The following is a 53395-nucleotide window of genomic DNA, read 5'->3' as shown; positions in this document are numbered from 1 at the left end:
ACAATTTTTTCTATTATTTATGAAGGTTTATAATTCTCACTAAATAATTTATAGGAGTTCTTAGGATTTTTAAAATTTGAAGTGTCACAAAATCATTTATGAAAACTTTTAAAACTCTCCACAATCTATTTAGTGAAAGTTTTGTGTGTGTTTAATAAGAATTTTATATTAGACTTTTGTGATAATTTTAAATTACTTTTGTGATAATTTAAAATCTTCACAAATTAATTTTTTAATTTAATAAAAATTAACTATTTTGTGAGATTTTCAAACTTTCATAAATTATGTAATTATATATTTATTTTTAATTTTAAAACATTCATTAATCTCATTTCATTTATATACTTTTAAATTAAAAATTTATTTTTTAATATCAAAATTTAAAAATTAAATCTTTTATAACACAATTTTTTAATATATAAGATATAATTCTATATGTAAAAAAAATTTCAATGTCAATAATTTTATACATAATTGTATATAATATTATTTTACATAATTACTACTGTTTTTGTTTAAAAAGTAGAATAAAATAACAATTTTAATATTTTAATATTATCTAATTACATAAAAATCTCAAATATTTGTTCTCGGATATGCATTGCTATCACAACTAATTTCCTAGCATTAAATATTTGTTCCTATTTAAAAATAATAAATAGAAACTATTTAATTTATAAATTACAAGATAAGATAATAAAAATAAGATAGTTTATGTTATACTAAATGTGTAGCATGCTCACTAGTATTTTGGTAGTTTTGATAGCAGCCCTCAAATTTCTTAATATTGGACAGACTTGGTAGCAAAAAAATTTCAAAGTCATAATTAAAATATGGCAGAAAATTTTGCAATTTTGTGGTTCTTTAACACTTTGTTTGAATGTAAAATGAAAAATGAGTGAAAAGAAAATGGATGAAAAGAAAATGAGAGAAAAAAAAATAGAAGAAAAAGTTGATTTTTTTTGTGTTGTTTGGATGAAGAGAAAATGAAAAAAAAAGTAGAAGAATTTTTTTTATTTGAATGGAAGGAAAAATAAGAAGAGAGAAAATCATATCTAAATAAAATTACATTAATATCCTTTACAAATTATAATATACTAATGTTATAATGACAAATTTGTAATTTTACCCATTTTTTCATTCTAATCTAAGTTTTTTTTTTCAATTTTGGAGAGAAAATTTTAATGAGTCTTACATATACTTTTATATTTTTTATTCATTTTCTTTCTTGATCTAAACAATAAAAAACTATTTTTTCATTTATTTTTTTTACTTTTCAAATTCTTCTAAACCAAACACAGTGTAAGAGAATTCAATGAATGCTCCACAAGCAATAACCACTAGGGGTGAGCACAGGTCGATTTGGTTCGGGTTCAAGGTAAAATTAGAACCGAACCGATCAAAAAGTAATTGGTTCGGTTTGGTTCGAATTTACATTTTTTTGTGCTTGTACCCGAACCAAACCAAACCGATTAAGAGCGGATTGATTCGGTTCGGGTAGCGGGTACCCGTTGACTTTGAAATTTATAAAAAAACCAAATTGACAAATTTTTATCTTGAAAATTCAACAAATACAATAAACATGTAACATCAATAGAAATAATGCAAATATATTAAACACCAAATACATTTGATATGACCAATAAACATCGGTTACAAGTTATAGCTCGGTAACACCTAAAATCCGATCATAATCGATGATTTCATCATGACCATAAATAATCATTAACCAATAACGTCGGATTTACAATTAATCCTCCTCCTGGGCGTTACAACCCAGGGGAAACGGTCGACCATTTACACTAATATAAAGCAGACAAGAAAAGCCGAAAAAGGTACGTGACATTTCTCCTAATTAAGATCTATCATCCACCTAACACTAACTTGAGCGTCGGAGTGCCTTTGCAGGTACCCACCCTCATTGTTCATCCGCTGCCGAAGTATATCTTGGTCCACATCAGGAGTCTGCCGACCTTATCAGAGGACGAGCTATACCTCGGAGTAACCAGGCAAGAACAACATTAAAAACTAAACTCATCAAAATCCAAACATATTAATAGTGAATAATCTTTGTCTAATGAAAATATAAAAGTGCAATCGAAATATTAGAAGTTAAATACAAAAGTCTAGTGAATAATCTTTGAAAGAAGCTAAAACCAAAACACATTAAAATCTAAACATTAGAAGATAAATACAAAAGTGCAATAGAAATATTTGTCTAGTTTTCAAAGTCTTCACTCTATAATCCTTCACTCCATCAACCAAGCATATTCAAGAGAAGAGTTGTGACCTTAAAAAAATTAGCATATAATTAGCTAATGTCAATATATAAAACTGATTAATTAAAAGTAATTCAACAAATAAATAATTAGTGAAAAAATGTTAACCTCAAATTGTTGTAAACAACACCAACTCCAATGACTTGATTAGATATTGTTAAAGGTGAAAGCTCTACATTAACAGTAATTAAATTATTATTAGAGACTCAACAATAACAACAATTACATAATAATTTAAAGAAATATAATTTAAAAATAGTTACCTAATTCAAGTTTTTCTCGATCCTCAAGTTCTTGCTTTAAGTTATACATCTTTTCTTGAGTCTTCAACCAATTTTGTGAGCAAATTAGAGACTCAACAGTAGAAGGATTTAATGAGCTTCTAAATTGGTCAAGCACACGACCACTAGTACTAAATGCCGACTCAGAAGACACGGTAGAGACAGGAATAACCAACAAATCCCTAGCCATGTGAGCAAGAGCATAATACTTCATTGATTTCAATTTCTACCAACGCAAAGTGTAAAAACCGGGAATGTTATCCTCCATATCATCTTCCATGTATCTTTCCAATTCATTCCTTTTGACCTCACCTGGATTTTTTTTAACCCTCAATCTAAACTCATATTCGAAGCCATCTTCCTCCTCATTTGCATTTTCACCACCAACCCCATGATCATGAGAGGCAATGCTAGAATTAAAACTACCAAAAGAACTACCATCCGGAAGCGGATATATCATGGAGTAATACTCAAACAACTTATGAATGATATCCTTCAATTTTTCAACATATCTTTGGCTTGATTCAACCCATACACTCGATTAAGATAAAATTCAACATACTCATACTTGTAACGAGAGAAAAACAGCCACAAAGAGAAAGTAATTTATGCCATCACGCTCCCAATATTTGTCTAGTTTTACTTTCATTTGTGTCGCCATCTTTTGCAAACCAACATCATTACTCTTTCTTCACTTATTCAAAGTTCTTTGAATGTCACACAATTTATTGAAAAAATTATTACATGTAACATTCAAAGAACCAGAAAAAGTAAGAGTTGCATCATAAAATATTTTCAAGAACTTCACAAACACACGTGCCCTTTTCCAACCATTAGCATTAGGAGGTCCTCCTTCAGACTCAAGCGCCAACAAATAAAATGAGTCTTGATAACTAAGTCGACTAAAAGCCGATTCAAACTTCTCAGCAGCCTCTAGTATCAAATAGGTAGAGTTCCACCTAGTAGGCACATCTAACACTACACTAGGTTTATAAGTTATATTAGCCTCTTAACACACCTCTTAAAAGCTTGCATCCTAACAGGAGATGACCTAACAAACTTGCATGCAATTCTGATTTTAGTTATTGAGCTATCAATCTCTTTCAAACCATCACCAACAATTAGATTTACTATGTGAGCACAACATCTCATATTCATGAACTCCCCATTTAACAATGTTGACCCATTCCAATCACCCATGCCTCTAAGTAAATACGAAATTGCAACACCATTAGCACTAGCATTGTCAACAGTTACACAACATATCCTTCTAATACCCCACTCTTACAAGCATTGTTCTAAGGCTCTCCCTATAGTTTCACTCTTATGATCAGTAATCAAACCAAAATTCAATATTTTTTTATGCAATGTCTAAGACTCATCAATATAATGCGCTATCACACACATAGAATTCAAATTCTAAATTAAGGTCCAAGTATCGGTAGTAAGAAAAATCATTTGGCGATTTTCAGATAACAAATTTCTCAACTTCTCTTTTTCATATCTAAACAAAGCCATACAATCTCTAACAATTGTCCAACGGAAGAGAACCTTAAATCTAGGTTGTGCTTTACTCATAAATTATCTAAAGCCTTGAGCCTCAACAAATTTAAAAGGAAGTTCATCAACAATTATCATATTTACAAGAGCAAGACGAGTTTTCTCTTGATTAAAATCAACAAGCTTCATAGTGACTGCATTAGGATCATTCTCAAATTGGCTCCCAAGTGCAATAGTTTTCTGCCCCTTTTCAGCTTGCTTATGAGGGTTTTTAGTGCAAATTCTTAAATGTTTATGCAAGTTTGTTGTACCATAACTAGAACTATTGCATGTATATTTTTTTTACAATAGTTGCAGCATGCTTCATTAGGAGAACTTTTAGAAAAATGCGCCCAAACACTACTAGGTGCTCTACTGGGTTTACATTTTACCTCTTTTGGAGGCTCGCCAGTAGTTCTAGCAGCTTCGGTTTGTGTTTCTGATGAAAGATTTGAGTCAGGCAATGGTGGGGGGGCTGGACTCTGCGATGTTCAACTAGAAAGACCATTGTTCATTCTCAGCAGCGGGTGTTGCTGCACTTGGAGAAGAAGTACTTCCAACAACCGTATCACTTTTAGGGTTAGTTTTCCCCATTTTTTTGAATATGCAAAATACATAAAATAAGAGAAATAATGTATTTGTTACTAACAAATTTAGGGGTGAGCACGGGTAGCGGGTACCCGATTACCCGTCTGAACCCGAACCGAACCAATTAAATTGGTTCTGAAACCGACAGGACCCGAATTAAACTGATGACATTTGCTGATGATTAGTTTGGGGGGCGCGGAACCCAAACCAACCCATGAACTCAATCATATATATATATGACTTTTTATGTGTTTTCCAACTCATAACCCTAATACTATCTCACTAACGGTGCAACCATGGAGTAAACCCAGAAAGTAGGGGTGAGCACGGGTAGTGGGTACCCGATTACCCGTATAAACCCAAACCGAACCAATTAAATTGGTTCTGGAACCAACGGGTAATCGGGTCCAATCCGAACCAAACCGATGACATTTGCTGATGATTGGTTTGGGTATCGGTTTTGGGGGCGTGGAATCCGAACCAACCCGTAAACCCAATCATAATTAATTAAATAATATATATATATATATATATATATATATATATATATATATATATATATATATATATATATATATATATGACTTTTTATGTGTTTTCCAACCCATAACCCTAATACTACCTCACTAACGGTGCAACCATGGAGTAAACCCAAAAAGTAGAAACCCTAGCAAAGGCAGAGCTTCCTCATACCACGCAACCATCTTTTCCAATCTTCATCGTCTTCTCCATTAGGCGCCAGGAGCATCGTCTTCTCCACCTCGTCCGTGGGACCATCTGGTGCATCGTCTTCCTAGTAGCGGCAGTGACGCAGCAACCAACTCTCTCTCCGTCGTTGGCGTTTCAGTCGATATCTCTGTCAGCATCGTTGTTCACAGTTTCCTCTCCAGCAGCCAGCTTCGTCTTCAATCAGCCGTTCCCTCTCTAGTAGCCAGCTTCCTCCAGGTTCCAGCGTCGTCTTCTCGGTCACTCAGTCAGGTTAGTCTATAATTTTTGGGGAATGTTATATGTTAAAGTGTTAATTATTTTATTTTCTGTTCAATTTTTTAAATTATACATTCTTAGTTGTTATTGAATAAAGCAATATTGATCACTCTGAAGCAATCGTGCTGTTCAATTTTTTAAATATTAATAGAATCTTGCTCTTATGTAAAAGCTAGATTTGATTTTGAACAGAAGATCTTCTATAAGCTAATTTTGATATTTAACTTTAAAAATATTATGCTGTTCATTTACTATTATAATTCATGGTAGCAGATAAACGAAGAAAAAATTGAAAGAAAGCTAGAACTGAATTTTACTAATGGTGAGATTTAGATTTGTATTAGTGGTACACACTATATATAAGATAGTAACTATGAAGAAATTATATGTAAACTATACTCTGATTAGTTGAGTAATTAAATGAATACTCTGCAGTGTTATATTGTTCATATTGTTTTATTTTTTTATTGTAAACTTTCATTTTGGGAACATATTGCTTGCAATGTTAATAAACACACTCTAATGTTTCTCTAAAAATTAGGGTGAAGACAAGGTACTAAACATGAAATTTCCAATTATATTCACCAACTTACCGATTCTTGGCATGCTTGAGGGAGTGCAGCAGGTGGCGCAGGACCATAAAAGTCTATGATTTAATCTAAAAAAGAAAAAAATATCTATGCAAAAAAAATTCATGCAAACCTAAAAAGATATTGTTGTGTAAGAGTGCGTACTAAAATAGATATAATCATTTATATACCTCCTTCTATCCTCTTAAATTTTGAAAGAAGCGATTTCATGGCTCTAACCAATACCTATTGTGTTTAGGTAACTATTGAAATAATAATGAATATAAAAAGCAATAAGTTTTATTCAACTATATACAAAACCTCCTTTCAGCTAAATCATCAGTGTCATCCATGTATTCATCTGTTGCTTTGGTCCTTTTGGTCCACCTTTTTAGGATCAACCGCTTTGGTATGGCCGTTACGTGGTCATACTTATTATGAAGAAAATGTGCTTACACGGATAGTCTTTTCGTTCCCAAAAACCTCAACGACATTCTAATTTTATTAGTATGTGATTGATCAGTGTAACAAAATACTTTCTGGGATTACCATACTCCTCCATAGTATACATCATTGTCATCGATACCCGTCGTCTACCAACAAAGTTAACCACACCAATAGCATCAATCTCCTTTTTAAATTCTATAAAAATAGCTCGTGTATACACATTGGCGACACATCTCTCAAGTGGATCTAAGCAAGTCATCATGACCGACATGCTATATATGAATTAAACTGGGCTAGAAGCTCGTTGTTGTTGTATTTTCGGACAAGCAACTCAAGGTTTTGACTTCTGAATAAGTTTAAGAATGCTATGTCTAGAATTTAGGAATTTTTTTACATTCGCATTGATACCTACACAACTCGAAATTGTCCTGAAACATGCACAAAACTTGTGTCACAAGTAGACATTGGCCAACATCTCCCTCTTCTTGTACCTATGTGTTGTCCATTGTTTTTCATGCAATCCGAACTTATCGGCCGCTTGTGTCCATCCCTTTCAAAATTATCAATTCCCATATCAGCATATAGTTATTTAGAGAACACCTCCTAAAATATTTTAACATTCTTTTGCAAGTGTCACACAGACAATTGGTGCCTTGCCCTTGGAAATATTTCCTGAACAGCTGCAATCATAGCGTCATTCCCGTCCATGAGAACAGCGGAAGGAATCTTGTTGCACATCACTTGTAACAAGTTTTGCAGTATCCACGTGTAAGAAGGAATACTCTCGTCCAAAACAAGCCCAAACCTAAAGATTATGGTCTGTTTGTGATTATTCGACTCGGAGAATAAAACCAGCGGTCTTTTAGAATAGCCACGTAATATAGCTGTTGATTATCCGTCATGGCTTCCCTCGATACACTTCTTCGTCAGAATATATCTCGTGAGTCACTATTATTAAGAAAAAACTTGGGACAATTGCAAATTGAGAGATTGAGACTCGATGAAAATTAGAATATCACTTTAAAATTTAACTAAAAAAGGAGATTAGAAATAAAAAAAATTAAAATTTGAGTATTTTTTAAATTATAAAATTTAAAAGTACGAGCATAGTTGTAAGAACTGGACTGGATCGACTGATTGGATTGGAAAACTGATGAACCGAACTATAGGTCGGTGATCAGACAAGATAAAGAGCCGGATCAAACTGGTTCAGACCGTCCAGTTATGGTAATAACTGGCGAATCGGCATTTTGCAAAAACCCAGCCGGTTTGAAAATTTTATTTTTTCCTTCCTAACACGAAAACAACATCGTTTCAGAGAGAGAGAGAGAGAGAGAGAGAGAGAGAGAGAGAGAGAGAGAGAGAGAGAGAGAGAGAGAGAGAGAGAGAGAGAGAGAGAGAGAGAGAGAGTAGCCCTAACCTTAAACGACTGCTTGAAGGCTTCTCTTCCTCACCATTTCACCAGTCTCTATGTCACTCTCAATCACACTCTAACTCCAGAACTCGTGATCGCCGACCGGCTCCTCTGCTTCGTCTCGTCGGCTCCAGTGCGTCTCTGACATTGCGCCGTTGCGTCTGTGGCTCCCATGCACTGCACCGTAGCGTTTGTGGCTACCAAGCAACCTTGCTATCGCGTCTCCGTGCTCCGCGTCCTCGTCCTTCGCTGCTGCCTCCCCTTTCCTCGCTAGAGTTTGCCTCGTGCTTAGACAGGTTGGTCTTCTCTCTTCTCTATCTTTGTGTCTTGGTGAAACTCACTCTCAGTTTTTATTTTTTATTTTTTGTTTAGTTATTCAGTTAGGTTATACTTTGATGAATGAGTAACTGATTAATTATGTTGATTATGAATCTGTATAACGTTGATTTGAATTTGTGAATTTCTGATTCTTGTAGAGGAAGAAAACATAAACCAAGGTTCTAAAAATACTTAATTGTCCGGTTCAATCGGATTAACTGAGAATCGATCTTCTAACCGGTCTAATTAATCTCTAAACCGTTTGTTAAAAATCGGTTATAAACCAATTGAATCGGCAGTTAACCGATGAACCGACAGAACTGGGCAGGTTTTTTGAAGGCCCGGTTCTCCCCTTCAGCTTCAAAACGGCGACCCCCTCTCCCTTCTCTCTCACTCTCACATTCTCAGAATCTCAGTTTCTCACCAAAATTCCTAATTTCCTAACCCTATCAGAGTAAACACCGCTGCCACCGTCAGTCCGCAGCTGCCTGCTCGTCGTGAAGCCCCACCAGCCACCGTCTGCCCCCCAGCCGCCGCCACTCTTCACTTCCTCACCGTCTCTGTGCTCAACGCGAAGCCCCACCTGCCACCGTCACCCCCAGCCGCCGCCACTCTTCTCCTCCTCACCGTCTCTGTGCCCGTCGTGAAGCCCGCCTCCGTCATCGTCGTCATCGGCAGTGACAGAGGGTACCGTCGTCGTCGTCCTCGATCCTCTTCTCCTCCACGTCACGCGAACGGTTGCTCGATCCTTTTCATGCGCATCCTCTCCTCCGTTAATCTCTGCCCGGAGCCTCGCCGTGGAATCTCTGCTCGGGGCCTCGCCATCGCAAGCTGATCCGCTTCCGAGCTCACTCTGTCACCGCCGTTCCTCCCTCGCCGTATCTCCGGTAAGCCACTGCTTCTTCAGTTTCAATTTCCAAGATTCTGGCTTCTGAGTTTTGTTTTTGTACTAGATTCTGAGTTGGGTTGTTGCTTATGTGATTCTGAAACTTTTTGCGTCTTAAGTTTGGATTGTTTTGGTTAGTTTTTCTGTTTCTGGATTCTCTGGATTTGGATGTTGAGTTTTCTGTATTCTGAGTTTTTGTTGTTGAATACATGGTTGAAAGATTTTTGTTGAAATTTGTTGTGATTCTGAATTTTTTTGTTGCTTATGGTTTGAATTTTTTTGTAAGTGTAAGTATGTGATTCTAAATTTTTATTGCAATGAGAATTCTTGCCGATTATTTTGCTATAATTTATAAGTTAATTAATAATTAATGATAAAATATGAACAAGTTATTATGTCAAATTATAAAAATTTGGAATTTTGTTAGTTTAGAAATTATTGAATTTGTATATTTGAAATTGTATATCGAATTTTTAATAATTTTATTATTATTTAATCAGTCGACCGGTTCTGTTCTCGCAACCTTGAGATAAACACTGAAAGTTCTTTGTGTGAAATCTTGATTCTTGGTGTGAAATCCTGATTCTTGATATGCGATTGCAAGTTTAAATATCACTTTAAAATTTAACTCAAAAAGGAGATTAGAAATTTTAAAAAATTAAAAATTGAGTATTTTTAAAATTATAAAAATTAAAAGTATGAATAACTTTTGTAATTATAAATAATTGTTAACTGACACATCAACGTTTAACCTTAACGTTAGATAACTCAATTGATAATTGATCATTTTTGTCAAAATTAATCCTCTTAATTTTTTGTTGTCGATAACATTTTTATCAGCGTCTAAATCTTTTGTTACTAAATTACTAGTGAATCTGTTAGTCCAGGCTCCAGCGTCGTCTTCTCCGGTCACTCAGTCAAGTTAGTCTATAATTTTTGGGGAATGTTATATGTTAAAGTGTTGATTGTTTTATTTTCTGTTCAATTTTTGAAATTATACATTCTTAGTTGTTGTTGAATAAAGTAATCTTGATCACTCTGAAGCAATTGTGCTGTTCAATTTTTTTAAATATTAATAGAATCTTGCTCTTATGTAAAAGCTAGATTTGATTTTGAACTGAGGATCTTCTATAAGCTAATTTTGATTTTTAACTTCAAAAATATTATGCTATTCATTTACTATTATAATTCATGGTAGCAGATAAACGAAGAAAAAATTGAAAGAAAGCTAGAACTGAATTTTACTAATGGTGAGATTTAGATTTGTATTAGTGGTACACACTATATATAAGATAGTAACTATGAAGAAATTATATGTAAACTATACTCTGATTAGTTGAGTAATTAAATGGATACTCTGCAGTGTTATATTGTTTATATTGTTTTATTTTTTTATTGTAAACTTCCTTTTGGGGACATATTGCTTGCAATGTTAATAAATACTCTGCAGTAAGGTCTTTCAATTGTACTAATTGGTAATAGCCACATTGATCTTTACGTCTAAATACTCTTTTAAAAACTCAGGTGAACGGACTGGCGAAGAAGCAGGTGTCACAACGAAAGGTGACATCGACTGACAAAGAGGAAGGAAGTTGTTTTCACTAGTCACGACTGGCAGTGGCGACGCCGATCAGAACGCGGGCAGATTTGACGATGAGAAATTGAGAATTTAGAGCTCCTTCCACTTCGATTCGGTTACCTAATTTAACTAATTTCTCCGTACACAACTCCGTTTCCATTTTACGGCGTTTACCGCCATGGAAGCCACCGACGACGCAGAATCCCCCGCACCGATTGTACGAAACTCCTCACATCTTTCTTTATTCCTCAATTTTATATCATTATTATTCTTAAATTGATCTAGCTGCAATATTTGATATAGTAGCATTAGGCAAAGAATTTGAGTAGGGTTCACTAGAATTTCCTTGTTTATATGAAGGTATTGGTAAGTGAACTGGTTTCCTTGCTACTGCACAAAGATATTAATATAGTGAATATGTATTTGATCAACCCTAGGTCAATCTGTATTGGTATACTGGAAATAATTTAGTAAATTGGGAAAAGCATTGATTTGGGCCCATTTCCTTTTCTTCTAGGTTCCTGAAGATAACTATGAAATGTGTTTGCCTTCACCATCCTGAGTTCATTCAATTATTAGTTTCATTGATATTATCTAATTTCCTTTACCAGGCCTCCCCAAAGTTAGCGGGAACTGTTAACTGGGGTACAACAACTGTTATTGGAATATTTGCTGGCATGTTATACGGCGGTAGCAAGGAGGCAGCTGCTTCTGTTGTAAGTTCTGATTACAAGAGGCCTCGATTCCTTTTTCTTTTTTTTTCCCCCATATGGCTATGAGAGTGTTTTATGCTGAATACAGAACGGGTGTTACTGCTAACATCCAGACTACAATCATGGATTTCATTCTTTACATTATAGAATTCAATGTTGCGTGTAACTCCGTGTATGAAAGTGATCTTCTTTTGCATACTGTTAGATGTGTCATGAATAACACTTTGGTGTTGATGTCGAAAGAAATTTTTTTTTTCCCTTTTTGTGTGGATGCAGAGGATTTATTTTCCTTGAAAAACTACTTGTATATAACGCTAAGCTACCTTCCATAACATGGTAAGAAACTATTTAGAGTTAAATGTACTTGAACTTTATCTTTGATATTGTTTATTCATAATCCAAAAAATGTTAGAGTTTTTGCTCAATCCTTCTTGCTTGATGAGATTTATTTTCTTGGGGAACTAGTAACATCAGAAGGAAGGTGTAAATCAATCCATTAGTGTACCATAAAGATGTCAAAAGATTGTCTAATCCCGTCAACAGGCTGGCATAAAGGTATACTTGATCCATTTGTAGGTTTTCAAGAGCTTAAGCTAAAAAGGTTGGAGTTGTTTTAATTTGTTGAATTGCAATTGCAGTACAAAGAATAACTGAGTACTTACTTTCTTAAATGAATGCAAAGATGTTTCTGTTTTGTCACAATAGATAGTATATATCCTCTTTATTCAAGTCATCTAATGTTAAGTTTCACTCTTTTCTACTATTTGTGTAAGCTTGTTTTCCTTTTAATGCATTGCTATGAAGTTGAGGAGATAAATACCTGACCCACTTCAATCATCAATAGATGGAATGAATGCTAATATCTGAATGCAAAAATAAACTTTGCTAGCATTTTCTTTAGACAGAGAAACAAAACCCATGAACATAGTGCTATGGTTTATCTTTTCTTTGTTGATTAAACATTCTGTTGTCAAGTATGTGAAGGTGGAGGTTTTATTCTTTATTATCCAATTTTAGTCATGGTATTTATAAGTTCCTAATGTTTTGCTAGAGCAAGGATGCAGAAGTGACATTGAAGCTTGGAAGTGCAGAAGACAAACGTGAGCAATATCGTTTGATGAGAGATGCTATGGAGAAACGGTTCATTAGGGTTACACGGGGCTCAATAGTTGGAGGAGTACGCCTTGGAATGTTCACTGCTGCATTTTATGGCTTACAAAATCTACTTGCAGAGCAGCGAGGTGTGCATGATGTTTTTAATGTTGTTGGTGCTGGTTCAGCTACTGCTTCAGCTTTTGGTTTAATATGTAAGAAATGATACTCTGCCACTAGACTCTTTATAACATGGACTGAATCACAAAAAAAATTCATTTTTCATTCATTTCATTGTATTAATAGATTGTTTCCCTTTTTAGTGCCAGGATCACTACGTTGGCGAGCTAGGAACATGATGCTAGGATCAGTTTTGGGAGCAGCATTTTGCTTTCCTCTTGGTAACATAGCTATATTTCTTGATACTTTGTCAGCTCAGATTGTCGATGTGACTTTTGCAGATGCATAAGTTTCATATATAATATGTTGTGGAATATAATGCTGTTAGAAGCATCACTTGATACTCAATCTGGTAGCAATTTCTCATATTCAACCAAGTTTTCACTATATTTGTTGAAAGTCTTGTCTCATGATACGTTGGCAGGTTGGCTCCATTTGAAGCTGATAGAAAAAGCTAATGAAGGGAATCAAGCTGCAAATGAAAACTTAGATAAGAGAGACATAAAAAGTGGTGTTAGTGCTGCAATCGAAAGGCTTGAAAGCAATTTACACAAATGAAAGCTATTTGGCTACACAGAGGCATGCCTTCTTGTTTCTATTTTTCAGGGTGGTCAAGTAATCATGCAATGGAGGATGTGACACCACTGGGAATGGCATTGCTGTCCACTTAATAGGAGAAAAAGTTGTATTAATTAAATAATTTCGTTGACCAAGTTGAGTCACACAGTTCTTCCATATGAAATTATGATGCTATTATTAGTTTGTTATTATGTTTTTAGTCTTGTTATTATGACTTATGAGGCTATTGTACAAAGAGAAACCTATGCGTCGCAAGTATGTCATATCCAATTCATGTTTATCGTAAAAAAGGTCTTTTTTTTTTTGGTGTACCATTGTTTTTACTAGCTCTTCCGTGTTTTTGGACAACATTTTTGCCAATTCTACATTTGTCTTCATTGATTGGTTAATATTCAGGTATTAGAATATAAGCTTGAAGAAGGTAACTATGCCTTTCCACCGTTTTGATATTTAGGATGATTAGCCCTTGTATGAATGGATTTCCGACATCAATGAAGCTTATTCAGGAACTTATTTTCAATTGTTTATTGCAATGATTGCCAAAGATAAAAGGGGAGAATTTTCACTCGATGAATACCTTTATATTTGTAGTATTGAGTAGAGTAAACAAAAAATGGAGGGTTGCTTAAAAGTTTGCATCGTGTATATGATGTGCATACTTACTCTGATACTGGAAGTTGCACAGGGAAGAGAAACCAGAAACACCAAAATATAGAGATTGTGCTAAAGAGCGTAGAGAAGATCAAAATCCTGATTATGAGCCTACAGAGCTGGCATTTCACGCTGTTGCTCCTCCTGGTACTGTAGATTTATGGTGAGTTTTCTACTGTTTATGTTATATTTGTTATCTAATATCACATCATTCATCTTTTAGTTAACTCGGCCAAAATAAGATGAAAAGAAAAAAAAAATTATGCTACCTGCCATTGCTTAGTCCAGGGGCGGAGCTAGATGAAATATTAGAGGGGGTAAAAAATATTTACACAATAAAATAAGACTAAAATAAAATTTTAAGGGGAAGCTAAACTGAAATTTACATATAATTTACATGTAAAAGATTAAAATTAGGGGGGACATCGCCCCCCTTTCTATGTACGTAGCTCCGCCCCTGGCTTAGTCTACTAACAATCTGGTAATGTTTTGAAGGTCAGCTGATGCACACAAATTATCCATTGAAAAGAGCAAGTACCTTGGAGGTTATTATTCATACTCTTAAATATGATTGAGTTTTGCCATCTTTTTCACAAAGAAATTAATATGATAGTATGTTTTTCATTGTTTTCTCTGAAGCTTTTGATATCTGGATTGTTACAAGGTGCTTTGGAAGTTGTAATTTAGGATTCCAGTGCCATGTTCATCCATGACCTTTCTTTTTCTGTTGTGTTATTTTTGTTTTTTATTATATCGCCCTAGAATAGAGTTTTTGCCTCTACTATTGCGGACATGACTGTAAAGTCAATATATATGTGAACAATATTTAGTGTAACTTCTATTGAATATTGACTTACTTATGCTAAAAACAGAACATGTTGCATTTATTGCTTTTGGGCAGGTGATGTGGAGCACACACATTTGGTCAAAGGTTTGGATTATGCATTGCTGAACAAAGTTAGAAGCGAGATTGACAAGAAGCCAGATGCTGTGGATGATGTTGAGGGGAAACCTAGGTAACTTTAGTCCAGAAGTGTGAGTGATAGTGATCATTTTATTGTAAATCTGTCAATTAAAACATTATTAATTATTATTTGGTTTTATTTTTTAATGAATCTAAGTTTTACTACCTGCTTTTGATTTGCCAACAGAGCATCTAAGGAAGACCAACAAGTTCGCACATCAACTGCAAAGGTTCTTTACTTTTGTTGAATATTTACTGACAATATGAACTAAAGCTTTTCCCCCTCCTATTTTTATCAGTTTGAATGTGAAGTTTGTGCTCCAATTCAGGAATTATTGTTGCTTGCTTCTATTAATATGTTTCAATTCTTTAATTTTTTTCCTCCTTTCAGTCAGTTTATCAGTGGATAGTGAAGCCTCAGACCATCATAAAGACAAATGAAATGTTCCTTCCAGGTCGAATGACATTTATTTTTAACATGGTGAGAATTTCCATGTACTTGATAATTGACGTGGTTTTGTTCTTTATGATATGAGACTCATGGTTATTGTAATTCATGCTTTGTTTGTGCAATTATTTGTTTATCATGCTTGGTGTGGCCATTAGCATGTTTGATTGCAAGTACATGCATATTGGGCAATATACAGCTTTCATCTTGTGTATCCTTGCGGTAGTTGCTTATCTCCTAGTGAATAGGTTCTTTCACCTAGTTTAAGTCAGTATACCATGCGGGGACATTCACTAGACTAAGCATCTTGGCTGTGGATATTACATGTCTCTCTCTGCCTCTTTCTGTTTCTACTCATGTCTCTACGACTGTAGGTTGTCCAATGTAGCATCATATGCATGGACAATCAGATATGGAATGTTTGAGACCTTTAGCCAGCTGTTGCATCCTGATTCACTTTAATTACATATGTTGATAATTGTAAACAATAATGGGGGAAAGGTTAAATGGGGTAGCTATGTTGACATTTTTAGGTTTACAACTCAAATCGATGGAACGGTTAATCTGATCCTTTACCAGCTTATTTGTTACTCTCTAGAATAGAAGCACTTTTCTGACAGATTCCAGCTTTTGTATGTCAGGAGAGTGGATATGCTCATGATATTCCAACGACCTTGCACTGTAGTAAGGTTGATTGTCCAGTACCGGAGGTTTTTGATCTTGCCGATTCCTCTGTGGCACTTTTTCTCTGCATTTTATAGCTTGCCTAGCATGTGTCGCCTCATGTACATGCCCTTGTTTTCCACAGGAAATGGTTACAGTTAGCGTTGATGGATCTGTTCTAGATCGGATTGCTAAAATAATGTCATATCTTCGTCTTGGCTCTTCTGGGAAGGTTTTGAAGAAGAAAAAGAAGGAAAAAGATGCAAATTGCAAAAGGTAATAACTGCAATGAGCAGTTCATCTGGAATTTTTGGATGTTATTGTGTAGAGTATATGCTTTATTGTATCAGGTAATGCAATTTTCATAAAATCTTCTCTTGCAGTATGGCTTACTGAAATTTATCTGACTTTGTTCTAATTATTATGTTACAAACATCATATTATGATGCTGTTCTTAAGGTCTTTTTTTTATCTTTGTATTTGCGAACATTTTTGTTTGTTCAATTGATCGTGCTTATACTTGAGTCGATTATATAAGTTTTATTTAACATACATCAATGGTAAGCAGTTTTATATTTTTTACTTTCCTCCTTGTTCATTTTTAATGTCAAAGAAACTTTCAGGGAGATGTTGGAGAGGGAGGCTGCTACCCTATCTTTTATATAGTCATATATTTCTGATAATTTATTGGAAATTTTAATAGTTAATGTACTCTTGGCACCATCCATTTTGAACACAGGAAAGAATTTGGCTGTTGGTAATGGATATGATGAAGAGAATTCATCAAAGGTTGAAGGTGGGAGGGCAAAGAGTCAAACTGAAAGAGAGTTCATCCCACCACCACCACCTCCATCAAAGAAAAGTCATGCTAATTCAGGAGAGAAACAAGGCCCAGCTGTTGCTAGAGCAGAAGATGATGACATCTTTGTTGGTGAGGGTGTGGAGTATGACGTACCTGGCAAAGACTTGAGCCAAAGTCCTCTCTCTGAGGACATGGAAGAGTCTCCTAGGAACAAGGACAAACCTTCATATTTTGCTGAACCTACTTATGGTTCTGTGCCACCTGCTGCACTCCCTCAAGCATGGCAAGAATCGGTAAGTTGGTGAATATAACTGGAAATTTCATGTTTAGTACCTTGTCTTCACCCTGATTTAAACATTAGAGTGTGGCTTTTGAGTTGAGTTTCTGCCCTCATTGATCTGACTCTTGTCTCAGAATGAATATGATGTGATGCAAACACAAGCCTTGGCTGGTGGCTACCAAGGAGAGTGGCAGGAGTACCAGTATACTGAACAGTAGGTTTACCCTGATCAATACCTTCAGCAAGATATGCAGACTTATGATTTGCAAGCGGGTTTAGATATGCCACAAGATCCGCGTTTTATGACACAAAAAGAGAAAGATCGAGGTTTGGGATCAGTATTTAAGCGAGATGATCAGAGACTTCAACAACTGAGGGAGAAAGATGCCCGAGAAAAAGACCCCAATTTCATTTCTGAGAGTTATTCTGAATGTTACCCCGGGTATCAAGAATATAACCGTGAAATAGTGGATAGTGATGATGAAGATGACTTGTCCAAAATGGATATGGGTGGGAGGGTAAGTAATTGCATTGACAGTTACCTTATTTTCTTATTATTAAACTGGCTGCAATGTTTTTCATTTATTTTCAAGTATATTATATGTTTTCCTAATTTCAGAAAATTATAAATATGAAAACATATAAATAATGATTATACTAATTTTTATTCTCAAGATGACCCTTTGAGAAAAATCATCATGTTGATAACCTGTTTGTATTAAAAGTGATAATAATGAAAATGTGCATTGAACAGGCAAAGGGTCGACTTCATCGTTGGGACTTTGAGACCGAAGAGGAATGGGCCACTCACAATGAGCAGAAGGAAGCAATGCCAAAGGCTGCACTCCAGTTTGGTGTGAAGATGCAAGATGGCCGGAAGACGCGGAAGCAGAACAAGGACCAGAAGCTCAATAACGAACTGCACAAGATCAATAAGATACTTGCCAGAAAGAAGATGGAAAAGGATTATGGACGGTGATGGTGGGGCCCTCACTATGATGATGAGGTACAACCTGGAAAGAAGCTTCGAATATGAACGAGCCTTCCATTTGTAACCAAAGATGATGAGAATAGAGTTATTTCTGGTTTCCTGCTATAGAAATCTTAGTAGTTAATACTTAGTTTGTGTGAGTTTGAGGTTTTGTTATTCTTGCTTGTCGTCTTTTTTTTTCCCCCTCTCTCCAAAGAGCCAAGATAAGTGCCATCTAATGGGACAATAATCTACAGAGCTGTAAATTGAAACTAGTTCTAGTATTTTTGCCTACAAGTTTCTTCGAAGTAGGATGGAAATGAAGAGTACTGATATATGTGGCTGTCCATTCTGCCATCTGAGAAACCATAATCTTTTATTTTTTGGTTATTATACACTACGCACACACCCTTCACAGACACACACTATGGGTTCTTAAACTACATACAGATATGCCATCTATGCTAGGCTTCTGCTGTGAGAAACCATAATTTAATCATCAAACTCTGTTGTTATATTCTATACCCCTAGTAATATCCTTGATAAAATTGCTCTGTCCAAACTTTATCTAAGGTCATTTGTAGGCAATTTCCCCTAAGGAGCTAACAAATATGGTCAGCGAAAAGCAAAGTTGAGCAAAATATGTCAACCAAAATCTAAGTTGCAGACAAGCAGCCACGTTTGGTTGAATTTGAAGAAGGTGATTTTGTGTTGGTGAAGTTTCAACCTTATAGACAGCATTCAGTTGCTTTGAGAAAGCATAAAAAATTGGCAATGCGATATTTCGAGCCATTTAAGATTTGTCGTAAGTTTAGTGCCGTGGCTTATAAATTGGCACTGCATCCTCCAAGATTCATAATGTGTTTCACATATTAGTTTTAAAGAAGTTTAGGGGTGAGAAGGTTGACCATTATCTCCCCCTTCCTCTATGCACAACAGAGTTGGGTCCTTTATTGGAACCGCAAGAGATTCTAGGTACGAGAACAGTCATCAAAGATGGTAAAGAGATTCTTCAACTGCGGGTCAAGCTGATGATTTGCGCCATACTTATCCTGATTTCAACCTTGAGGACAAGGTTGTTGTTGATAAGCGGGGTAATGTAACGAATGGGAAAAAGTCAGAGCACGCTGAGGTTAACCAGGCTACCTATACAGAAAATAGTAATAACAATCATGCCTTAAAGCCACATATGTTGGAGGAGGAATTAGTTACAAGCCAAGGACAGATGGCAAGCATAGGGGTAAATCAAGGTCCAAGAAGAAGTGCAAGAATGAGAACTACTAATAGGTGGTTAGAGGAATACGTTCGTTAGCGTGATGTGGTCCTTGGGTGAAGAGCGGGGATTGTCTCTAATGCCGTTCCTTCACAATTTTTCTTCTCTTCTTTATTATACTGATTCTGTTCTTGTAATACATTGAGGCCTGAGTCCTCTATAGTGTGTTATACCTGCTACTGCTACTGGTATTCCCTTCAATAAAATTCATATTACACCCTTCCATTTAACTGATAAAATTTATTAAAGAAATATTTAATTTTTTTAAAAAGTATATGTTAACCTTTTTATATTTAGTAAAATTAAAATTTCATATACCCATATTTATTACTTTTAAAAGTTATAGATACTTTTAAAAATGTTATATTTTTTAAATTATTATATATCTTTTGTATTCTCTTTCTTTCATATTTTTTTATTTTTTATTTTTTTTTGGTTTATTACAGTATCTTCTAGTCTGATAGACCAATGATTAATTCGCCACAATAGTGAGTTTTATTTAAGAATTTATCATTGGCTAATGAATTATTATATATATAAGACGAAATTCGAACTCTAACACTTATTAAATAAATTAATAAACTAATTATTAGACTAAGGGTCTGTTTGGGAAACACCAAAAAGCTACTTTTTTTTATTTTTGACTTATAAAAAGTTACATTAATAGTGTTTGGTATAATTTTTTAGATAAACATTTAACTTTTTAAAAAGTTATTTAAGAGCTTTTCAAGAAGTTAAAAAATGTGATTTCTCCTATTTTCAAAAGCTATTTTATCACTCCTATTTAATGCACAACTTTTCAAGCAAGGATTTCTATAATAACTTTCTAAACACAAAATAACTTATTTAAATTTGTTATTAATAAAATTCCTTATATTTTAAACTCCTTTCTCAAAAGAACTTATTTAAAAAGTTTAACGAAACTGACCTAACTCAACTTACTTAGTGTTAACTTTTTTACTATTCCTTTTTAATTAGGACAAATCTTATTGGGCTGGACAGTCCCAGCGCTGGGCCCAAAAAACAGAAAACCAGATTTATTTTGCCATGGTATACTGTTATTGACACGCTTAGTGTAAATCCAAAGAAGTATATCTAGGCTAATTGGGTCTGCTAGACCCATTACACGTTGCAACTCAAAAGTAAAAACGTAAACGGAAAAAACTCAAGATAAAAACAAAATGAATGCAAAGGGGCCAGATTTGAATCATCATATTGAGTTTTTTTAAATGGATCTTTTCAATTTTTTTTTAATTTTTTCACTTAAAAAAATATATAATCTCTTACTAATATATAAAAAAATTTAAAAAAATATATAAAAAAATTAAAAGATTAGAGATTATATTTTATTTCTTTAATTAAAAAAATGAGAGAATTTTTTTTTGTGATTTCGATATTTTTTACAAATGACATATTTTAAAATGAAAAATGTTACTTTACTAATATTTTTTTATATATTTATCTTGAATTTGAGTTAATAATAGCTCATTTTTATTTTTTTATATTTTACATATTTAATAATTGAATAATATTACATGACTAAAAATTTATTATTTTTTTATCAATACTTAACTAACAAAATTATTTGTATAATAAATTTTAATAATATAAAAAAATATTAATCTAAAATATTAATTAATATACAATAGTATAATCTTTTCATATTCACCTAAAAGTCACGAATTCAAGTGTCACTCCTAACTTTAAAAAAAAATAATATTAAAAAATTATTAATTCTCCGATATTTCGCTTAATAATTAAAAGAATAATTACGAGGATAATAATACTCTCAATCATCACTCATATAACAATAGTCAGAGGCTATATATCCTATCATTATAAGATATAAGATATTTTCATTTTAGATTTATCCATGATGCTGTTACCTGCATTTAAATAACAACAACAAAATATTAGCTGACACTAAATCTTATAGTTTAATTTTATGAGTGTTCAAGACGATGATTTAACTAATAAATGGGATTTTGCTTCTCTCCAATGGATTCCTTCGCTATACATACACCTCGAGAAAAAGTTTCAACAAGTTAACCCAAAGAAGTTTGTTTTAATTAAATACTCTATTTTTCGGTGGACATATATTATCTATGTATGTATGTAGGTGGATGCAAAATGATGAAGATTTCGGCAAGGCATGCATGAAGGAATGAAAGAGAGTAGATAAAAATAAAATAAGAAGCTAAGAATGCATGGGAAATAAAGGTGATGAGAATGAAAAAGAATAACAAGGTTGAGGCTAAGGTTGATGGTATTTTTTAACTCACGAGGGCACGTAATTGTACGCAATATCATAAGCGTGAGACGCGTAATGTTTTATAACCCAAGGTATGTGTGCGTGTGTGTATCTTTTTTGTGCAAAAAATAATAATGTTACTACTAATGCCTAAAGAATACTTCACGAGAAAGCAACCTATGACATTTATTACCAAACCATATAACATTATTAACATACATACATAGTTCCTTGTCTTCTCAGGACTCTTCACTCGTGTATAAATAGCACACACTTTGATTCCTAGTCAACTATAGCTCATAAAGAAATTAAACAAGCTAAACCCTATATACAATTGACAATTCCCTTGATCCAAAAACATGTCTCACATAGCTGTTGAGAGGAACAGGAGAAAGCAGATGAATGAACATCTCAAAGTTTTGAGATCCTTAACTCCATCTTTCTATATTAAAAGGGTATTAACTCTTTTATTTATTTACTTATCATGCACTGCTATTATTATTTTTTGCTCAACCCTCTATATTTTTTTTATCTTTTCTTTTCTTTTAAGATTTGGCTTTTCTAGCATCTAAATGGTCTATGAGAAAATCAATCCTTTGAAATTATCCAAGTATTGAGATCATCAAATTTCTATTGTTTCTATGTTATATTTTAGAGTTAATTATCAAAATAGATCCTAAAAAAGTTTTGTGCTAACGAAAAAAATTCAGAAATACTATTTGTGCACCAAAATCAGCGACTAAAATTTGTCACAAATATATTTGTGTATAAATACATGTGTGGTTTAATTTAAGCATGTATTTTATAGTGGTGGCTGACTTTAGTGGCTGATTTTAGTATACACATAACATAACTCAAAAAAAATTATATCTAAAAGATAGAGTACTTTAAGAATTGTTTAGTAATAATTATATTTATTCATGATTAAACTATTTTAACAAATATTTTTTGAATTTTTGTTTAGCCATCTGTTATTAGTTTAAATAAAGATAAAAACTTAGATACAGTTAACTCAATGTAAAATTAAGAATTAATGAGAGTCATTAGATGACAATTTAGTCAAATTTGTTCAATTATTTAACAATTCTAAGCTATTAACTTCATATGAGATAAAATTATAACGCGTTAGTTATTTGTTTTCTTTGATGAATGATTTTAGGGAGATCAAGCGTCCATAATAGGGGGAGTTATAGAGTTCATCAAGGAGCTACACCAAGTGCTTCAAGCTTTGGAGTCCCAGAAAAGGAGAAAGAGCCTAAGCCCTAGCCCAGGCCCAAGCCCAAAAGCGCTGCAGCCGGCATTTCAGCAGAACGATAGCCCCACCGGAATGGGTGGTGGTTCCTTTAAGGAACTAGGAGCAAGTTGCAACTCTTCAGTTGCGGATGTGGAAGTTAAAATATCAGGTTCTAATGTGATCCTGAGAGTAATTTCCCACAGGATTCCGGGTCAAGTTGCAAAGATCATTGCTGTTTTGGAAGCACTTTCCTTTGAAGTTCTTCATCTCAACATCAGTAGCATGGAGGATACAGTTCTCTATCATTTTGTTGTTAAGGTATAAAAAATCCCTTCAATAATTCATAATCACTTTGCCTTTTATTTTGTTTAATTAGGTTAAGACATATATATATATAACAAATTAAAGTTGTACAAATAAATTACGTAAATACACCTTTCGTACAAATAAAATAGGTGAAAATTCACATACAATTGTCTTAATGTAAAATTATTAGTTGAAAATCGTTAAATAATTTAATATATTTGACTAAATTATTATTTAATTATTTTTAATTAGCAACTTTATAAATTTAATTTTTTAATATTGTAATTTTTAAATTTTAAATTTTAATAATTAAGGAAAAATAAGATGTTAGGTATATAGGATTAGTCCCTAATATCTCTATACTAAATACACTTAAAAATCATTGTTTGAACTAGGCGAATCCATGCATGGATATTCACTTATGGATTTACGTTTGATCGTCCAATTTAGGAAGCTTATTAATTAATTGACACATGCACATACATAAGCTGAATAATATATGACAAACGGAAAATTAAAGAAATGATACTTGGATCGATTTATTAACGGTTATGATCAATGTTGGTAATGGATGTCTTTCCCTTTTTATTTAAAAAACTATCAACTGCTCTTTTGATATGGAAATAATAATTCGATAAATGAATGAAAACAAGAGAAAACTTTGTTCCCGAAATACCTAAGAATTGGACTACTTAATTTGCTGAAAATGTTGATTAGTACTAACCTGTGTACATGTGCAGCATGAAATAACATGAATGTATGTATATTCCTGCTACCGAAGCTGTTGGTAGTTGGTAGTTAGAGTGAGTGTGACCTCTTACTAGGTAGTAGGTAGTAAAGTACGTGTCTACTTTACGTGTCATGCATATAATAACTAAACTACCTAATATTAATGCCAAAATTTTCATCGCCAAGTGAAAACTGAAAATAACATAATTTATTATTTTTTGTTAGTATTTTTAGTTATCAATCTATTTTTCTTAGTTTAACAATTTAACAATATATTTTTTGTCATATTTTTAAATATTACTGATTAATTATAGATTAAAAAATTTAAATTCTGCTGGTTTTCTAATTTTTAAAAAATAAAAATAAAAAAACTATTAATACTCTAAAAAATTTAATACAAACAACAAATAATACTATATATGAATAAATGACTTTGATTTGCAGTTAAAACAGATAATAACTTTACATTATATTTTAAGAGTAATGTTAGGGCCAGCAATTTTTGTGATTGTTAGCCATCAACTAGTCATCAATGATGATTTGATGGTATGAGATTGGTGTGAGATTTCATCCAATGACTCATATTCCTCTGCTGGTTACATGCTGGCCAAAATTCAATAAAACTGCTGGTCCCTAAACTTTTCTATATTTTAATTATTTATTATCTCACTTTTAAGATATAAACTTTTCTCATACTAATATGACATTAAATTGAATAATTATGTTAAAAAGTGTTAATATATAACTTTGGCATGATCCAATGCAGATAGGGCTGGAATGTGAACTGAGTCTGGAGGAACTAGCAATGGAAGTACAACAAAGCTTCTGCACAGAGGCTATTATCACCGTGCTCTGATAATCATGTAGCATTTCAACATAATATAGAGACTCAATTTCCAATCATTTGTCAAATAAAATATAACGGTGCATGAGAGAGACATGCACAAAAACCAAAACTTAGGGTTTTATGTTTGTCATAGACTTCATGACACTAGAAAATAGATCGATATGTTATCATACGCATGCAATCATCATGATTATTCATGCATCGTGCATGCTGTGTATGTGTGGTTTTTCGTCTCTGATCTGAATGATTCCTAACCACTTATTATTGTACTCATCAACATTTTATTTTATTGCCTTACATGAATGAATGATTCCATCTACTTTGTATCAACTACTATATATACTATAATTTTTATTCTAAAATCCCATTATTTACTTACAACTATATTAGATGTATATAAAAAATAAAATACATATAAAAAATGAGTTAAATGATATATATATATATATATATATATATATATATATATATATATATATATATATATATATATATAAATACATATTAATTAATTTAGTGGATGATTTTTAGTATATATTTAATATTTTTATATATTTTCAATATATATTTGTATGTCTATAGCGCAAGTCTCTTATTTTTATTTTTCCGTTTGATTTACTTCAATTTATTCCGTAAGAATTAATATATTACTTCGTTAAACTTAATTAGATCTTGCTTGTTACTTCACAAGTAATATAATAGGGTCATAGTTGTCAATTACATTCATTTGTACAATTTCTTTTACCTCTTTTCTTATTGATGGTGACTAGTGCCTAGGAAAAAATTTATCAAATGTGGATTTTTGGTTTCTTAGCTTCCAGTTATGTTATCAAATTCTGTTATAACCAAATCAACTAATTCAACCTATAACTTACAGGTTGGACTAATAATTGAATTCAGTGATTTCATATATATTTGATTTTTGGTTTGGTTTTAATAACTATACTTTAAGTGATTTAGGTGGGACAACACTCTTTAGAGAGATATGATTGGTAATTTGTCTATACTTCATAGCTTAACGTAGGACTGGTATATCAGATTCAATAATTGACAACACTCTTATGTAATGTTCCATTAGTATAAATACTGCTTATAGCAATGGTGTATTCAATTATATTCCTGTCACACATACAATAGTTCACTTCTCTCATTCTTTACGCTCTTTCTATCTCACCACATGCAACAAAAAAAAAAAGAAAAACAAAAAATATCTTTCAATGTCTTTTTTTTTTCTGTCTTTACAACACAACACACCCCCCGCACACAATATATGGATTATTTTTTTCCACTAATGAGATTTAAATTCCAATGTGATTGTTTAGCAGACATATGATATACCACTTGAACCAAATTTCCAACAACTGTAAGGTCTTCTCTTTTTTATAGTTTTTGGTCAAGGAAGGTCTTCTCTTGAACTGGGCCATTTCTCTCTCTTTTTTTTGGGTATGGCAGGATGGAATTGACCCAACTAAAAAATAACCCATACCCATGAATTCAAACAATAATGCAACTGAGATTTAGTTCAAGTGGTAAAATTATATACTTCTTAATATCCTGTATTTGGGTTTAAATCTTAACGAGTGTGTCATATTATAAAAATATACTCATAGAGAATATATTTTAAAGTACAAAAAATATGTATATTTTTTATTAATTTAACAAAAAATATTCATAGGTAAAAAAAAATCTTTCAATTATAGTAATTAAAATAGAAAGAATTAAAATACCAAATGAATCAAGAAGGACGGTTACAAAAATAAAAAGAATCCATTTTATAGAATTTAAAAATTTTTATTTAATTAAAAAATATTAATAATAATCTTTTTTTATTTTTTTGATATTATTATTTAATTTTTAGATATTAAAAATTATTAATATTTATGTTGGACTTAATTTTTATTTATATTAGACTAAATATTAAAAAAAATTTTTAAAAAATTAAATCATACTTAATAATTTATTATTATTAATTTTTTTAAAAAAAAGACAGAGACTGAACAGTATGTTCGTCCTAAGGCTCCGTTTGGTTAATGTCCATGTCCATCAGAGACATGGACACGGTGGTACGTGTATTTTGCTGAGACATAAAATTTTAAAAGACACGGGTACACACAGATGCACATTAAAGATATGTATTTAGTGTATCTCTCTCAAGCTGTGACACTAAGACAATCTATGAGACACTGATTTTTCCAATTCTATCCCTAATTATTTTTTAAAATTCCAACCATTATCCTTTATCTTTTAACACTTGAGTTGTTTTAGTTTGGAGATAAAATAGACTTTTGAATTAAATACATGTGTCTTGTGTATTATCACCAAACATGTTATAAAATTTGTGTATCTTTGTGTTCATGTGTATTTGTGTCTTTGTGTCTATGTCTCTATTTTTTTGAGACAACAACCAAACACTGCCTAGTGTTATAATACCTCTAAGATTGGGGTTGTTTAATCGTGTGTGGGGGGAGGGGGGTAACAAACAGTAACTCCTTCTCTCTCTTCACTCTTTCACGCGCCTAACCTATTGAAGAAGCAGGAAAACACAGATTCAACCAGAAGGAAACCATACTCAAATTCTCTAGTCTTGGGTTGGACCTCCAAACATAGTAGTTATTATTCTCACGGGCTTGTGATATCTTACTTTTTTTATTTGGGTCCAACGATATCATTCAATACAACGAAAAAAAATTGGGAGATGTTATTAAATAGCCCCTTCATATATTCTCAGAAATACAATGAAAATTTATAAAACAACGTTATGCTATTTATGATAACAATAATGTTATATGAATAACTTTTTTTTTCTGTACAACTAAGGGTTAAAAAGTTTTTATATTTGCACTGGTTAATGACTCAAGAATATATATTTTTTTTTCGGTTTACACAAGAATATATTTTTAATGTAAATATAAAAAATTTTTAGTAATGGGTGAGGGAGGAGAGTCCGGTAAGAGCAGGGGAGAAGGTCCGAGGGCAGCACACGGTGAGAATGAGCATTTCAAGGAGAATAACATGGGGAGGGTTGCGCCAGGTGCTATAGAGGATTCGCGTAAGGGTAGTCATAGTGGGATTCAGAGGATATCTTTTCGCGATAAGGTTATTGGTTCTTCACAAGCAGTGGGACAACGCAGAGTAGATGGGTTAGAATGGGACGCCTTAGCAATGGTAACGGAGAAGCAAGGTGACCCCAAGCCGCCAACAGTAACTTTCACTGACGAAACCAGGATTTCTCTTTCAGAGCCTTACAACGAAGCTATTGTGATTAAAGTTCTGGGAAAACACTTCAGTTATATGGCCTTGGTTCATAAAATAAAGGGGATATGGAGACTCAAGGGTAGCTACGAGATTCTCAACGTGGGTTTTGGTTATTTCCTAGTCAAGTTTGTTCGGAAGATTATTGTTGATGGCTATGAATATGATGTGGAGTACGAATGCCTGCAGTTGTTATGTGAGAAGTGCAATTGTTTCGGCCATACCGCAGTCACATGCAAGGGAGAGGCAGTAGATGTTAAGTCCGGGGATGAGACTCGCAGTGATGGGGCGGTGAGGAAGGCAACGGATCTGAGTGGCCAACGCTTAGGAAACCAAATGGAGAAAGATTTTGAATTTGGTAACAATCCCAATTTGTCCGCGTCAGTTACGGATTATGTGGAGAAAGATGAGGTTACATTGCATGGCAAGGAGGCTAAAAATGGGCACGTGATGGAGGAGGAAGGGTGGACTAAAGTGATAGCTAAGGGAAAAGAAAAAATGGTCTTTTCAAAAGTAGCCCAAAATGGTTCATTGGAAAAGAAGCACTTGGTTTCTACAAAGAAGATTGGGCTAAGTTCAGGTAACGGCCCAGTCATAAAGAAAGGAGAGAAGGCTTTGATGGGCCATGGGGCAAGTATTGGGTCTTCCAAGTTCAGGAAGCACCATGCTCCAACGCTTGGCAAAGGAAAAAATCAGGGTGCCAATCTCATACCCGCTGTAGCGACCTTCACTCCTATAATCAAGAACGGCCATAAGAGGCTGAGATCGGCATCTCTCCAAAGCTCGCCGGTGCCGCTGAGCAATGATGGCGGAGTGGGTCAGCAGCAACGGATTTCACCTTCTACGTCACCTAATGCGATGGAGAGTGCTCCAGAACAAGTGTTGGGAATGGAGAAGCAGGACTCTCAAAAAAATCCTGGCAGCCCGTCTACTTCTTCATAAAGGTCCTCGCCTGAGGTTGGTGCCTTTTTTGATAATTTAGTTTTATGGATAATATAGATATCAATTTTCTTTCCTGGAATATTAGAGGGGCTTCTAACAAATTGGCCCGAGTTCACTGCAAAGAGTTAGTTAGTAAATATCATCCAACTTTTTTTATTATTCTGGAAACTCATGTACCCTTTGAGCGTTTGAAATATTTCTGGAGCAAGCTTGGTTATCGGGATGTTGGTGTTGTAGAGGCAAGTGGTCATAGTGGAGGAATTTGGATTTTATGTTCTAATCCTTCAATATCAGTGAGAGTTTTAGATGCAGTTGATCAGTGTAGTAGCCTTGAGATTCAGATGGGTGCTTTTTCTAGTTTTTGTAGTGTTGTGTATGCTAATCCTCATGTTCATCGGCGTATGAGGTTGTGGAATGATTTGATCAGGGTTTCTAATATGATTCAAGGCCCTTGGATTGTGCTAGGTGATTTTAATGATATTCTGATGCAGAACGAGGTGAGAGGAGGTTCCTTTTATAATGCAAGATCGGAGAAGTTTGCTGAAACCTTGGCTGAATGTAATTTGTTTGATATGGGGGCTATTGGGAGAAATTTTACTTGGTTTCGAACGGTGAAAGGTGGGCTGCAGGTAGCAAAAAAATTGGATAGAGCGGCGATCAATCAAGAGTGGCGCCTTTTATTCCCGGAGGCATATAATGAGGTGTTAGCGCATCTTCGTTCTGATTGCCCCTTGCTCATTAGATGCAAGAAGGAGGGGACTGCTAAGAAAGGTAACCGTCCTTTTCGATTCCAGGCTGCTTGGTTAACCCACCCCCTCTTTCGGGATGTTGTTCATACAGCTTGGAGTAAAGGAGCCCCAGATGTTATTAAGAGTTTGCTTGAAGTCCAAAAGGATGCGCTTAATTTCAATAAAGAGATTTTTGGAAATTTGTTTGTTAAAAAGAAGGAGCTTAAAAGACAACTAAATGATATTCAAGTGTCTCTGGAAAGATGGGAAAACCCGGAGCAGCGGATTAAAGAGCAAGGTTTGCATGAGGAGCTGAACTCTATCCTCCTCCAAGAAGAGCTAATGTGGTACCAAAAATCTAGAGAAAAATGGATTAGATGTGGAGACCGAAATACTAAATTTTTTCATCTTCAAACGATAATCAGGCGAAAAAGGAACAAGATTCATGGATTGTTTCTTGAAGATGGCACTTGGTCTTCTGAGGCGACGATTTTGGAATCGGAAACAAACTCTTTCTTTCAAAAACTTTTCTCTACAAGGGAGGCAGTTAATTTGGATGCCATGGGGAAATTCCCTTGTCATTCTCTTAGTAGAGAGGCCTGCCAAAAGCTTGTTGAACTAGTAGCTCTCGAAGAGGTGAAAAGAGCTGTGTTCGGCATGAATTCTTTCAAGGCTCCGGGTCCAGATGGATTTCAAGCTCTCTTTTATAAAGAATTTTGGGAATCTCTTAGCAGTGATGTGTGGGGCTTAGTGAAGAAAGCCTTTGCAGGTGAGACCATCAGTGCGGCTGTGTTTGACACATTCATTGTTCTGATCCCCAAAGTTGAAGCTCCGTCTTACCTGAAAGATTTTTGTCCTATTAGTTTATGTAATGTGATTTACAAAATTATTACAAAAGTTCTTGTTAATAGGTTTCGTCCTTTCCTTTCTGAGATCATTGGACCGCTTCAGGGTGGTTTTATTCCAGGGAGAGGAACAACGGAGAATATAATAATTGCGCAAGAAATAATGCATTTCATGAGGAAAACCAAGTCGAAGAAGGGTTCTATGGCATTTAAGATTGATCTTGAAAAAGCCTATGACAGAGTAGACTGGAGATTCCTTGAAACTTCCTTGATCAAATTTGGTTTTTCTGTGGCTACTATTAATCTTATCATGGCTTGTGTGACTTCGTTCTCTTTGTCTATTCTGTGGAATGATAATAGGCTTCAAAGCTTTAAACCCATGAGGGGGCTGAGACAAGGGGATCCCATGTCCCCTTACCTTTTTGTGCTCTGTATGGAGAATCTTTCTTGTCTTATATCGCATAATGTCTCTCAAGGATTCTGGATCTCCGTATCTGTTTCTAGACATGGCCCAAAAATCTCTCACTTGATGTTTGCTGATGATCTCTTACTATTCTGTAAAGCAACAAAAACTCAGGTGACAGAGGTTATGAAGACACTGGATATGTTTACTCAAGCATCGGGACTGAAGGTGAATATCCATAAATCTAAGACTCAATGTTCCAAGAATGTTTCAGCGAGAAGAAAAGAGGTGCTTTCAGGGATCTCTAGTATCCGATTTTGTCAAGATCTGGGAAGATATTTGGGAGTTAATATTGGTCATGATAGGGCTTCTAGGAAGATGGCGCAGGAGGTCATTGACAAGATACAGAGAAAACTTGCTAGTTGGAAAGGGTGCTTGCTTAACAAGGCAGGCAGACTTTGTCTTGTGAATGCGGTGATGGCTTCTATTCCGGTTTATAATATGCAAGTTTCCCTTCTTCCGAAGTATGCGTGCGACAAGATTGATTCTTTGATGCGTTAGTTCTTATGGAAAGGTCAAGCGAATGGGAGAGGGTTGCCGTTGGTCAAGTGGGACATTGCTATAACTTCTAAGAAGGCAGGTGGCTTGGGTGTTAGAGATACTCTCTGTGCGAACATGGCTCTACTTGGCAAGTTGGTTTGGGATTGTCTAAATAATAAGAACAAGTTGTGGGTGCAGGTTCTAACTCACAAATACCTCCAGAATTCCAAGGACTTGGGCAGCAGTCATTGTCACAATGCCTCAACTACTTGGAGGAATATTCTAAAGGCTTATGATATCTTAAAAGAAGAATTTCGATGGAATGTGGGAAATATGCAACAATCGATTTGGTATGATGAGTGGAGTCCTCTTGGCAAACTTTGTGAGCTTACGTCTTATGTTCACATATCTGAAACAAATTTTTCTCTTGTTGATTTGTGGAGTAATGGTACTTGGGAGGGGGATAAGCTTGTAACGCCAATTTCTCATGAGGTCAAACAATTTCTTCACAGTTTTGGGCCTCTTTTAATGTCAGAATCGGAGCCCGGATGGATTTGGTGGCCCGCATCACTAAAAGCCTATAGCTCTCGAGAAGGTTATCGTTGGCTCCTGACAAAGAAAGTGAATTCGATCGAAAATAGCAACTGTGGGTAGATTTGGCGCCTTAATTTGCCAGAGAAGATAAAGATGATGATGTGGTTGGGTCTACAAAATGCGCTTCCGACAAATGCCTTCCGGTTCAAGCGTCATTTAACTGATTCGGACAGATGTTCGAGATGCAATGCAGATCTAAAAACAATGGAGCATTGTCTTAGGGATTGTGAGAAATCAAGATGCATTTGGCAAATGTTGGATCCTTTGCTTATTGATTCATTTGAAGGTACTTCCTTGGAATTTTGGATTCGAAAGGTCATGCCGGGCAATGAGGCAATTGTAGGGGTGGATCTTTGGTGGGTGTGGAGGCATCGTTGCAATGATATTTTCAATAATGGAGATCAGTGGTCAAACTATAAGGTTGTTGCTATGGCTCGGATTACTGCTAATGATTTAAGAAAGTCTGCCAGTACCAAGTGTATAACTTTCAAGGATCGAAGGAGGTGGAAACCTCCAACAGGTGACACTTTTAAAGTTAATTGTGATGCGAGTCTGTTTTCTGATTGGAACCTAGCAGGAATTGGTTGTGTTATTAGAGATTCTAATGGGCGTTGGATTTCGGGTTGTTCTAGTAGCTATCCTCCAGGGCCTATCGTTATATGTGAGCTTTTTGTTGTTTGAAGGGGTTTGATTTTAGTTTGGGATTATGGCTTGAGAGATATTGTGTGCGAAACAGATTCTCTTGACATTTTGCACATTTTAAAAAATCCGGCAAATGGGCTAAATTGTGATGTGGTTGATATTCTTCAGAAGATACAGGAGCTTCTATCAAAACCTTGGGTTGTGGATTTTGAATGGATTACCCGTGATGCTAACGCTGTGGCAGATTGGCTGGCGAGATATGCGGTCAAGACCAATCCAACTCATGTTATTTGGTCGGAACCTTGTAATGAACTTCAGCATCTTATGCTTGTTGATTTAGGATAATCTCTTTTTTTCCTTTGTTTCTTTTTGTTTAGTCAAAAAAAAAAAGTAAAAAATTGTTAGTCCCTACTTATACTTAAGTTTGAGACACATTAACACTTTAATCTTTATCTTGTAATATGCTTACCATATATCTATTACTCTGTTATTATTAACACACCTTATATGCGAGACAGCTGTATAGAGGATAATTATAATACTCAATAAAACATGAAAAATATTACACGGTTAAATTATCCAAACATATGAATATGAATCTATATATATAACAGATCAAATATTTAAATTGTACCGAAGAAATTTTAGATTGATTATTTTAGGTTTTAAAAAAATTTATTATTCAAAAATTCTTAAAAAAAATTTTTGTTAGATAAGTTGATTCTTGCATTACTTTAAATAAAATTTTTAACATGTGTATTGGATAAATAAATTTTTAGTTTAAAAAAAATTCAAATCCAACAAAATAAAGACAATTAAATAGTACATTCAAAATGACAACAAATATAAGGTGAAAAGGCATGTTGTTTTTACAAAAAATTAATAATTTTTTATTATTGAATAATAATTTAATTAAACATGTTAAATTATTAATTAAAAAATATAACGCTCTAAAAATTTTGAATATTTAAACTCTAAATTTTAAATTTTAAATTTTAAATCATAAATTTTAAACGCTAAATTTCTGAAATCTAATTTCTAAATTATAAAATTTAAATTTTAAATTTTAAATATAAATCATTGATATTAATATATAATATTAAAATTTATTTAGTTAATAGAAAATGCAATATTTTTTAAGAAAAATATTTAAAAATAAATTTAAATTATTTAATAATTTTTAATTATAAAATTTATATAAAAATAACTATAAGCAAGTTTCACGAAAGTATAATGTGGCCGGTGCAATAATTTTTTTGGATATTTCCAAAATAAGAAATAAAATAAAGAAGGAAAAACCGAAAAAGGCAATATGGATTGATTTAAAAGGGATTTGAATATTTGGAATAAAAAAAAGTAAAAAACAAAAAAGAAAGAGAAAGGTGGAAGAATTTGTCGGTGGAAGAGAGGGACCGTACAGAGTGGGGCCCACAGGTAGAGAATAAGGATGAGAGGAGCACGTGGGACTTACGTGGCATCGGCTAACTGACAATAACTGTGACTATGTCCTTTCCTATTTTCTTCTCTCCTCCACTTCCGTGTTGCTCTCTCTCTCTCTCACTAAATTTAATATTTTTCTATTTTTGTTTTACAAGGTTACTAAATAAATAAATAATAAATAAATTTCTGATTTTTTATTTAACAAATAAATTCTCAATTAATTAAAAATATAAAAAAAATTAATTTTTAAAATATAAAACATCTAAATTTTTAAAATAATTAATTTTAATATATAAATAAAATTTTGTATATACATTGTGTAGGTTAGCTAGGTATCTTCTGATTCTTCTCCCTCTGTATGTGAGTGTGCACCGATAATGTAACCAATAAAATGATGAATTATTGAATTGCATCTCCTCGGCTCTCAGCACCTCTCTTCCGTTGTTAACTTTTAACCTTTTTGAACCCAATGATAAATTTGAACGTAACCTTAAATTATTAAAAACAATTTCTTATAAAGACATCAACTGAAGTCGGTGGTATAATTATTAGCAAAGTAGCAATGCAACTAAATTAAGTCGACCAAAATTAGTATGCTTTGTAAAGAAGTATATAAATATACGCCAGCTCCAAACCTGCTAATATAAAGGAAAAAAATTTCTTGCAATATGAACATTTATATATGACCAAAATTTATCGAATCTTAATTAAAACACGCACTATATATTACCAAACACGCGTTAACAGGTTCCTATGGAACTTTATTACTTTTCTAGAATAAAGGTTGTAACTGGAGAATTTTAAAGGATTTGTATTGGTAAAAATATGTTCTTATGTTTAATTTTTGAAATGAGTTGATGAAGTAGATTGATGGAGATGAGATTATAACATTGAAAGTAATATTGTTTGCAGATAAATTTAGAGAGACAGTTTGAGACGGTAAATTATCTTAAATTCTCAAAAAGTGATGAATACAATATAAATTTTATTAAATAGTATTGGAATGAGATTAGTTCAGGAGTTTATTGTAGTTGCAATGGAGTTTTTCTAAAACGCTAAGTTACCAATCGATGTGAATATCACGTGGATAATACTAATTCCAAAATTTGTGGATGTTAAGAAGATCAAAGACTTTCGGCTGTTTAATATGATTGGTTGTGTATATAAGATGATATCTAAGGTATTGGTGAAAAGAATGAGGTCAGTAATGCCGAATTTTGTAGGGAAGACACAGAGTGTATTTGTGAAGGGTATACAAATTCATGACGGCACCCTCATTATTTGTGAGACGGTTCAATGGCTCAAGACGCGTAGGAAGAAGGCGGCAATTATCAAGTTAGATTTCTAAAAATCATATAATAGAGTCGGGTGAAATTTTGTGGATATTTTACTACAAAAGATAGACTTTGGACAAAAATAGAAGGATTGGATGAAGGAGTGTGCCAATACATACAACCACTATGTCAGTTCTGGTTAATGGGTCAGCAGCTATGCCGTTTAAAATGGAGAGGGGCCTTAAATAAGGAGATCCACTTTCTCCTCTTATGTTTGTTCTTGTGGTCGATCTATTGCATAGAATGTTGGGAGAAGCAGTAAGAAATCGGCGCATTGCTCCTTTATTGGTCGGGAGAGATCATATCGAGTTGCCACATCTCCAACTCCTCGCAGATGATACTATCTTGTTTTGCCTTGCGGAGACGGAGACAATTGTAAACTATAAAAGGCTATTGCGTTGTTTTGAGTTGATGTCTAGTTTGAGTATCAATTTCGACAAGTCGAACATAATTTCGGTTAATTGTGAGCAGGAGTGGGTGGTGCGCGCATGTGTGTGGTTTACTGGGTACAAAGAAACGGTATCTTACCTGTAAGATACCTTCGGATTTCTTTAGGAGCGAATCCGCAGTTGGTGAAGATTGAAGACTTGGAAACTGATCATAGATAATGTGGAAGAAAAGCACAGCTTATGAAAAGCGAATTGAAAGTTTTAAACAAAGCAGGTAAGCTGGTTCTCATCAAATTGGTGCTGAATAGTCTACTAGTCTATTGCCTTAGCCTGTACAAGATGCCAAAGGCAATTGCAGACAAGTTGATTGCATTATAGAAAAGATTTATGTGGAATAAAGAGGATGGTAATTATGGTATACCTCTAGTTAAGTGGAAAATAATTTAGACACCGCCGAAAAAGGCTGAGGTTTTGAGGGAGTCAGAGATGTAGTGTTTAGGAATACAACGTTTTTATTTAAGTGATATACGTTAGTGATTTTTAAAAGAGGACTGTCCATTGTAAAAAAAGATGATAACTATGATATACCTTTATTTTATTATAATGATTGAAACATATTATAACTAATTTATTACTATCTAATTTATCCCATAAATAAATCCTTTTGCTTCGATTTTACCATAAGTTACGTAAATTCAGACGTACACATTTTCGTACTAAATCCAATCTACATATTTTGATTTAGTATTGCTTTTATTAATTCGAATCTAATTGATTCGATTTATATTAAAAAAATATAAATTAAATTCAATTAATTTGATTTATATAGATAAACAAACGAAATATATAACTAATTTCACTTTAAGATATTTATGTAATTTTTTTCTTAATTCATTTATTTATATAATTTATCCCCAAACATATATATTTTCACTCAAATATATAGTACGTAATGCTCAATTGTGGTGTCATCCTTCATATTTATGCTTTTAATATGAATAAGGTCATTTATGTGTAGTAGGACGATATAGTATACCCATGCTTATTAATCATACTTATATAACAATATTTCTATACATATGGAAATTATTTTTTTAAATAAAATAAAATAAAATTGAAGGGACCATATACTCTCGAAATCTCTACTAAGCTTTACTACTAATAAAACCAACTCACTTTATTTGTGGGGCTCTGGGCACAAGAATAATAATAACTAATTAATTATAACTATATATATCTTACAAAGTAAAGATCTAAAGAAATTGTTTGCAAGCTCCATTTAGGTAATTATCCTTTATTTGTTAAAAATAAAAAAATGTGATGACTCAATAGGTTTAGCCAAACTTAACTAAAGTTCAACACAAAATCATGTCAATGCATTAAGTGGAAGATAGAGAATTATGACGGAGACTAGCTAGGGCCATGTATTATTGATGATAAATTTCTTCATATGATCTTTATTAATTGTGTACCAATCTGTCAATCACACAACAGCTACTACTCCAAATCAAATACTATAAATCATATTAGAAAAAAGAAAAATGAATCGAATACAATTAAATTGACAGCTTGATTCATACCATCACCAACCCTAGTTTAGAAAAATTCGAGTAACGTTCAGCCTTATAATATAGTAAACTGTGATGCATTTATTCCAGCTAAACATACACTTCGATTTTTATTTTTTATTTTTTAAACAGACTTGTTTATTAATTCTTCTTACTTGATCTTGCTGACACCATCACATACACCACAACATGTGATAAACAAATTCACAATTTTGCAAGATTTTTTCTTATGTATAAATACTTAGTGCAATTATTATTACTAAATTTTGATTACCAGAGTTTGATCCATTGCGAATCATGTCACGGAAATGTGCATTTGGTTGAGAAATAAAGTTTTGCAAGATCGATGTACACCTTTTTTCCTTTTTTTTCTTTTGTCTCTTTTCATTGAAATTGTATGTGGGGTAGTTTGATTTTACTGAAAAATATTCATTGGTTATTGATGAAACTAGGCTGTTAATGAATTTTTTATGAAAATTTTAGGATAATTTAGGTGAAAAAAATAGTTTAAGGTTCAAAATTAGGTAGATATCTTAAAACTAATTTTTGTTACGCATCTATTTTAAATAATTTGATGTAAATCAAATCAATTTGATTTTATTTACATCATTTATATATAAATTAAATCAAATGAATCTGGTTCAATATATTGGATAATAAATTGAATTAAATTAATTTACTATTATATAGTAATAATATACATAATAAATCAAATCAGTTTAATTTAATTTACTATTTATACAGTTTATTATCATTTTTTATTTTTAAGTTAATTATTTATTTATTCTCGTCTAAGATATAGGGTATAGAGTTTAGGGTTTAATTTAAAACATAAATGTTAATAAGAAAATATCTACTATTTAGATTCAAATAAAATATAAAAAAATTAAAACAAGTAAAAACAGAAATTCAAATTTTATGTTTTAGTTTGAATTTCAGAAAATCTACATTATTTTTACAAATTTATAAATTTAAAATGGAATAATAAATAATTTTAAAAAATTTGTTAAAAATTTATTCTCTAACTAAATAAATAATTTTTAATAAATAATTTTATTTTTTTGTTTTTTTACAGTATTCTCTAACTTGGCAGATCAAAAATTAATCTGTTGTGAATCGAAGATCTATTTAAAAATTTAATTGTTGATCAATAAATTGCTACATTCGACACTTACTTAAACAAATTAGTGAATTAATTGCTAAACCAACCCGCTAATAACTTAATTGTTAAATTCAATTGTAATAAATTAAGCTCCATATAAATTAGTTAAATAATAAGATACGAGTCTCCGTGAAAGACCATAACACAACACTCTATTGATGACTTGATGACAAAGTTTTTTTAATTTTGAACATGTAAATGTGTAATACAAGTAGTATAGCTTTCCAAAAAGAGATTATTATAGTGTATAGTCCATAACTATAAGATTAAAGAATGGTTAATTAATGAGAGATGAAAAGAAGAGAGGGCCCCCCATGAGACAATAGACATTAGAACCCACTAAACATTCACTCGGTTCCCCACAAGAGTCTGAGATTCCAAGTCAATACAATGACACAAATAAATAATGACACAATCTTCCTATATCAACCTATTTTTTTTGTGCTAGATACCCTAGGATAAACATAAAAAAAATGTTGCCAACATGTGTTTTAAACATATATTTTAAAAATACTATAAAAATAATTATCAAAAGTTATTAAACAATTTTTTTAAATGTATTCTTGAAACATAAGATAGATAAATCTAAAAAAAAAACATAAATTATACGAAAACAGTTTAAAAATTAAAGAAAATTATTATATTATGTGATATTTTTATTTTTTATTTTTTCAATAAAAACGGTTGATGAAAAGCGAAAGAAAAATAAAAAATGGTTTTTATGCTATAAAAGATATAAGTTGTTAACAATTTTTTTTATAGGAATACATATTAAAGTTAATAATAAAAAATTTACATATAAAAATTACAAAACTTAAGTTTTAGATACATATATTGTGTATTTATTAAGAGAAAATATTGTAAAAATGATACTAATTAAATACTAATAATAATAATAGTGATATTAATAAATGACTTTAAAACACACATGTTAACAAAATCTTATGTATATAATTTTTACTAATAAAATATGTTTCTAAAAGTATCATAATAAATAAAAAAACATTATATTAAATAACTAAGTTCTTACATTTTAATACATTAAATATATTTATAAAAATATAAAAAAAAGTTATCATTATATTTTTTAAATATACGACAAACTAAATCCGCATGTACCATAAAATAGCAGGCATCATTAGTCACATATATACTACTATGACTTTTTTTTGTTCAAATATAGAAATTTTTATTTGATTTCAGAAAGAAATAATTGCTCCAACTTGGACAAGATATCAAGAGAAGTGGGTAAATACCAAATGATTATATAAATAACATTCGAAAGAAGTGATAAGAAGAAGAAATAAACAAAAGAGAAGAATTAAAATTGAATAAAAAAGATAAATTAAAATAAAAATCGAAAGATAGATTAAAATTAAATAGAAAGAGATTATTTTTATTTTTTATTTAATTTTTTAATATAATAATAAGTAGATTCATTCAATTCAACTTGTTCACATTATAGTTTAAAAATTGAATAAAAAAAATTACTCAATTTTTTATCTAATCTCTTGTGCAATAAAAAATAATAGATTCACTTAACTTTACTTATTTCTACTATAATTTTATTACGAAATAAAAAAAACACACATTTAATTTTATTACTTTATATTGGCTATAATAATTTATAAGATATTTATAATTTTTTATTATATCAAAATAAAAAATACTAAACTCAATAATATAAAATTTAATCTAATAATTAAATAAATAAAATGAAATTAAATATTTTAATATTAAAAATATAAATTAAGAATTATTAAATAATAATTAAACATTTTGTATTACTAAGATTTAAAGTAGGCGTTACAAGAGTGGGTGTTAGCTGTTAGTAGTGGGTGTTAGCTGTTAATTAATTAGTAGTGATGCTTTTCTATAAATATATAGTGTTAGCCCCCTGTTTCAATATACATATTACTCCATCTCTTTCTTCACTTTCACTTATTATTCTCTCCATTCTTGTTCTTGCTTTGAGATTCATTCACTAATTAACAAACAAGAACATGGAGTGGTTGGTGTCAATGCCAAAGGTGGAGTTGCATGCTCATCTCAATGGATCCATTAGAGACTCCACACTCCTGTATGTATATGAAGAAAATTTTATGCCTTAAGCTGTTCATCATCATCCTTTTATTTTATTTTTTTTATTATTATCTATATTCATTTATTTTGCAGAGAACTGACAAAGGCCTTAGGTGAAAAAGGTGTTATAAATTTCTCTCAAGTGGAGCATATTATCATGAAGTGTATGTATATATATATATATAATTAATAACCTTTTATTATTATTATTATTGTTTATCTTTTTGGCTCCTAAAAGACAAGCACAACCTCTTTATGTTCCTACTTGATTTTGATTCTTGATGCATTGTGTGTAAGCCTTTTAGCTCAATGTTGTTAACAAGAGCATCCATAGTGAGAGAAAATTTTAACATAGTCTAGTAATATTGAATATAGGAGATATGTGATTGGCTTTGAAGCTCAAGTTAGAATATTATCATATGTATTTGTCTTGCAGTTGATGAACGTTGTGATATGGAACTTGATGAGACGGATCCAACTGTCTGGCATTTGAAAATCTCTCTGAGAGATTGATTCTGCCTTTCCAGCATGAAGAGAAGCTTTTCGAGAATATAAGATCTAAAGTATCCAAGACTGGGGAATCAAATGAAGGTATTGTGGTTGACTTGCTTTCTATCATGCGAGGTTTCACTATTTGTACTGATCTCTCGTTTCAGAAATTAAGTTTCTTTTCACTTTTCTCGGATGGTTATTTTAAAAGCTGTTTGGTTATCTTTGTTGAAGGTTTTGGAAGATATGAACAAGAAATAAGTTCCTACATGTTCGATGGATGGTATGTGATTACATATTGTACAGATCTGTCTTTCCATCATCTTGGTGTTTTAGAGATTTATAATAGAATCTATATTTTACTGCTTAAGAAGTTTGGTTATAGTATGATTTTATGATAATATATTACTATCAATGTGAGATATGGTCCGGTTTATTTTACTCAAAACCTTTCTTTATGATAATATATGATTCATTGTTCAGGGAGGGTGCTAGTATCCATCTTGCTTTGGAACATGCTCTCGCCTCGCATAGGAGATTACGGTACGTGTGCCATCTCCCTCACATACAATAACTCTTTCGCCTGAAAAAAGGATCAGAAAAAACAAAAAAACCGCTCTTTCAGGGTTGTAGAGGATGTGCATCGTATATTCTTTACTCCATGAGACAGGGATGTAGTATGTATCGTTTTTTCCTTTGTGGTCATTATGGTACACTACAACAAAAACGCCATTTAGCGGCGGTTCCTGGAGCCGTTTAGCGGCGGTTTTGAACCGCCGCAAAACATTTCGCGGCGGTTTTATGAAACGCCGGAAGATAGGGCGCGGCAAAACGGATAGCGGCGGTTTTAGTCAACCGCTGGAATAACCGCCGCTAAATAACAAATAAACGAAAACAACATTTGTTTTGCGGCGGTTCTAAACCGCCGCCAAATTTTAGTATTTCCGTTCATAGTTATTAGAACCGGACCGGACCGTCCGGTGGTCCAACTGACTCAATCGTTAAACCCGCGCTTCCACCATTAGACCCACAACGTGTGGATCATTGTAGAATATCAACTTTGCAAAGCCTTCCACAAACGAAGAAGGTAGGGCTCGAACTTGGAACCTGGAGGAAGGAAAAGCTTTAATAATGTCATGTTACCACCAAGCCAAATGTCTCTTCGATGTATATAGCGCTAATAATTATATATATCATATGAACACATTTAATTGCCACATAGATTTTTGTTGTATACTTTATATATCTGATCATTGTTATTATAGGCACCTTATATATTGGGTAAAATTCACAATTAAATCAAATGGAGAACTAAATTACACAATTCTACCAAATTGAAAAACATTACCAGGATCTCCCAAAAGCATATTCTTATGTAATTCGAATCAGTCTCATTTGAATTAGACAAACAAACACTACTTTGAAAATATTAAAAATAAAATATTTTCTAAAAATATTTATTAAGATTTAGAATTTAGTCTTTAATATTTAAAATTAGTAAAATATTTGTCAAAAATATTATATTTTGTTAGTCAGTTAACATTATTGAATCTATTAACATTATTTTATTTTAAATTTAGTTATTATGAATTCTTATATCTAAGAATACAAGCTAAGATTGTTATTTAAAAAAAATTTAAATTTTTTATTTTAATAAATGCCCAACAAATCATTAAAATAAAAAAATGATAATTTAAAATTATAATTTTTGTAAAATTATAATGTTTTGAATTTTTAATGACTTATAGAAAATATTTTTAATTATTATTTTTAATATTTTATAGAAGATATATATAATTATTATTTTTAAAAAATGTTTGATTTTTAATTAGTTCACAATATGATTTTATTTTCTTCTTTTACATCCATATTTGAATGCAAATTTAAATGCCAATAAAGTAAATAAAAAATTCTTATTGGTAAATTTGTTCACATGAGTTAACATATATAGCTTATTTAACTTGTGAAATTTTTATTTATGTAAAACGAATGTAGAAAAAGTGTTACAAGTTTAAGTAACAATGATTTAAACATATATAGTTTAAGATAGTAGTATTTACTTAACTAGATTATACGTAAATGATTATTACTAAAGAAAACATTGCAATATGTGGTAATACGCATTTTGCGGCGGTTTAAAAGTAACCGCCGCAAAATGCTTAACAAGAAGTCACCGGCGGACATATCGCGGCGGTTTTCGAAAAGAAGCCACGAAATATAAACCTGACCGGCAATATAGCGGCGGTTTGAAGAAAACCGCCGCGAAATGTTAACCTTACAGCAATATAGCGGCGGTTTTAGCAAAACCGCCGCTAAATGTCGTCCGGATTGCAGCCCCAACCTTTAACCGCCGCTATATGTGCCGCAATTTGTCTTTTCGCGACACATTTACAAAACCGCCGCAAAATAAACGCCGCTATCTTAAGGATTTGTTGTAGTGGTACTTGCGTTGTTCCAGTATAACCGAAGACACTTCTGTTAGCAGATACATCTAATACAAAAAAAACATCTTCATAACCACAAACAGATACAAGATACAGACGCATCCAAAAAAGACGATTGCAAAAAAGATACCTCTAAAATTAAAAAGATACCTCCATTAATATTGTTTATTCTAATGGTATAACTAAAATATATTAAAATAGTAATAATAAAATTAAAAGTAAATATTAAAAATAAAATTAAACAAAAATTATATTTACTATCCTGTAAATATTTTTTAAATAAAAATTACATTATACACTTTTAAAATTTATTTTTTTAAGGTTAATTCTATGATACCTATTAATTGTTGTCTAATTTGCTTTTTGTGATAAGTTTTGAATTTTTAAAAATAATTTATTTTTATATCTTTTAAATTAAATATTAATTTTAATAAATAAGTATTACTTTTTAGGCACTATAATATTCACTTTTCTTTAATCTATAACTATCCATTATGTTAACTTTTATGAGTTGTTAAAGTGTTATTAAAAGCTTTTAAATATTTAGATGTATAAAAATAATAATTTTTTATTAACGTACATGTTAAGTAATTTTATTGTTCTATTAATAACAAATTTAAGACATAAAACATTAACAAATTTTGTTCAAATTATCAAAAATTAATGTTAATAATTCTAAAAAGTAATATCAAAATATATTAATTTTAATTAATATAATAAAAATAGTATATCATTGTAAATTTTTAACTAATAATTATAAATTTAAGTTATAATTTAATATAATATTTTAGAACAAAAAATTATTATATTTTGTATTTGACTGCTATTATATAAATTTTGTAAAGATGTACACATTTTTTCTTTTTTTTTTTCTTTTGTCTCTTTTCATTGAAATTGTATGTGAGGTAGTCTGATTTTATTGAAAAATATTTATTGGTTATTGAAACTAGGCTGTTAATGAATTTTGGACGAAAATTTTAGGATAATTTAGGTGAAAAATAGTTTAAAGTTTAAAATTACGTATATATCTTAAACCAATTTTTGTTAATCTATTCTACATAATTTGATGTAAATCAAATCAATTTAATTATTTGATTTACGTTATTTATATGTAAATTAAATCAAATGAATTTGGTTCAGTATGCTAAGTAGTAAATTAAATCAAATTGATTTACTATTATACAATAATAATATACATAGTAAATCGAATTAAGTTAATTCGATTGACTATTTATACAGTTTATTGATATTTTTTATTTTTAAATTAATTATTTATTTATTCTTGTTTAAGGTATAGGGTATAAAGTTTAGGGTTTAACTTTAAAACATAAATATCAATAAAAAAATATCTCTTATTTAGATTCAAACAAATATATAAAAAAATTAAATATAAATGTCAATAAAAAATTTCTCCTATTTAAATTCAAATAAAATATAAAAAAATTAAAACGAATAAGAACAAAAATTTAAATTTTGTGTTTTAATTCAAATTTCAGAAAATCTATATTTTTATAAATTTATAATTTTAAAATGAAATAATAAATTATTTTTAAAAATTTGTTAAAAATCATTTTTGAACTTATTAACATCTAAAGAATTATTATCAAAATTTTAATGTTAAAAAAATTATAATAAAGTATAGTATTTTAAGGTGACATAAGAGTTAAAATTTAATTTTTTAAAAAAAAATACAAAATAGCAGATAGTTAATTATACAATATGAAATTATCACTATATTTATACAATATATAATTTATAAAATAATTAAAATATTTTACTAATTAAATTATTATTTTATAAATATTATACTAATTAAAATATTTAGATTTAGATATATGTTTCACTATCACTTTTTGTCAACGCTTTTCAAAAGTAAGTTAACTTTTTTAAAAAATTTAATTATTCTATAAATTTTAAAAAATTTTAATTAAATTTTTATATTTTATCATCGTCAACCGGCCACTAAAAAAGGTGTGTTGTTAGTCTCTCTATCGTTTTAATTTTTTTTCTCTGGACCTATAGCTAGTTGTTTTAGCTTACTACATATATATACCCGTTATTAATGACATCAACATCACATAATCCCTTCAGTTATATGCCGTCATGATTTCTATATTAATAGTAAATAACATTTTTATATAAATATATATGTTTTAGCTAGCTTTGGCCTAGCCGTATGTGAAATGGTCACAAGATTATTATTATTATAGTTATTTAGATAGAATGACTTATGCATATAGTAGGATACATCATGGTGCCCCCTAATTTAATAAAAACTTAGTTAAACTTCTTATACATTCTCCCTAATATTAATCAATAACTTTTTCCTCACTGAATGTGATGGACATTTAGCATTAGTTGAAGTCTTAATCGTATAAATTTTTATTATCTGTCAAATGAATATGTCATAATATAATATAACAATGATAGATAAATAATAATAATAATCATCAATCAAGTATTACATAATATAATCTTATGCATGTTATTTAATTTAGAGGATTAATAAATTATCGAACAGATATGTGATACGCACTGCATATATATATATATATCTGATGTGCATTCACACCATATTGTATATCACTAGCTAGAAGGAAGACACTACTAGACGGGGACTCATAAACGGAAAAACCTTAACAACCCTGGCCTTTATTAAATACCAACTGATGACAATGGATTAGACTCAAATATAATTATTGTTTTATAATGAATAAATAAGGATTCTTTTGTTACATTATCAATCAATTGATACTATTTTCCTAGCTACCACAACTAATTAAAGGGAATCGTGTCATTATTTTCATATATGATATGATTTTGCAAACAGGTTTATATTAGGCTTAGGAGAAATTAATCATTTTCTTCATATCACCCTATCCCAAGGAATAAAAGAGAAAATTAAAGTTGTTTTAGTTTTTTTTTTAATTTAATTTTTTATGATATTTTTTAATCTGATAAGTGATCAAAAATTAACTCATTACAATTTTAAAAAATTATCTTTGTCTAATAAATTGATGTATATACAAAACAAAATTATTCAAATTTTCAATACTTATTTAACCATATAAATTAACTAACTACTGAATGGATGCAACCAAATTGGTTAAAGTTGTTTTTCTTCTAAGAGAAGAAATTAAAGTAAGATTAATATATTTAGTTACATGAATAAAATACATTATTGAATACGTGTAATATAAATTAATAAACAATATATTTTTATCCTCTCGTTTCTTTTTCTAGAAAAGCAATTCATTGGCAAAACATATGCTCATGTCAAAAATTTCTCCTGAAAATTGTATGAATTTCATCTTGTAATGAAAATTAAAGAAGTACTTGCTTGTTTTGTTGAACAATTATTATGCTATTATGATTACTAGAAAGTATAAAGAATTAATTTTAAAATTTATGATTTAAAATAAAAAATTTATTATTTAAAATTTAAAATTTAAAATAAATAATAAAATAATTTTTTTATTTTGGCTAAAAAAATTAGCTCTTTAGTATTACTTATCGTTAGAGAATGTTATTTTCAATTTTATTAGATTAACTTATATATAGCATTCTTCTTCGTTGTTAATTTTCCTTAAAGATGAGTAAAATTAATTATTTTTTTATCAGAATTTAATTATTAATTTAATTTTTTAGTCGATTAATTTAATGATAAATTTTTAACTTATATTTTTAAATATTATTAATTAATTATTGTATAATTGTGGCAAAGCTTTTTATGCTAGTGTGCGTGTGTTCTAAACCGCGCGCAATTTAGGACCCACACACCTATTTTTTATCAATATCACACTAATTCACTCACCCCATTCCAGTGATCATTACCTCATTCCAACATTGTATGCTTCTTTATTTTTGCATTTACTTGTCTTCTTATCCTGTTTTCTATTTTCAGGATGTTTGTCATAAGCAAAAACGGAAGCGGAAAAAAGAACACGCAGCACCAATTGATCTACCAACTGAAGGTAGCAACTCAGAAGTCGTCATACCCCATTGCTCATCTTAGCATGCACCGAGGACGATACAAACTTTTAAATGTGGGGAGGTCGTCCGACCAGTCGGTGTTTTTGGGTGACAAATTTCTAATTCCAACACTTTTGCATTTCATTTTGTTTAGATCTTTTAGGATTCTTTGCTGCATTTTCTTATTTTGCATATATATATATATAATAAGTTTAGTTAAAATAATAAAATTTTTCAAGAAAAACATTTTTTATAGGGCATTGACATTCCAATTGATTTAAGTGAAAACTTTTCATAGAACTTGCTTCAACTATATATTGTGGATCATGTTTTTGAGCTAAAAACACAAGCTTGTGAGATTTGAGCCTAATTGCGTGGTTACATCTTATAACCACTTATTTCCCTTCTTGTGTGCATTATTTTCTTCCTATGATTGTAATCTTTGATTTGTTTGATTCTTTATGTCCATTATTTTGTGTATACATACATTTATATGATTGAGGCCATCATTTTATTAGCTCACTTACCCAAATAAGCCTACCTTTTATCAACCTTTGTTAGCCAACTTTGACCTACGATTAACCCACTTTGTTCTCTAAGTTAGCACATTACAAGCCTTAAAGCAAAAAATAATAAATGTCCTTAATTTGGATCTTTGATTAGCTTAGACTAGTGAGTGTATATATCATCCAAGTGTGGGAAAACATGGGACATTGGTTGAGGTAAAAGGGTGTTTTTGTATTTTGATGAAAATATTGAAAATTGGATACATACCCATGTATTAATTAAATGTTTAGACCTTATGTATTAATTAAATGTTTAGATCTTATACATTGATGTTTTTTTATATAGTTTAGTTTGAAAGAAAAAAAAATGAGAAAAATAAAAGAAAAAAAAGAAATAAGTGTGGAAAAAAATATAGAAAAAGAAAGAAAAAGAAAAGCAAAAAAAAGGGAACAAAATGCTCCAAAGTAAAGTTCAATAAGAATCAATGCATATGGGTTGTGATAAAAAAGAGAATGCATGAGTATGTGAAAAAGTGAGGATTATGGGTAGTTAGGGTTAGCTTTGAAATTGTATAAGTTGTTATAGGTTAGGTGGGAAGTTTAGATTAATCAAAGATTCGAATTCAAGCCCACTTGACCATATGCATCCTACCTTGACCCTAGCCCCATTACAACCTTATGAATAAGACCTCATGATATTTGTATGCATGCATGAAATAATTGTCGATTGTTAGATAAAAAACAAATCTTGGAAAGCATGATTAGGGGAGAATTGAGTGAATCAACTCCATACACTTGAGTGACTAGAGCGGATACACATCCGGTGAAGATTCGATTGCTCAAATACATGTTTTCACCTATGATCATCACTTTTCTTGCAAGTTTGTAAAAATCTTTAATAACTCAATTCAATTGTGGATTTGTTTAATTGCTATTACTTTAGCCCTTATGCTTATATATGTTCTCTTGGAAGTTAATTTATTTTGACCAAATAGTTGCATTCATTTAGATAGATTGCATGTAGATAGATTGCATTTAATTAGTTTGCATTGAATAAATGTTGATACCCTTTGATTATTTCTTGATTCTAGCATGAGGACATACTTGGTTTAAGTGTGAGGAGTTTGATAAACCCCATTTTTAGAGTTTATTTTGTGCTTGATTTAGAAAATTTTATCAACTTTTCTCATATTTATTCAATGAAATGGCATGGTTGATATATTATAATAATCAATATATTATAATATATGAAAGTTGATATATTATAATAATCAATATATTTTTATCCTCTCGTTTCTTTTTCTAGAAAAGCAATTCATTGGCAAAACATATGCTCATGTCAACAATTTCTCCTGAAAATTGTATGAATTTCATCTTGTAATGAAAATTAAAGAAGTACTTGCTTGTTTTGTTGAACAATTATTATGCTATTATGATTACTAGAAAGTATAAAGAATTAATTTTAAAATTTATGATTTAAAATTAAAAATTTATTATTTAAAATTTAAAATTTAAAATAAATAATAAAATAATTTTTTTTTATTTTGGCTAAAAAAATTAGCTCTTTAGTATTACTTATCGTTAGAGAATGTTATTTACAATTTTATTAGATTAACTTATATATAGCATTCTTCTTCGCTGTTAATTTTTCTTAAAACCAAAAAATCAAAGATGAGTAAAATTAATTATTTTTTATTAGAATTTAATTATTAATTTAATTTTTTAGTCGATTAATTTAATAATAAATTTTTAACTTATATTTTTAAATATTATTAATTGATTATTGACTAAAAAAATTAAATTTGACTAGTCTTTTAATATTTTTCTTTTCTTAATTATAACGTACATGGTCAAGTAACCATAAGGAAAATTAAATTATAAAGAACAAAGTACGTACAGTTCAAAGGTTTCACAAGTGATTAATTTCTTGAGATTCTATATAAGGAAACAACCCATGTGATAATTTAATTTAATTTCTTGAGTTTATATTCTCTCGCTTGATTTTTCTTTGAAATTTTTTCGATGGTCGAGAGTTTTTCACGATGGCCTAACAAGTGGTATCAGAATTGATGGCCCGTGGAGAGCTCTCAACTACCGGAGAGATTTTGGGGATGAATCAATAAGTTAATGGATCTCTCGTCTTATAAATTTCTTATTCTTTCTTGCTTTTTTTGATGTGAGACTAAGTTCATGCACTCCTCACACTTGCAATATTAACAATCTCCTCATCAAGTGTGAGTCTCCACATCAAGCACCAACTCCCCCTCTTTCTAGCTCCTCCACCATGAGTATTCGTCCATCACATCGCACTAACTTCATGCACTCCTCACACTTGCAACATTAACATTCTCCCCCTCAAGTGTGAGCCTCCACATCAAGCACCAACTCCCTCTCTTTCTAGCTCCTCCACCATGAGTATTCGTCCATCACACTTGTTGGGCCGCCCGTTGAAAGCTCCCGACCACCGGGAAGATTTCGGGGAGGAATCAAGTGGGATAACATAAGATGAGAAGACACCACATCCAACTCAAAACCTTAAGGTCGTAAGTTAATGGGTCTCTCATCTAATAAACCCTTTACTCTTCCTTGTTTTCTTTGATGTGGGACTAACTTCATGCACTCCTCACACTTGCAACATTAACAAAGCTTGGCCTATATATATTGTCCCAGTTCATCCCTTCTTCTCAACTATGAGTGCTATACCCTTCTTTTCCACTACAGCCATTGTATCAAACTAAAGTGAGGGACGTTTAGAAAGAAACACTGACTAGTTGAATTATTAGAGATAATACACAAACCATATATAAGCCAAGAAGCGGAGATGATTTTGAAAGCATGCAGTTGGTTGGTGTTAATGACGTTTATGGTATTAGGGAGCAAGAAAAGCTTGTGCTTCTCCCAAGAAACTTGCATTTTACGGTGTGGCAAACTCAGCAACATAAGCCATCCATTTCGATTGAAAGGCGACCCAAAGAACTGCGGGATCGGCATGTACGAGCTAGAATGTGAGAAGAATGTTGACAAAGTGGAACGCCCTTCTCACATGGCAACATCCTTCACACATTCTAGCTCGTACATGCTGATTTCGCAGTTCTTTGGTTCGCCTTTCAATCGAAATGGATGGCTTATGTTGTTGAGTTTGCCACACCGTGAAATGCAAGTTTCTTGGGAGAAGCACAAGCTTTTCTTGGTCCATAATACCATAAACATCATCAACACCAACCAACTGCATGCTTTCGAAATCATCTCCGCTTCTTGGCTTATATATGGTTTGTGTACTATCTCTAATAATTCAACTAGTCAGTGTTTTTTTCTAAACATGCCTCACTTTAGTTTAATGCAATGGTTGTAGTGGAGAAGAAGGGTATAACACTCATAGTGGAGAAGTGGGGATGAACTTGGACAATATATATAAGCCAAGCTTTGTTAATGTTACAAGTGTGAGGAATGCATGAAGTTAGTCCCACATCAAAGAAATCAAGTAAAATTGAGGAGTTTATAAGATGAGAGACTAATAAACCATTATTTTATGATTTATATTATGTTTAATTGAGTGGTTTTTATCAAGTCTTTACCCACTTATTCATATGATTAGCATGATATTACAATTCCTTTCCAAAATTATTCCATGATTGAAAACTTGCTTCCAAGAAATCTTTTAATTATGTATTTTAATTCTCCTTTATACCATTCGATGCCGTGATCCATGTGTTAAGTGTTTCAGGCTTCATAGGGAAGGAATGGCTTAGAGAATGGAGAGGAAGCTTGCAAAAATGGAAGGAACACAAGAAACTAAGGAGATGACCAGCGAACACTGACGCGAGCGCGTGAAATGAAGAAATCACAGCGACGCGAACGCGTACCTAACGCAAACGCGTGGATTGAAGTCTGCAAGAATGACGCGAACGCGTGGATGACGCGAACGCGTGACAAGGAAATTCACTAAATGACGCGAACGCGTGACCTGCGCGATCTGCAAAAATAACAGAATACGCTGGGGCGATTTCGGGCCGTATTTTGACCCAATTTTTTGCCCAGAAACACAGACTAAAGCTAGGGAACGTGCAGAAACTCAACACGCATCCACACACATTCAGATACATCGATATTATGATTACTTTTAGTTTTAGATCTGAATCTAGATTAGCTTTACATTAGTAGTTATGCTTTTGCTTTGGATTTTGAAGAGTCATTACCTCCGTGAAGACATCACTTTAGTTTGTTTCCTTATTCCCTTACTTTTATTAGTTTCTCATTGACCCTATTCAAATAAGTATGTTGCATTTTGAATTTATTAATATATAGAGTTACTTTTACTTTTAATTAATTTTAAAGCTTTATATTTTATTTAATTTAATTTATTATGTCTTCTTATATTTTTATAAATATTGAATCCATGTCAATGGAGTAGATTTTCTACCTGACATGGGGGTTGATTAAGAGGAGACACTTGAGTTGGAATGCTCAAGTGCTTAGTTAAATTGAACATTGTTGGCTAATTCTATATCTACTAACGCTAAACCTTCCTAAGGGAAAGGACTAGGATCTGCGGATAAGAATCAGTCCAATCACTTGACTTTCCCTTACTCAGTAAGGGTTAACTAAGTGAAAACAACAACTGCTTTACATTACGCTTGAGAAGATTCCAAGGATAGAACTTCCAATTAATCATTCCCCCAGTCAAGGCCTTTTAATATTAATAATAATTCTTAGTTATTGCTTTAATTTACAATTATTTTAACTATTCATTATCCAATTCAAACCTTCTGGAAAATTTCTAATTAATAAATTAGCACTCTTTCCTCCAACTCGTTGGGAGATAACCTGGGACTCATACTTCCAGTATTTTTAATTTTAATTTTTGTGACAACCCTTTTTAAATTGAGAAGGCGGATCTTAGCTGGTTGAGGACTATACTTGCAACGCATTTCATTTATTAATTTCTTAACTGGTCAATTTTCGCTGACCATCAAATTTTGGCACCGTTGCCGGGGAGTTGCAATAGTGTGCTAGATTATTAATTATTGTACATATTTTTATTTTTTTTGTATATTTTATTTTTATTTTGTTACCATGAGCTATATGTCTTTCTTCTTGAATGATGCATTCATTGTCGGATCCGAGCTTAGCCGCTTTTGATCCTAAAATTGAAAGAACTCTTTCACGTATTAGGCGAGCTCGACGTCGGTTAGCCTCT

At 31.7% G+C, this 53395-nt stretch overlaps 2 protein-coding genes, 1 long non-coding RNA gene and 1 pseudogene across 3 annotated transcripts; all 4 read left to right on the top strand.

Annotated features, from left to right (window-relative positions):
- The first annotated feature begins 8716 nt into the window (after positions 1 to 8716).
- On the top strand, positions 8717 to 13968 carry LOC112795863 (uncharacterized). Its single transcript, XM_025838039.3, has 6 exons — positions 8717 to 9306; positions 10830 to 11101; positions 11496 to 11600; positions 12649 to 12904; positions 13013 to 13090; positions 13294 to 13968. The coding sequence occupies exons 2-6, from the start codon at positions 11063 to 11065 to the stop codon at positions 13425 to 13427; spliced, it is 612 nt and encodes a 203-aa protein (XP_025693824.1). The 5' UTR covers positions 8717 to 9306; positions 10830 to 11062; the 3' UTR covers positions 13428 to 13968.
- On the top strand, positions 13659 to 18431 carry LOC112795861 (suppressor of mec-8 and unc-52 protein homolog 2-like; annotated as a pseudogene).
- Positions 18432 to 22058: 3627 nt separating this feature from the next.
- LOC112794160 (transcription factor MUTE) lies at positions 22059 to 25020 on the top strand. The gene is made up of 3 exons (XM_025836281.3): positions 22059 to 22205; positions 22910 to 23302; positions 24786 to 25020. The coding sequence occupies exons 1-3, from the start codon at positions 22110 to 22112 to the stop codon at positions 24873 to 24875; spliced, it is 579 nt and encodes a 192-aa protein (XP_025692066.1). The 5' UTR covers positions 22059 to 22109; the 3' UTR covers positions 24876 to 25020.
- Positions 25021 to 40551: 15531 nt separating this feature from the next.
- LOC112795860 (uncharacterized) lies at positions 40552 to 50521 on the top strand. The gene is made up of 6 exons (XR_003198977.2): positions 40552 to 40785; positions 40881 to 40951; positions 41224 to 41378; positions 41511 to 41559; positions 41760 to 41819; positions 47625 to 50521. It is a non-coding gene; the product is annotated as an uncharacterized lncRNA (long non-coding RNA).
- Positions 50522 to 53395: the final 2874 nt, after the last annotated feature.

The sequence above is a fragment of the Arachis hypogaea genome, chromosome 4 (genome assembly GCF_003086295.3).
Source record: "Arachis hypogaea cultivar Tifrunner chromosome 4, arahy.Tifrunner.gnm2.J5K5, whole genome shotgun sequence".
Lineage (NCBI taxonomy): Eukaryota > Viridiplantae > Streptophyta > Magnoliopsida > Fabales > Fabaceae > Arachis > Arachis hypogaea.
This window is presented reverse-complemented; position numbering and strand designations above follow the sequence as displayed.

Excerpts from the sequence above, each read along its gene's own strand:
- LOC112795863 (XM_025838039.3), top strand. The coding sequence starts at position 11,063 with ATGGAAGCCACCGACGACGCAGAATCCCCCGCACCGATT. Across the intron at positions 11,601-12,648 it reads AGGAGGCAGCTGCTTCTGTT|AGCAAGGATGCAGAAGTGAC; the intron begins GTAAGTTCTGAT and ends ATGTTTTGCTAG. Across the intron at positions 12,905-13,012 it reads TTCAGCTTTTGGTTTAATAT|TGCCAGGATCACTACGTTGG; the intron begins GTAAGAAATGAT and ends TTCCCTTTTTAG.
- LOC112794160 (XM_025836281.3), top strand. The coding sequence starts at position 22,110 with ATGTCTCACATAGCTGTTGAGAGGAACAGGAGAAAGCAGATGAATGAA. Across the intron at positions 22,206-22,909 it reads CATCTTTCTATATTAAAAGG|GGAGATCAAGCGTCCATAAT; the intron begins GTATTAACTCTT and ends GAATGATTTTAG. Across the intron at positions 23,303-24,785 it reads TCTATCATTTTGTTGTTAAG|ATAGGGCTGGAATGTGAACT; the intron begins GTATAAAAAATC and ends GATCCAATGCAG.